We start from the raw sequence: 72,089 nt of genomic DNA on the forward strand, positions 1-72,089 counted from the left end.
CCATTTTGTCTCCCTGCTCCCACCAAATTTTAAAAGAAAAAGATTATAGTTTTGTTTTAACTGGACTTTTTAGCGGTTGGGTTGGTTTTTCTGTCACAACATTAAACAACCCAAGATTGTATAATTTGAGAATTTCACACATGCGTAAGCATAAGATGAATAAGTCTGATGTTTATATAAGTGCCACTGCTTTAAAACAAAGGGGTCTGCTTGGAAGCAAGAGGCAGATAACTCATGTGTAGTGACAGTGTTTTGATTTCCCAACCATTTGTAAGTCTGGACCAATGAAGGCAACCATTGGGAATTTCTCTGCTTGGAGACCTCGATGGTGCGTAAACTGTAGCGTCATATGCTTGGAACGGGATTTGCAGAGCTATAATGTCTTAGAGGGTATACTGCTAAACTCAAATGCTCTTAGAAAACCAATATCCAGAGAAGTGAAAAATGAATATATCTCTGTTTGATTGAAGCGGAGTCTTCTCCCTGAACCACACCAAAAAAAAGGAACATCATGAGAGACTATTCCGAATTTGGATATGCCAAACTTAATACCTGATCAAAATCAAGCTATAAAGATAGTTTAAGTCTAAATAAAATACAGACCTAGGAATGAGAAGATAAATAAAAAATGAAGTTTTCTATTCACATAAGAAACATTTTTGGAAATTTCATAGGACTTTGCAGACCTTCAGGAATTAAACACTGGTTTGGTTATGAAAACACCGCAGAGAGTGTAGAACTGTCATTACACATAAAGAAACCAAGTTTAGTGCAGTGGCTTTCAGTTTGTTGAAAACTGTGAGCCTTTGGTCTAAAATGTTTTATGAATGAGGTCAGGGGGTAGGGGTGGTCAATGCAGAAAACAGATCAAAACAGAATTACTCTGAGTGAAGGGGGATCTGAGCCCTGGAACTCAGGTTCTTGGCCATGCCACCTGCCCTGCCATTTCTAGGGAGGTGCTGTGGAATTTGGAACTCTTAGTGCTATGCATAATGCAGCTTAAAAAACGCCAGTTTGCTTTTTGTTTAGAGTCTTAGGACAGCACTCAAATTAGGGTCCCAGTAGGTGGACAGAGCATCTAGAAGGATCCTCAGGAAAGCACACATGTCTCAACTTACTGGGTCAGAGACAAGGCAGCCTCTTGCCAGAAGAGGTCTGACTGCTCCAGGACCAGCACGTCTCTCACTAAATTTTTTTTTTAAATCTTTATTTTTGAGAGAGAAAGAGAGACAGAGCATGAGTGAGGGAGGAACAGAGAGAGAGGGAGACACAGAATCCAAAGCAGGCTCCAGGCTCTGAGCTGTCAGCACAGAGCCCGACGCAAGGCTCGAACCCAAACCAAGAAATCATGACCTGAGCTGAAGTTGGATGCTTAACTGATTGAGTCACCCAGGCACCCTGCACATCTTTCATTATAAAAGTAGTGGCAATGAGAGGTGTAATTGAGATTTGTGTCCTTAGCACAGTCCCTGGCACAAAGCTATCCACAAAATATCAACTATTAACTGCACCTGCTACTGAAAATGGTGTATGAGTCCTACTGTGTTTGCTGCTACTGCTGCTGTTAGTTTATGTTGGTCTATGATCTGCCACTGCCATTTTTTTCTGCCCCCAAAAAGCAAAAAGTGAGGATCAAAAGGAAAAAAAAAACCCCAAAAACCCAAATGACTCAGAATTCTATCAGCACATTTAAAGCAACATCTTGTGAGCATATTACAGACTGTAGCTTTCTTCCTTGAGTCTCATATTACATAGAACCTCTCATTCTCTAGAGAGAAAACAGCCTTCACTGAGTCAGACATCAAATGGAGGCTCCTGGTGGCTAATCTCATGCTAAGAAATAGAATAACAAAAATAAATAATAGTTAATCTCATTTATCCAGTTAGTAGCATAGTGCCTAGCTATAAACTAACTGCTAAATATACAGCACCTCATTTCATTCTCACAGCAACACTGTGGGTAGGTACTTTTATTATCTCTACAGATGAGGAAAGTGAGGCCCAGAGAGGTCAATGGTCACAGAGCTGTGGAGTGAAATAAAAGTAGGACTAACTATTCTGTTGATATATAATTGTTTTGGGATTTCATCCAGAAAGGGACAGGAGGCATTGAGTAGTGGTTTTATTTTATTTTATTTTATTTTATTTTATTTTATTTTATTTTATTTTATTTTGTTTTATTTTTATTTTTATTTTTATTTTTCAGAGAGAGAGAGAAAGAGAGAAAGAGCAAGTGCAAGCTGAGGAGAGGGGTAGAGAGAAAGAGAGAGAGAGAGAGAGAGAGAAAATCTTAAGTAGGCTCCATGCTCAGCGCAGAGCCTGATTTGGGGCTTAACCCCACGACGTTGGGATCGTGACCTGAGCCAAAATGAAGAATCAGACGTTCAACCTACTAAGCCACTCAGGCACTCTGAGTAGTGGTTTTAAATACCCAACCTGAACCCCTTGCTGAGATTCACATACTCAGAAGCACTGGCATTAGGCATCTGTTGCTACATGGGCAAAGGAGAGGCAACCTTAAGCAGGGGGAGCGGAAGGAGGGGTTTGGAGTCCTCAATGGCTTCGGGGAGCACAGGGTCATTTTCTTTGGTGAGTAATCCTTTAGATTGGCTGTTGGCAGAAACTAAGCCTGAGAGGAGGCAGGGTTCGTGGTACTCCAGCCAGAAACCAGAGGAGGAAAATTCAGTGATTTTTTTTTTTTTTTAATTTTTTTTTTCAACTTTTATTTATTTATTTTTGGGACAGAGAGAGACAGAGCATGAACGGGGGAGGGGCAGAGAGAGAGGGAGACACAGAATCGGAAGCAGGCTCCAGGCTCTGAGCCATCAGCCCAGAGCCTGACGTGGGGCTCGAACTCAGGGACCGCGAGATCGTGACCTGGCTGAAGTCGGACGCTTAACCGACTGCGCCACCCAGGCACCCCAAAATTCAGTGATTTTAAATAATCAAACTGCTAATTACTTTCTAACTCAGATTTGTTATATTTTCATCACATTTGGGCCAAACCTTGGACATCACTTTAGGATAATTTATTTGGGTCATACACTTGAACATTATAAAAGCCTGTTATCAAATTTCCTTCTTCGTCGACCTCTAAGTTTCCCAAATTGTGATCCAGATTCACACTGCCATAGTTTGCATTTATTGAACATTGAGCTACTTAGATGTGTTTTATGGATCAACATTATTGGGTTGTTTATATATGACTGACACTTATGTATGGAAGTGGAAAATTCACCTGAAATATTTTCTCTTAAATGCTCCTCCTTTTTTCTGTACCTTTTATCTGTTCATTCAGTAAACACTTATTGAGTACTTTATGAATACTTACTGAGTACTTAGTGAGTTTAAATGATCACTGTGAGGGGCACCTGGGTGGCTCAGTAGGTTGTATCTGACTCTTCATTTTGGCTTAGGTCATGATCTCACAGTTTGTGGGTTTGAGACCCACATTGGGCTCTGCGCTGACAGTGTGGAGCCTGCTTGGGATCCTCTCTCTCTCTCTCTCTCTCTCTCTCTCTCTCTCTCTCTCTGTCTCTCCCCAACTTGCTCTCTTTGTCAAAATAAATAAATAAACTTAAAAAAAAGAAGAAAAGGAAAACCAAATTTATTAAGATAAATGATCACCGTGATAGATGTTGCATATGTAAAGATGCAGAGACACGGTCCTTTACAGAGTTCCAGCAGAGTCCATTTGAACTAGGGAAGAGAGGCTCTTGGCCCGTGGTCAGCTGATGAGAAAGACTTGTTAAGGTCCTATTAGGCAGCATATTGCCATCAACCAGGAAGTAGCGCAGGCTTTGGGAGAGAAGAACCTTACTTCTGTGATGTTGGAGAAAGTTCTTCAACCATTCTGAGCTTTCGATTTTTTATCTATTTTATCAGTGTTATTTATCATGGATTAATTAAATGACAGCCATCATTATTTGAGAAGCTCCCTTCTTTTAAAGCGTCTCTAAAAATTTTTGAAAACAACATGCATGAAAAATAATGGAGTCAATTCAACAAAGACAGCACCCTCTTCTCCTAGGGACATTGTTCATTCTCTAAAAAAATGCTCATTTGACCCTACAGAGTAATTTTAAATTTTACGTAGTGTTATGTTTCAATATACTTAGTGAGAAAAATGGCAGAACCTACCCCTTTGACATATCAAAGTGCTATAGACCCAGGTGTGGATTTCAATGGCACTCATTTGTAGACTCGTGGGCTCCAGAATTCTATCAGCACATTTAAAGCAACATCTTGTGAGCATACCACAGACTCTACCTTACTTCCTTAGTCTCATATTACATAGAACCTCTCATTCTCTAGAGAAAAAACAGCCTTCACTGAGTCAGACATCAAATGGAGGCTCCTGGTGGCTAATCTCCTGGTTCTTCAGTGGTTACTTGTCAACTCTGTAGTCAGTGAATAATTTAAAACAGACATCTTCATGCATTATTCAGTCAAACCAAACCTGTGATACAATGTGTGGATACCACAATTCCTGAAGGGAATTTGCCGCCTTTGATGATTTGTACATTTCCTTCCCCCAAATATCCAAATATTCAGTTACAAGATTATCTGCTGATCCAAATGACAGGTTTATTAATGTCTGCATTCAATTGTATTGACATTGTTGTTTTCAGTGTTCACATATCTTCCAGATACCTCACATGATGGGAAATTCATGAATTGAATTCCTGTTGAATTTACAACATGGTCCCAACTGGACCTGACACTTGAGTCATTCTGGTTTCATGTATGCATATTTAGGCAAAATTCTTGTTGCTTCACTTTCTTAGGAGATTTTTAGTTGACTGGTCTTTGAGCTTTAGCATTTTTAGTGAGAACCTTCTGAAACAAACATTTTGATAACCAAAATACTTTTGGAAATAATGGTTAGGCAGTGAAATATTTATTGAGTAGCATTCTGTAGTATTGTAGGCTAATGAATTTACATGTATCCTATTAAAAAAAACCTTTAGGCATCTATTTCTAGCAGTCTCAGGCTTGGGTATAAGCTCTTCACGCCAATTGAGCAAATGTTCCGGAAAGGTTTACTGGCTGCTTTACTTTTTTCCTCTTGATTTCTGTTGGACCAAATCATTAAGCACCTCCTAATTTTATTTGGTATTGGCCAAAAATGAAGTACTTTACCTTGAGAGGCATCCTCAAGTCAAGCCGATTCTCTCTCCTGTGTAAACAAACCAAAATGAAACAAAACAAGCAAACAACAACAAAAAACGTTAGGTACCTAGTTAATTCCTAAACATGCTATTTTTATTTCCTCAAGGAGTATGCTGCAGAGGAAGGAGTAATAAACGGCATTCGTTTTCTTTTTTAAAAAATTTTATTTAAATCCAAGTTAGTTAACGTGTAGTGTAATAATGGTTTTAGGAGTAGAATTTAGTGATTCATCTCTTACATATAACACCCAGTGCTCATCACTACTAGTGCCCCCCTTAATGCCCATCACCCATTTAGCCCATTCCCCCATGCCCAAACCCTCTAGCAACCCTGAGTTTGCTCTCTGTATTTTAGACTCTCTTATGGTTTGCCTCCCTCTCAGTTTTTAATCTTATTTTTCCTTACCTTCTCCTATGTTTATCTGTTGTGTTTCTCAAATTCCACATGAGTGAAATCACATGGTGTTTGTCTTTCTTTTGACTGACTTATTTTGCTTAGCATAATACACTAATTCCATCTGCGTTGTTGCAAGTGGCAAGATTTCATTCATTTTGATTACTAATATTCCATTATCTATCTATCTATCTATCTATCTATCTATCTATCTATCTATCTATCTATCTATCATCTATCTATCTATCTATCATCTATTTATCATCTATCTATCTATCTATCTATCTATCTATCTATCTATCTATCTATCTATCTCATCTATCACATCTTTAGTATTCTGTGGCTGCTGTCACAAATGACCACAAAATGAGTGTCTTAATACAACAAAAATTTATCCTTTCACCCTTTTGGAAGCTAGGAGTCTGAAGTCAAGGTGTCAGCAGAGCCACAATCCCTCTGAAATGTCTAATGGAGATCTTTCGTTGCCTCTTCTAGCTTCTGGTGCTTCAGGTGTTTCCTGGCTTGTGGCTGCATTAAGTCTGATCTTTGCCTTCATCTTCGCATTTGACTCCTTCTCCCTGTGTGTTCCCCTCTTTTCTGTGTCCCTTATGAGGACATTTGTCATTGGATTTAGGGCTCATCTGGATAATCCAGCACGAGCTCATCTGGGATTCCTAATTTATATATCTTCAGAGACTGTTTATCGAAATAAGATCACATTCACAGGTTCTGGGGGTTAGGATGTGGACCGCTCTTTTCAGGGGTCACCATTCAACCCACACCAAAAGCTAAGATTTTATCACTACCCATTTCATTTTGGGTGTATATAAACTATTTTGTAACGGCCACTTACTTTCATCCTATCGGTCACAGAACCTCTGAATTCTCATCATATCAGTCATATAACCTTTGAAATTCACCAAAACAGACTTACTTGACAGAATCAAGAAGTTGCTTTTCCTTTATAAGTTCAGTTCAATATCAATGATTTATCCTGGACATATTTTCACACATAACTTGAAGATGGCAAAGTTCCTTTTACTAATAGGTGCATTTTGTTTCAGGCAGATAAATTGTTGGAATTGACAGCCAACTTGTCCAAGAGCTTTGTTAAAAGTTGAGATTTGTATTTGTAGTTCAGAGGTAGTCACCACTAGATGTCAGTCTTGACTCATTAGAGAGCCTCAATCTCTTGACTACTTACTGGTTTCTCCAGGAAGTGATTGCCCCGAGACCATAACTTCCTAAGGCAGTATTTGCTTGCCTTTAAAAACAACACAGTTAAAATACTAAAATACATGTAAATAGATTTATACTTATAGAAAGAGAAATGAAACACTGAGTTAAACTTGAAATGCAAGGAGAACAGAATTTCCAGGGATTTTGAGATGTCATCTTCAAATTTTCTTTGTTTTGGGCTAAATCTGCACGTGTAGGTCCACTTTGCCTTGCACATATTCCTTGTAAGAACAAGGTGCAGTGGTTCTCTACTGTGGTTGCACATTGGACTCCTCTGGAGAGCTTTACAAGACACTGATGCCTGAATGCCACATGGGAGCTTCTGATATGCCTGGGCCTTGGGAGAGAAAGCTGAAAAGTTCCGGAGAGAGACAAAAGCAACAATGTTCCTGGGAAGGCATAGGCAGCTGTTTGCTTCAGTAAACAAACAGTAGGTTGGCAGAGAGCCATGCAGTATGAGGGGAGGAAGGCTGAGAAGGTAGAAGATGCAGGGAGCAATGCCGTATCTCCTTTTGGCAGAGGTTCAATAGACAGCTGTTGTTGAGTGGGACCATTTCGAGGTTTGGAATTCACATTCCTCTTGCTGCCCCCAAGTAGCCACCTACTAAGTCCTCATGACTCGAGGCAGCCTATGGGACTCTGTTTCTTGTAATCCCAAGAGCAGGGCACAGGGGACCTTCTACCCGAGAGGATGTGGACTCTCTTGAGTGTTTCCTTGTTTCCTGGTCTCATCCTTCATACCTGTGGGGACTTGGGACTTGAGTGCAGTGGATTTGGCTAGTCCTCTTCCTGCTGCTTACAGCCACCTGGTGACTGACTCATGGGCAACTCAGGCACCAATACATCCAAAACTAGAGCAGTAGTTCCCAACTTGACCCTGTCTGACCCCAAATTCTGTCTCTATTAGCCATTTCTTAAAAGAACTTGTGCATTTCTTTTAAACATTAATGTTTATAAGTTTATTCAATTAGAGCACCATAAGAGGAACCTTACTGGAAGAGGAACATAGAACATTCAACACCCCCCATTTTTTTTTTTAATTACAGTTGTCCTTTGAACAACATGGGTTTGAACTGTCTGGGTCCACTTACACTCTTCTTTGTGATTATTCTTAATAACATTTTCTTTTCTCTAGTTTATTGTTAGAATACAGTATACATACATATAATACACAAAATATGTGTTAATTGACTGTTCATGTTTTAACTGGTAGGGCTTCCTGTTAACAGTAGGTTATTAGTAGTTGAATTTTGGGAGATTCAAAAGTTTATATGTGGATTCTTGACTCCATAGGGGTTGGTGCCCCTAACTCCCATGTTATTCAAGGGTCAGCTGTGTAACATTTTTGTGACTGCTGTCTGGGAACATAATGAAAAGGAGGATGAATGCTTCTCAGCCAGGGAGGGACAATACCTCAATGTCTCGCGAATGGAGGATGAGTTTTTATCTATTCTTTGTGTAGAATAGAGTTATATGCACAATTTTGGGGGGCAAAGAGTAGAATAAGAGTCTGTATCAGCCACTCTCAACCTTGATTACATAATTAAATCCCTTTTTTAAAAATAGTGATACCTGGGTTCTACCTACACAGGTTTTGGTTAAGTGGGTGTGAATATAGCCTGGAAATCCATCCAGGTGTCAAAAGAGCAATTGAGATGATATGAATGTGTAGTGAAGATTGAGAATCCTTGGTCTATATGCTGTTCCTAATTCACACAGTAACAGTCGTCATTTTTTATGTCCAGCCACCAGGTCACAGTAGGAATGTTATGTAAATAGAGGCATTTTTTTTTTTACTTTATTTCCAAAATACCCTTTAGAAAAGAGAAAATGCACTTAGAATGTGTATGTATATAGAATCATTTATATTATTTACAAAATACATTTAGAGTTCATTCTCCCTTCATTCAAGTTTCTTTGTAAAGTTAGGGGAAAGGTAAAGAAATACTTAATGATTCAGTGAGTGTTTATCAATCACCCCTACATGCCTGGCACACTGTTTATCAGATACTCATGTTGTGATTTTTCACACCAGCCATGGAGTAATCTCGTCCTCTGTCTTCTACGGATGGAAACTGCTGTATTCAGACAAGACATACAGTGTCCAAAAAAAAAAAAAAAAAAAAAAAAAAAGAATCAGCGAGACACCTGAACTTTGGCACGCCCTGTGGCAGTGACACGTGTGGGTTCACTGATTTAAGTTCTCTCTGAATGCTACAAAACATTTTTAACAACAATAACCCTCTCCCCTCAAACTTAACCAAATAGCACTTTGATGTTCAGTGGAACTGGGAGAGTGGTTTGGAAAAATGTTTTTAGTTTATTGCAGGTGTTTGTCATCAAAATGGAATCACATTTCCAAGTTTTTGCTTTGAAAGCTGGCATTCAAAAAGATTTCAGAGATGTTTTATGGTGTAGTTCATTGCTTCAAGCTACTGAAATTCATTTCATTTCTATAAATGTATTATGTTATAAAGTAGCTGCAAAGTGTTTGTAAGACAGTCAACCTTACTGTTGAAAAAGGAAACAAGAAGCTAAAAATTTAGTTAATTTAGGTAACTAAGTTAGTTAAAGTTAATTCACAGGGCATTGCGTTAACAATGCTGTGTCAGTGTTTAACCTTTATAGCATTAGGCCAATGTTTAACAACAATAGTGAAAAAATCTTTGTATGGGTAGGTTTAGTGGTTTTAGTCTGGTTTGGTAGCAAACTCTTTTATATTTGCTCAGGAGATGCCATCCACTGGCCCTAAGCAGAACCTTTTCTACTTTGGTTCACGATTATTCAGGGTGGGTTTGTAGACCTCCTGGTATAGAGGCTGAAACAAATATATGTGGATTTGCTCTTCCTTGAAGCCTCTCTACAATTATTCATGCAATCCATATGTTGGCTGTTTTGTGCCAGACTTTAAGTAGGGCTCGGCACCGTTTAGTGGCAAGAAAGAATTTACTCTAGAATTTACCCTTACCCCAGTGCATTAGTGAGCAACGTAGATTTTCCTGATGTATTCGTAGAGGATGAGGAGGATGATTTTGCACCTCAGGAAAATGGCATAAAATATCTTCAGCGTTCCTTCCTTGCGCCCCTTCTCCTGTGCCCTTCAGACCTCTGCCAAATGTCTTTTCACCCTTTCCATACTGGTGCTAATCTTCCCAGCTTTTGCCTGGGCATCCTTATCTCTCCCTTTTGTACGAAGATCAATTTAGTATCGGCACCTCCCTGCCAAGCTTGCATACTCAAATCCTGATAAAGCAGGAGGGCATTAAAAATAAAAATAAAAATAAAAAATAGTTTCCTATTGCTACGCTTGCCAGATTTAGCAAATAAAAATACCATCCGTGTTGCACGGGGCATACTTAAACGAAACATTTACTCAGTGTTTGTCTGAAATTCAAATTTAACTGGACGTTTTGTGTTTTACCTGGCAATCCTAACTCTCCCCTTTGGAAATCTTTCTGATCTCCTACCATTCAATATTCTTCTGGAGTTGAAAGCTGATGATTATCATAAACATTTGCCCTGAGCTGAGGTTTTGCTTTTTAATAGTCTCATGTTTAGTACACGAGTCACAGTTTTCTATCTTTTTTGCTCTTCGTCAAACTCTGGTGAAAACTGTCAATGTCTAGCCTGACCGGGCTCCTTCGAAAAGTGGAAACGTGCCACAGGGACTGAGGCTTCCTACTGCAAAGCTGCTCAGACCAGTGAGCCTTGTTTTCCTCTTCTCTGGACTGCGTCCTTCTGACTTCCGGCATATGTTTGAATACCTCCGATGATACGCTATTAATTGAAAAATTCAGTTCGAAAACCTGGGGTTTTTATCTATATGCATTCAAGACCTGGATATTAGGTATCGATTTTGAACTCACTTTTCCAGTTTCCCGTTGGATATTTGCTAGAATGTAGAAACATTTTAAACATGTGTTATGGGGCCGCCCGCATCTGCTCCTGGAACTGCGCGTGGAAATGGAAAGTGTAATCATTAGACACGGCTACTTATTTTTCAGACTTGTGTTCAAACACTTGGCAGAGCAGCAAGAGAAAGCTTGAGTGCACGTTTTTCGTAAACTTTTCTTGTGAAAGAGGGCTTTTGGGGCAGATCTCATTTACTGATAATTCTGTGAAATTCTCGTGAGGGATTAATTAACATAAACATATTCAGAATTACCAAGTTAAATTATGTTATCAATTACTGTTCTTTACGGTGCTGATTAAGAGGCACAGAAATTGTAGGATAGGTAGGCCCTGAATTTCTGGGATCCTACTGACTGGGTTTTAGAATCGAAGAAACTTTTATATTGATCAGTTAGAAAGTCAGTTTTGGCTTAAGGAGGTGGATATTTGGCCCATGTGTAAAATTCAGCAACCAGTAGATATTTAGATTCTTACCACAGGGAATCAATAAATTGTCTTTCCCAGCACAAGGGATCCCTCTGTCTCTATGCTGATGAGCTATGATTAATCAGAAAAGAAAATCAAAACATGCTTTCCTAGCCAAATGGCAGAACTGTACTGTTGACTCTGGGGTAGAGGGCTGGTGGGCTGTTTCTCACGAGGTTGATAGGACGGCGTTGTTGCCTTGGTAGATGTATCATGTGGTCTGGCCTTCTGTCTTGTAGGCTCTTACGCTGGATTTTGGCAGAACACTGAGAGCAGATCCATCTCTCGTGAGCAGACTTGTTAAATAAGCTCACGAGGCCAAGGAACGAAATCAGAATATCTCTGTCTACGTCTCCAGCTGTGTCCCCAGGCCTCTTCTCCACTGTGCCTTCTGCTCCAGTCACACTTTTCTTTTAGTTCCTGAATGTCCTGTCATGTTCTTTATTTCTCGTCAGTATGCTTGTATGTTGTTCCTCTTCCGAGGATATTGATCTCTGTTTTCAACATCACTCATTGAGCCCCGTCTCTCTGTCTATCTTGCACATGCACACACACCCACACGTACACACACAAGCTCAGGGAAGCCTTTATGGATGCAGTACCCCTCACCCCCTCCTGGCTGCACATTATGTCAGGTCCCCAGGCTCCATATCTCTCTTCATGCATGCCATTTTTCATTCTTATCATTATTTATTCAGTGTCTCCCTCCCCTGCTAGGTTGTAACCTCTGTGAGGGCAGACACAATCTAACACAGCATGACTGCATTATGGCTATGGAATTAATTGTGATGCCTTTGCTCTTTACTCCAGAGTTTCTATTCTCTTTGACAGGTTTGGGAACTCAAAGCTTAGGTCTGTGAGATGGATATGCTAGCCATCAGCGAGCATCTCTCTTGATGATTCTCAAGGAAGATTGACATTTACTTCTTATTGTTCAAATGGGGTCATTCAGTGATTTCTGCCTGTGTCCATGCAGAGAAAGGAATCAGCACAAGGTATCAGAACTAACATTCATGATTATCTGCCTAAGCCATAGACTCTGGGAATGAATGGGTTTAACACTGGTTGCCCCTGTCCTGGGCTGGCTCAGGTCTAGGCTGCTTGACACATGCTAGCTAAAGTGATTTTTGGCATTACACCATAAACCAGCTGGCCATCTGATTATATTATTATGAAAGTAAGTTCTTAAGGGAGTTTTTAAGTGACTTCCCATTACAGACTTCATTTTTTAAAATGACTTCTTTTTAGGTGCCTCTTCTTTCCAGGATGAGAAACCTTCAGACAGAGAGTTAGCTGATTTGGTAGATTTCATTCTGGTCTTGCTGGGTCCTAGAAGGAGAGGTAGACTGAGGGTCAAACCCAGACACATTTTGCCACTGATGGCCTGGTCTTACATGGGTCAGTTTCTTCATCAACATGCTTTCTGTGGCTCATTCTCATATAAAATTTTTTATTTAGTGTGATGGGAAGAGCATGTGATATAAGGGGAGTCCAGGCCTCTTAAAAATCCCAGCTGCACGGTTAATGCATGCATGACCATACACAGTGACTTAAACATTCTGAGCCCCAGTTTCCACTTCTGTAAAATGGGATAGCATTGGCACTCAGTAGTTGTTGTGAGGCTTAAATGAGATGATCCGCGAGAAGTCTTTAGCGTAGTTCCTTGCACACGAGAAGCACTCATTAAATTGTTACTCACATTTGTAAAGTGGGATCAGTAATGTCTACTGCTGGAATTGTGAGGATCAGGTAAGGAAGCATGTGGAGGAGCCAGGCTTTTTGTCTGGCCATGCATTCGTCCAGTAAGAGAAAAACTCTCTTCCGTTCTCTTTCCACTTCAGAGAATGATATATCTTCCTGAAAACCAGGACAGCCCTCCTTCTGCTGATGGTTCCAAGAACACAACACATTTCCTTCTTTTTAAAATTATTTTTTTCCTTCCATCTGAACTGGTTAGTGATCATTATTGCGCTGATGTTATAATGACCAGCTTGTAACCTATACCCTATGATTTTACCCCATTTCTTCATCCTTTCCACTATCATATATTCCTTGTAGGGATCTTGGTCTTGAGTGATTCTGACATATTTTATTTGTGGGTCTCATCTATGTTATTTAGACCTCTGCAATCCCAAAGACAATGATGGCTGCTCCGATTTTTGCCTGTATCTCCTATCATCTAATTACATAGGTGCTCCTCAATTCTTAAGCAGGCTGCACTTTGAAATTTCTTTTTGATTGCTTTGATAAAGAATGGCACTGACAATTCATCTGGTTGTTAATTTGATTCCATTTAAGCAGAGAAAGTTTGAATTTTGGGCCCCCTAGTAAAATTCCAGATCATATCCCTCCTTATATTTCATTAATAGGAAAATGAAGAGCTTTATAGAAAAAAAAAGTTTCCTTTATTTTATGGGCCTTTTTACAAAGGACTAGCAGCAATGTTACTTACGTCTGTCTTTGTGACAACAAAGATGTTGCTTGCAAGTTTCGTTTACTTATTTCAGTATGTTTGCTTTGATTGAATTTTCTTTCTCCTAATAAGTTTTGGTCAATATGTTCTGTTATCAAAAGCCATTGCCAGTGTTATAGTTTATTTTACAAGAGAGGCTTTGTTTTTCCCTTTTTATAGAATTTACTTGAGATTTTCTTTTCTTTTTTTTTTTTAATTTTTTTTTCAACGTTTATTTTTTTGGGGGCAGAGAGAGACAGAGCATGAATGGGGGAGGGGCAGAGAGAGAGGGAGACACAGAATCGAAAACAGGCTCCAGGCTCTGAGCCATCAGCCCAGAGCCTGACGCGGGGCTCGAACTCACAGACCGCGAGATCGTGACCTGGCTGAAGTCGGACGCTTAACCGACTGCGCCACCCAGGCGCCCCGAGTTTTTTATTTTCTAAAGGAAAGTTATAAGAACCATTCCCTCCCTTCTTTCACATTTGTGGTTGCATTCGTTTTTCTCTTTAAAGAGGTTTAGGGTCATGACATTGGCTTCCAGGAATTCCATTAAGATTGACTGTGGTCTCAGATGGAGTCATTTTTTGCTTTTGTCACTGTCCTCCTTTCACTGAGGGCAGCTTCATGTTGCAAAATAGAAAGAAACTTCATCTTCTTATAACAGGATTGTAGTTAATGGCTCTTGGAGCAGTTAATTCTCTTCTTTGTTTATGTAAGTCTATATCCATGCTTGCTCAGTGCTTCTCAGTTGTCTCATGACAGTTTTTTTTTGGGGGGGAGGGGACAATTTGGATTTGGTTAATCTTATTTAGTTATTTGTTAAAATGTTTTACAATTCAAGTATAATTAACATACAGTTATATGAGCTTCAGGTGTACAATATAATGGTTCAGCAATTCTGTACATTACTCAGTGCTCATCACAATGAGTGTACCCTTAATCTCTTTCCTTATTTCACCCATCATCTCCTATATCTATAGATATAGATATCTATATACATAATGGAATATGTATCTATATATATCTATATATGTCTATATCTATCTATCTATCTATCTATCTATCTATTATCTATCTGTCTAAGCTATCTATCTATGTATCTATCTACATACCACATCTTCTTTATCCATTGGTCTATTGGGGGACACTTGGGTTGCTTCCATCATGTGGCTATTGTAAATAGTGCTGCAATAAACATATGGGTATATATATATCTTTTTGAATTAATGTTTTTGTATCCTTTGGGTAAATACTCAGTAGTGGAGTTTTTGGATCATATGGTATTGGATCATAATTCTATTTTTAATTTTTTGAGGAACCTCCATACTGTTTTCCACAGTGGCTAATGCACCTTTCATTCCTATCAGCAGTGCATGAGAGTACCTTTTCATCCTTGCCAACACTTGTTATTTCTTGTGTTTTTCATTTTAGCCATTCTGACTACCCATTCTGTGAGGTGACATCTCATTGTGGTTTTGATTTGCATTTTCCTGGTGGTTAGTGATGTTGAGCATCTTTTCATATGTCTGTTGGCCATCTTATGTCTTCTTTGGAAAAATGTCCATCAGGTCCTCTGCCCACTTTTTAACTGGATTATTTTATTTTTTTCTGGTGTTGACCTATGTAATTTCTTTATATATTTTGGATATTAATCTCTTATTAGATATATGATTTTGTGAATATCTTCTCCCATTTGATATATTGCCTTTTTGTTTTGTTGATGGTTTCCTTGACTGTGCAGAAGCTTTTTATTTTGGTGTAGTCACAATAGTTTAATTTTGCTTTTGTTTCCCTTGCCAGAGGACAAATACCATATGATTTCACCCATATGTGGAATTTAAGCAACAAAACAAATGAACGAAGGAAAAAAGAGACAAACAAAAAATAGATTCTTAAATACAGAAAACAAACTGATGGTTGCCAAAAGGGAGGTAGGAGGGGGGATGGATGAAATAGATAAAGGGGATTAATAGTACACTTACCTTAATGAGCACTGAGAAATGTATAGAATTGTTGAATTATTATATTGTACACATGAAACTAATATAACACCATATGTTCTTTATACTTGAATAAAAAAATTAAATTTGATCATTCTAACAATGTTGTGAAGTGGAGAGATAAGATATTGTACCCATTTCACAGGTGAGAAGTCTGAAATGTGGAGGCATGATTTGTCCAAGTGATGAATCTAGAACCAGTGCTCTGATCTAGTGTCAGTTCAGTAGTTTATATAACAAACACCTAATGAGCATTTCATCACTGACTAAACACTGGGAACCAAAGACAGAGTTAAGTCCTTGATGAAGAGGACTTCATCATATAGAGACAGAAAGGCATGGAATGCATATATGACTGCAAAGAAAGTGTGCAGAAGTCTAAGCAAATGTCTTACATGTTAGCGGCATTTACAGAGGATTCCTGGATTAAATAAGGCATGAATGTGTGTTGCCTGATGGAGTGCCTGTGAACAGCCATTTCAAACAGAAGGACTAACACACGCAAAGGGTAAAGGGCCATGGTATATATATATGGGAGATGGCCGTGAATCTTAGGTCAGTACTTTAGGCTGGGTTTAGGGATGGTGGTTCTTTTGGTCTCCTCTGGGCTTGCTTACATGTCTAGGAAATGGCTGGCTGTTGGCTGGGGCAATTGGGATGTTTTGACTTGTTCTACAAGCCTCTTATTACATACAGCAGGCCAGCCTGGGCATGTACTCATAGTGATGACAGAAGTGTGAGAATATTAACAGAAATAGGCACTTTTTCTGTCCTTGCTGTGTAATATTGTCAGTATCTCATTGCCCCAAGAAGTTACATGGCTGAGTCAAGAGTCAGAGTGGGAATGTACTCAAGTGGAAAATGCAGTGGATGTAGGGAGAGGTGAAGAATTGGGGGCACATTTGCAATCTCTTGGGGGTAAATGCTAGAAGTAAAACTGCTGTGTTAAGGAACCTGCATAATTTTAAAGTTTGGTTGTCTTCCTGAAAAGTACCAATTTACGTTATTATTGAGGTTGTATGAAAGTATCCATTACTCTATACTTTCACCAGCACAAGAAAAAAATAGCATATTATGTATTGACCTACCATTAAGTTTATTTAATTTATAGAGAGGTTGGACTTTTAAAGGCAACGGCAGCTTTATTGAGGTGTAATTCACACACCGTATAATTCATCCACTTTTATTATTATTTTTTAATGTTTGTTTATTTTTGAGAGAGAGAGAGAGACCAAGCATGAGCAGGGGAGGGGCAGAGAGAAAGAGAGAGAAGGAGGCACAGAATCTGAAGCAGGCTCCAGGCTCTGAGCTGTCAGCACAGAGCCCAACATGGGGCTTTAACCCACAAACTGTGAGATCATGACATGAGCAGAGGTCAGATGCTGAACTGACTGGGCCACCCAGGTGCCCCACCAATTCACTCGTTTGAAGTGTACAATTCATTGGCTTTTAGTATATTCCCAGAGTTGTGCAACCATCACCATAATTTTGGAACATTTTTTATTCCCTTAAAAGAAATCCCATATTCATTAGCCATCACTCTTCATTTATCCCCATGGACATTTAAAAATTGTAAAAATTCAGGGACACCTGGATAGCTCAGTTGGTTAAGCATCTGACTTCGGCTCAGGTCATGATCTTGCAGTTTGTGAGATCGAGCCCTGTGTCAGGTTCTGTGCTAACAGCTCAGAGCCTGGAACCTGCTTCAGACTCTGTGCCTCCCTCTCTGCCCCTCCTGCTTGTACTCTGTCTCTCTCTGTCTCTCTCTGTCTCTCTCAAAAATAAATAAACGTTAAAAAATTAAAATAAATTGTAAAAATTCAAAAGTTCTCTCTCTGTGAGTTTATAAATTAAGCATACTAAACTTTTTCCATCACATATATTACAATTATTACCTAAGTTTTTAGAAACTATTTGTTTCTCCTTTTGTGATATGTAGAAGTTTTAATTTTTTATTTAAGTATCCATATTTTCTGTTTGAATAGGTATAATTAGATGTAGATTGGTGAAAACACAAGATAATGCATTTATGGATAACTTTCCTGAACTTTATGTATATATTGAATGAACTGGATTTGTTGCTTTTAACTAGGAGGGGAACCTAGGTCTTGATTGTTTCACAAAGATACAAGCCTGTGTTAGTCAGGGTTCGCCACAGAAACAGTCAATAGTATACATATATATGTGTGTGTATTTATATTTATACATGTAAAAGAAGGCATTGGTTCACCCAGTTATGAGAAGTCCCACAATCTGCCATCTCCGTCTGGAGACACAGAAGAGCTGGGGGTGTGGTTCAAAGCCCTGAGGACCAGAGAGTCAATGGTGTAGATTCTGGTCTGGTTCTGAAGGCCTGAGAACCAGGATTACTGAGGGCAGAAAAAGATCTGTATTCCAGCTCAAGATACAAGAAAGAGAGAGAATTCAATTTTCCTCCATCTTTTTTTTTTTTTTTTTTTTTCTGTTCAGGTTTTCAACGGGTTGGATGATGTGTACCCATATTGGGAGGGCCATCTGCTTCACTCAGCTCACCAATTCAGTTGTAATATTTTCTGGAAATACCCTTATAGACATATAATATTGAAACTGAGTTATCTACATATCCCTTGATCTAGCAAAGTTGACACATAAAATTAACCATCATAAGGTCCATTTCTTTGGCCTAAATGCTTATAAATGTTGAGCATCAAAAGCAAGTATTTTGGACACACGATATTTTGAAAATATTTTGAACACATATTTGCCTAAAGTTATGTATAGATTATGTATAATGCACATACTTGGATTATTAGGTGCAGTTCTGTTCTTCATGTCAAATAAAATTATTGAAATAAGAAATTGACCAAAAGAATAAAGAGCCTCTCAACAGACCATGCTGCAAAGATTAGGACTATTCAATTTTGAAAAGTCAGAAGGGAACATGGCTAAGAGGTGATAAACACTGACATTGATATTTGAGCAGCATTTTCATTTTGGAGGAAGTAGTTTTTGTATTAAGACAAAACGAGATAGTCTAACAGAACTGTACAGTAAAAAATCAACTTTGCAGTTTGTCTGTACCTTGCACATTCCAAAGAAAGATGGACCTTTGCCTCGCTCCTGGAAGGCAACCTCTGAGCCCTTGGAATATCCTGCTCGATAAGAGTGTCTTTGTTACCTGGTGGTGGTATCAGCTTGACCTCTGGAGGAACTGGAGACCGAAGGTCAGTCCCATGGGCAGTTCGCCTGGACACCAAAGCTCAGGTGAGCCTTCCTGGTTGGCAACACTGTCTGCGTGTCGTCTCACCTTGTAACAGGGAGAATTCGGCTGGTCACATGCATGAACTGCAAGAGAACTAGAAGCATGTGCTTGGTTTCTGCTGGAGTTTGCTCTATGTACCTTTTTCCATTGCTGACTTCAATACGAATCCTCTTGCTATATAATAAACTATAATTGTAACATGACAGGTTTTCTGAGATCTGTGAGTACTTCCAGTGAATCACTGAAGACCTCACAGGAACATACCTGGAAAACTCTAGCATGGGTTCACGGGTGGTCACATGCCCTGTTTAATTGATGATGATGTTAGAGATTGGTGAATAGGCTGCACATCTCTAAAGTTAAATATATATAACAGGAGGCATACAAAACTGCATTCTAATCTTAAGGGAGTTCCTTGAGTTGATAGGGAATTCACCTGTAGGTAGGAGTCATGCAAGGGAAGTGTGCTTTAAATTAGATGTTATAAGGTGCCTCGTTAATATCTGCCGACCTATTCCTGGGTGAATATATCCCATGTTCCTTGAGACAGGCCTTGGAAAAAATCTGAAAAGTAAAATAGTAAAAGCCACCTTAGTAGAAGTTATTTAGGAACCAGAGAGAGGAAGGACCATGCTTTTGGGAATCTCTGGAGATCTATAAACATGATGAGAAAGCTCTTGCTGTCTCAGTGAAAAGCCTTGACTGCACATAAGTGTAGCCTGCCTGGAGGCCCTGGTGATGCATGAGTGATGTCACTGAGTGGTGATGTCACAGTCATAGCTCAGGAACAATACCAGGGAAGGTTCAAGAGTCAGAGAAGCAGAGGCAGGTAAAGATGACCAGCGGGCGACGAAGATGTCAAACACAGCCACAGAAGAACTGTAATGGTGACTTAGAGCAATTCCTGAGTCTCCCAGTGCTCTTCCAGGGGTTTGGGGCTTGAGGGATTTGAACAACTTCTTTGCTGCATAGACAATGAGTGTGATCACTGTAGTGAGTAAAACCTTAGTTTTAACTAAATATTATGGTGATCTCTTTGAATCTTAAGGTTCGAAGGAAGTTTGAAAGTTGTCTAACTCAGTCTCCCAAAGTCACCCAAGCAGAAGCCGATGGGGTCTCATTTGCCACATCAGTACCTGATCCAGAGCGATGGCGCATCTGATGAGAATCCAATTCTTATTGGATACTGAGGCTCTTCTTGCTATGGGTAGTTATAGTTAGAGGTTTTTCTTTTGTTTGTTTGTTTAGAGTGTCACACATGCTTTGTGGGCAGAGGGTGTCACATGTCACATGTCTAAGAGAAAGTATGTGCCAACTAAAGGAGAAATTCTCAGGCAACAGCAGCGTTAACTTCAGGAATAAATGCATTTTTTAAATTATGAAGAAAATATTTAAGTAAGCCTCTCTTGCATACCCAAAGGAGGCCAGGAGCTAAGTCTCAGGTAGGTGTGCAGAGTAACATTCCTCCACCTTATAAAGAAATAGACATCTTGAAATTGTCCCCTCGTGCTTGGGATGTTGGGAACCGGAAGGAGAGGGATGTTGAGGAAGGTCTGGAGAGGAAGCGCTGGGCAGACATGGCAGGCGCCCATGGCCCAAGGAGAGATGGGACCCATGAGAAATACATGGGGAGTGGCTAAGAATTTCAGGAATAGGGTGTCTGAGAATTCAGTTTGAAGTTCTTATTTTACTTCCTGGTGCGTTGTGTCCCTTACCAAAGCATAATTTTCAAAAACCTAAAATCATGATTGTGTTACAAGAATTTTATTTCATTCATAGCCTAAAATCATGTGTTTAAAGGACAATTTGAAGAGCACACACACACACACACACCCACACACACACACATTTAGGTAATCAGGAATGTCAAATAGATGCAAAATTGAGTGATATCCTACAGGGCAATAAAGTGTAAGGCTTGAGAACATCATTTTTACAGGATGGAAGTCAATTGTATTTCTCCTAGATAAAATTCAAATATGTCATTCTTAGTTTCTATAGCTTACTCCTTCAGAGTTGTAAGATAGCCTAGTCAGTGAAGACAGTGCATACCCCCTGGAGGTTCTGGTAGACAGAGCCAGCACTGCAGGGAAAGGGCACCCAGCAATTACTTTTGCAATTACTGTGCCCCGTTTCCAAGTCTTTGATAGTTTGTCCTGACATCCCCCTGAAACCTTCAACCGTCCATAAAACTCTGTGTTTTTTTAAAAAAATTTTAAATGTTTATTTACTTTTGAGCGAGACACAGAGACAGAGAGAGACAGAGAGACAGAGCACGAGCAGAGGAGGAGAGCAGAGAGAGAGGGAGACACAGAATTGGAAGCAGGCTCCAGGCTCTGAGCTGTCAGCACAAAGCCTGACGCAGGGCTCGAACTCACAGACTGTGAGATCATGACCTGAGCTGAAGTCGGATGCTCAACCAACTGAGCCACCAGGTGCCCCCATAAAACTCTGTTATAGCTGCCACATTTTAACGGTGCTTTGTAAAAATGAAAGTGGGATGAATGTGGACGAATGTCGGTAAAGCAAGACCAAAGAAAACAGCACGTAGAGAACACCAGATTGTAAGTGGATACCAAGACTCAAGCTGAGAGTGGGGCTAGAGTAGAAATCCTCAGGCATCTCAAGGAAAAAATCTGGCCTTTGTGGAGGGGGTATTAAACAATTTTATTTGGATAATAAAGTAAAGGAGGATCTCAGAAGGCTGGCAGGCTAATGGACATTTGTGTTGATAGATTTTTTGGATAGTAGAATTTGTGAGAGAGGAGGAGAGACTTTAAGTGAACTGATATTTTCCTCCCCATTAATAACTCTTTTTTAGGGTTTTAACAAAGATAGCACATGATAATTAAAAACATTTTTATAGATAATACATATCAGTAAAAATAAATCAGTAAAATGCAAACAACAAAATTTATAGAAATCAATGGATATGTACAAAAAATTAATAAAAATATATTTATTGAGAAGTCTCATTCACATTCTGGTTCCTGTTCATCCTATGAGGGTAGCTTTTTATTAAATTTCTACATATCCCCCTGTTGTTTTTATGGAGATATATAGACTATTTTTCTCTCTGTTTAACAAAAAGTTAGCATTCTTTATGCTGTTTTGCATCTTACTTTTAATTTAATGTATCTTGGAAATCTTTCCATGTCACTGCCTACAGGTCTTCCTCATTCTTTTTGGCTGCTGTATAATATACCATTATGCAAATGTACTATAGCTTATTTTATTTTAAAAATGGACACGTGGGTTTTCAGTCTTTTTTAAAATTTTAACACTTAGTTAACATATAGTGCAATATTGGTTTTAGGAGTAGAATTCTGTGATTCATCACTTACATGTAACACTCAGTGCTCATCACAGGTGCCCTCCTTAGTACCCATCACCCATCTAGCCCATCTCCCACCTCCCTCCCTCTGTCAACCCATAATTTGTTCCCTATCATTAAGAATCTCTTGTGGTTTGTTTCCCTCTCTCCTCTTCCCTGCTCCTTCCCATATGTTCATCTGTTTTGTTTCTTAAATTCCACATATGAGTGAAATCATATGGTATTTGTATTTCTCTGATTGACTTATCTTGCTTAGCATAGTACATTGTAGCTCCATCCACATCATTGCAAATGGCAAGATTTCATTCTTTTTTATGGCTACACAGTATTCCTTTGTATATGTATACCCCATCTTCTTTATCCATTTGTCCGTCGATGGACATTTGGGCTCTCTCCATAGTTTGACTGTTGTTGATAATGCTGCTATAAATATTGGGTGCATGTTCCCCTTCAAATCTGTATTTTTGTATCCTTTAGGTAAATACCTAATAGTGCAATTGGTGAATTGTAGAGTAGTTCTATTTTTAGGCTTTAGTTTTTTGAGGAACCTCCATACTTTTCTCCAGATGTTTTCAGTCTTTTTACATTAAGTATCATGCTACAGTAAATAACCTTGAACATGCAACATTTCCCATGAGTGCAGGTATAACTGTTAGATAAATTCCCAGTAGCGGGATTGCTGGGACAAAGGCTAGGTGTCCTATAGTTAGTTGCATTTTGGTAATTACCCTCTTATAGGGGTTGTGCGCCCTTGTACTTTTTTTAGTAATAATGAGAAGAGGGCATGATTCCTAATAGCCTTGCGGTGCTGGATAGCTTCTCCTGATCTACGCTTTAGCATTCTCCATACTGATCTAGGCCATCCGAGGCTAATTTTAATGTTCATCATTAAGAAACTACCTTGTCTCAGGCTCTGTGCTGACAGCATAGAGCCTGGAGACTGCTTTGAATTCTGTGTCTCCCTCTCTCTCTGCTCCTCCCCCACTCATGCTCTGTCTCTCTCCTTCAAAAATAAATTAAAAAACATTAAAAAAATTTTTAAAAAGAGACTACCTTGTCCTACGGCATCTTGTTGGGTTCATCTAATGAATGGAAGATGAGGAGGCTGGAGAGGGAAGAGAGAGAGATCATGGAGCTTGTTATCATTTCTTTTCATAGGTTTCTGTGGGTTGACTGACTCCCTTTACCAAAGACCTCAGCTCTGTCTCCTACTTCTGTTGTCTCTGGGTTCTGGTAGTTGCTTACTGTCTTTGCTCCTTCAGGCCTCAAGGTGGTAGTAACTTTCAGCTTTTGTTAATTTCTCTGCCTGCTGGGTCCCCTTAACCTGCAGCTCTGTAAGTATTCTTTTTGTAAATAGTCACCCCATTTAAATGTGCCCTGTATTTCATTCAATGACCTTGCCTGGAACATATGCCAGCAGAGTATGTGGCTAAACTTTAATTGACAAGCTGATATGCGAGACTGGTATTTAAGTCTAAGTTTTAACTTGTTTTTATTGTACTATGAGAGGCTGAGCATCTTTTCATAAGTGTAAGTGCCATTTATAATTTTTTAATTCTGTGAATTACTTATTTCCTTTGTCCATTTTAGTCACTTATGTATTCATTTATACCTGTAAATTCATTTATAGATTATTCTGGAATACTTTTGTTTTATTTTTTCATATACATATTTTTTATTCATTTGGAGGTTTTCTGGTTATGGTGTGAGGTATGGATTTGACTTTATATTTTTCTAGAGATTCCTGGAGAAGTGGTAACACATGAATGAAAAACACCATTTTTCAAAGAATTCTTAGACTTGACCCCAAAACATGATGCATAAAATGAAAGTTGATAAATCAAATTTAATCAGAGTTAAACATTTTTGCTTTGTGAAAACCCATGTGAAAAGGATGAAAAGATAATATATAGACTGGGAGAAAATATTTGGGAACTACATTGCAACAAAAACTTATATCTAGAATACAAAAAATTTTTTCAAAAGTCAACCAAATTCATGTAAAAAATCCAAGTGCAAAATGGCAAAAGATATGAACAGATATGTTAGTGAAGAAGGCATACAGATAGCAAGTAGGCATGTGAACAGATATTCAACATTATTATCTATTAGGAAATGCAAATTAAAACCATGGTAAGATAGCACTACATACCTATCAGAATGGATAGTATATAGTGACCAGAGCAAATGCTAGTGAGGATATAGTGAAACTGAACTACACGTATGTTGCTGGTGGGAATGTGAAATTATACAGCTGTATTGGAGAAGTTTGGCAGTTTCTTATAAAAGAAAACTTCAGGGGCACCTGGGTGGCTCAGTTGATTAAGTGGCTAACTCTTGATTTCAGCTCAGGTCAGGGTCTCATGGTTTATGAGTTTGAGCCCTGCATCCAACTCTATGCTGACAGTGTGGAGCCTGCTTGGGATTCTCTCTCTCCCCCTTTCTCTGTGCCCCCCTTGTCTGTCTCTCTTTCCAAATAAACTTTAAAAAAATTTAAAAAACTGCAATTTTCATATGACTTAGCAATTCTACTTTGAGGCATTTATTGTAGAAAAATGAAACCTAATATTCATATGAAAACACACACAGTGTTTATAACAGCTTTATTTGTGATACGGTAAAATTAGAATCAGTCTGTCTGCCCTTCAACAAGAAATTGGTAAACTGTGGTGCATACATACCCTGGAATACTACTCAGTAATAAAAAGGAAAAGACTGTTGATACACACAACAACTTGGACAAATCTCCAGGGGATTATGCTGAATGAAAAAAAAGCCAGTCCTAAAAAACATGGCATATTGTGTGACTCTACTTACATAATATTTTGAAGTGACAAAATTTTAGAAATGGGGGACAGCCTAGTGGCTGCCAAGGACTGGAGACATGAGTTGGGGGGGAGGGGAAGGTGGAGAGTGTGGTTATATAAAGACCACATGAGAGATCCTTGTGGGATCTGTTTAGTATCTTGACTGCAATAGTGGGGAATCCTGCATAGGTGATAAAATCATACTGAACACACACACACACACACACACACACACGTACAAGTACAACTGTGGAAATCTGAATAAGGTAGGTAGATTGTGTCAATGTCGATCATATTTTACTATTCTATTTTGCAGAATGTTGTCATTGAGGGAAAGCTGGCAAAGTGAACAAAGGAACTCTGTATTATTTTATATAACTGCATGCGAATTTGTAATTATATCAATAAAAATTTCATTTAAGAAAGTTTTTTATTCCTATAGATTTGAGATTCCAACTTTTTCATGAATTAAATTCCCTATATATTTATGCCTTTCCTAGATATTGTATTTTATTTTAATTGGTCTTATGTCTGGACAACATGAAGATTTTGAACTTGTTGTTTCTGAAAGATGGCTGGTTTATAAATAGATATTTTGAAATTTCACTTATTACATCACCGCCTATGGTAAATTATTTCCAAAAATGGCTCCAACGATCTGTCTTACATGCCCTTTTTCTACTCCTTCCATCAAGAGCCAGAGCATGTTTCCTCTTCTCTTCTCTTTCCTTCATGTCCAGCCTTGTGACTAGCAATGGCCAATAGAAAGGCAGAAATCATGATGTGTGATTTCTGGTTCAGGGACTTAGAAGGCCTTGCAAGCTCCCTTTTTTCTCTTTTAGTAACAAGTCACATGGAAAGGGGGTCAAGATAGACTAAATTTTGGGAAACCAGTTGGGGAGAAGGTGGTTCCAGTCTTAAGCGAAGACATGTGAGTGAGACCATCTTGGACTTTTCAGCTCAGCTCAGTCACCAACTGAATTAAGCCTCATGTGGGTCCAAGTAAGAGAAGCAGAAGAACCACCCAGTCAATATGTGGAATCATGGGAAATAAATCAGTATTATTTTAAGCCAGTAAAATTTGGGGTGGTTGGTTATGCAACAATAGATTCTTTCCTTCTTTCTTTCTTTTCTTTCTTTCTTTCTTTCTTTCTTTCTTTCTTTCTTTCTTTCTTTCTTTCTTTCTTTCTTTTCTTTCTTTCTTTCCTTCCTTTTCTTTTTCTTTCTTTTTCTTTCTTTCTTTCTTAATTTCTTTCCTTCCTTCCTTCTTTTTTCTTTCTCTTTCTTTTTAAACTTGTTTTCTTTTAATTTTTATTTAATTTTGAGAAAGACAGAGACAGAGAGTGAGCAGGGGTGGGGCAGAGAGAGGGAGGGAGACACAGAATCCAAAGCAGGCTCCAAGCTCTGAGCTGTCAGCACAGAGCCCAACGTGGGGCTCGAACTCACAGACCTTGAGACCATGACCTGAGCTGAAGTCGGACGCTTAACCGACTGAGCCACCCAGGTGCCTCAACAATTGATAATTTATACATGTAAATATAATAGGCATAATTTATAAGTTAAGATGAAGACTTTTCAATTAAATTCATTTTTATTGAATACTATGTGACCAGCCATAACACAGCAATTTAAGGGATACATTAGACGAGATCATATATATATATATATATATATATATATATATATATATATATATATGGTCTTTTTAGGTAGTAAAGGAATTTTACGTTTAAGATCATTTTCATTATTTGTCATAAGAGGAGCAGTTAAGGGAAAATGGGGATTGAAGAAGAATGGAGAGGGCTAAAAGGGAAAAGGCAGATGGGGAAATGAAAGTCAGAGAAGAGAGAAAATGGTGCCAAATTATTATGAAAAGTGGTGAGGTGTGGGGAAAGGAGAGACAGGGAGAAGAATGGGCAAGAGACATGAGAAAAAGCATTGAGGGGGAGGAAAAGGCAGCAGCAGACAAAAGATGGAAAGATAGTGAGACAAGCTTGTCCGAAGAGAAAACCATGCTTATCACATCCTGCATGCGGATTTCAGGAAAAATTTGTTCTGCCTCTTGAAAATTTGATATCCAAGAAAATTATGTGAAACCTAGAAATTTAGGACAATTCTTTTGTACTGTTGAGAACATTTTCAAACTTCAAAATGTATTTTTTTTAAAATAAAGGTTTTAAAGGGATTTCAGAGGTCTTTCCTCAAGTAAAGATGTTATTTAGAATTGGGAAATTTACGTTGGAATTTTAATGGTATCTCATATATACAAAAATCCTCATTAACTTTGCTGAATAAATAAATGAATTCACTAGCGAGGCTTTTGAAAATCTCTTTGAAATCAAGCACTGTTTGGCAACCCTATCTTTCATCTTTGGGAGGTCAAGGCCAGTTTCTACTCTAATAGCAAAGGTCCTTCATCTGTGACCAGTCACCTTCTCCTGCCAAATGTACTTTTTAATTCTGTTGTGACCATTGTTTGCCCATCCTAGGCCATCCCATCTCCTTTTCCTTCAGGGCAGAGGGTTGATTTTGTCTTCATGTCACCTCATAAGCACAGAGTAGGTGACAACCTCTATGGATGCAGGGAGTGAATTATGGCTAGTCTAAGGTAATCATGGTGGACTCATTCCCTTTGCAGATACTGACTTCAGGAGGGGTATGTGACTAAATCTAGCCAATAGTCCCTGAGGAAAAGTCACCTGGGGTGCTTCTGGAAATTTCCTTCCTAAACACAATGGAGACATGGGAAGAATCTCCCCTCGTCTTCACTAGATGTTGTGTCTAGAGCTGTCAGCTGATGCTCCTGCAAAAGCCGTATTTTGACTCTAAAGGGAATCATACTGAGGTCTGAACGGCCCCGGGGTCTTGATCCAAATTTAGATGCAACTTGAGATAAGTGGGAGAAATACTCTTATTGAAGTAAAACAAATATTGTGAGGGTGCTTATCATCGCTCCGTCACTCAGCAGTACATAATTTAGGAACAAAGGAAGTAATGCTTGGTCGTAAAAAATAGTCTTGAAGTAGGAAAATATTTCTGCTTTTAGTGACCTTGATAATGTCTATATGAGATCATCATATCACTACAGAGAAGGAATAAATAATTGATAGAATTTCAAGGAAGTCTGAACGTTTGTGTGTCTTAATAATTTTTAGGAGGTAAACTTGATCTACAGATATCTTGATAGAATGCTCCAGGAGGAACTTGAGACCGCCTGAACTTAAAAACCAAGTAGATCTTATGTAGTTAGAAGATAACCTTGTCAACCTCTTTTATTTTGAAGATAAGAAAACTGGGTCTGTGAAGTTAAGTGATTTACCCTCACTTATGTAACTTGCTGAAACCCGGCCGGCACTCGGGCCCATGTCTCTGGGTTTCTAACCAGAGTCATAAATTAAAGAATGCAAATGATGAAGCACCCGTGGGAATCTACTCTTCAATTGTGCTTGATTTCTTTCTCTACAAAAATAATGTCACAGCATGTGAAAGATTTGTACCATCCTTGGCATTTGTAAGCAGAATCCCAGCCACAAATTGTAGCCTGGGAGTAGTTTTCCTGCTAGGGGACATCAGGTTTCAGGTCATAGGAAAACAAAATCAAACCAGATTAGCAGGGCTTTAGCCTTCCCGGAGACAGTGGAGAGAGATCAGTACAGCATGTGAGCTGGGCTTTCCCCAGAGATAGTCCCTTTTCTCTGGATTTATTTTTGCAATGGCTGTCGCCAAGTGGAGCTGGTGACTTAGCTCTGTATTATTACACGATTTCAGTGGCACATTGTATGTATTTAAAATGCAGTCATTAGGATAGTTCCTGTCTCCTGCAAAACAAACTCCCTTGCTCACCCAGGACATTCTGGGTAAATATTTTCTGTTAAAACAATCTTTTAGATTTTTTTTATATTAAAAGACCCTACTATTTTATTTTATTTCTTTATAGGGGTTCAGCTCTATGTCCTTACGGAGCCCTGTATTTCTAGTTGCTGAAGATACCTACCACATATTAGCTGTTCAAACCTCATTTGTTGATAATAAACGAGGCGTTTGTTAAGTGAGGGAATAAGTGGGGTAGTTTGAAACAAAGTATTTATAGAAGAGCCTACCTTAATTACTTATTAGGTAGCTTGCCTGCAAGCACCTAGAATCAGGCCAGATATCCAGTGTGTTATTCATCCACTTGGAGCGTGGTATCTCGTATGGTCCCAATCCAAGACAGCATATGTATCAGAAAACGTTTTGCTTATCACCTGGCACTTACTGGCACTCAAACTTAAGTCCAGGGGAGGGAAGGCACTGAAACTATTTGTCTTAACTGATTGAGGTTCGTGTCTCATAACTATTTAAATGAACAAACTACTTCAAAGAAACCAAGAGAACAAGCTGAAAAAGGAATTTCGATCTGATCAAACCTGTTTACGTAATTTGATCAGCCATGATTGACTGTTTGCTAATTCCAGGCTCCTCATCAGTTTCCTGGGATGCAAAATGAGTATGATGGTTGCTGTCTGTTCCACTGAAGGTATTTTAACTCAGGAAGACAGATGCAGACGAATAGCTGAAACATAAAGCAAAATGATCATTAAAATGCTTTTTTTAAAATGTTTGTTTATTTTTGGGACAGAGAGAGACAGAGCATGAATGGGGGAGGGTCAGAGAGAGAGGGAGACACAGAATCTGAAGCAGGCTCCAGGCTCTGAGCTGTCAGCACAGGGCCCAACTCGGGGCTTGAGGACCGTGAGATCATGACCTGAGCCGAAGTCGGATGCTTAACCGACTGAGCCACCCAGGCGCCCTAAAATGCTTAATGAAGACAAGTAACGTAGTTGGGGAGCAAAGAGGAGCCTTTGGTTTTATGTTGATGGGGATTCAGGGGCAATTCCATGGGGGAAGTGGTATCTGATTTAGGCTTGAGTGATAAGGAGTGGCAAGGAAGGAGAGAAAAGGATACCCCAGGCTCAAAGAATTATATGAACAAAATTTGTCAAACATCATAATTTAAAAAGATATTAAATGAGGTAATAATTATAACATATTCCAGATTTTTCCTTTGCTGTGAGGCAATTAAGTACATTCTAAGGTATAAATAACCTCTACCCAGAATTGGATACAATCTGGAATGCTTTTAAAAAAACTGACATAATGATTAATAGTTCTTATGGTGTTAAGACAGCCTAATGAGCTGTCATAACCAGAGACCAGTCAGGCAACATTTTAAACAAGTTGAATTTGCCCCATAAGAATATTTCAAAGGCCAATTAAAATATTTTCTTCAGTCCATAGCGTGCTTTCAAAGTTTACGTGTAAGTACTGTAATGTAAACAAAGATGTTTTCCACTAATGTTGCCTTATTGTCTATCGTTTCCTGACTTTTAGGGCTTGCTTAACATAGGAATGGTTGGGACATATGTTTTATTACTGAAGCCTCTTGAATTTATCTTCTGACTAATTGGGCTTTGCTTTCAGAACCACAGAACAATACATTTTTCTCCATGTTGTCTCTTCCATTTCTGTAAATGTCAGAGAACATGCCATTTGAGTGTGATGGAAATTATTTCACTTTCTCTCGATTCATGGTTAGTGGACAGTATTTAAGACTAGCATTAGGTTACAGGTTTTTTTTTTTTTTAATTAAACATTTTCTTCCCTCTTAGAGGATTTTTCATTGCAACAGCATGTTCCAGGGCAACCACTCTCCCCACCCCCAAACATTTTCCTGGGACAAGATTCCAGGAAGCACCAGTCCTGACAGTGAAGGGTGTGGAAATGACAGACAGACAGACTGCTGGGTCACCATTCCCAAAATAGTGCCCTCAGAGCATTTTGTTCCAAGCAAGGTGCTGTCCCCAAAAGAGTTTTCAAAAGTCAGTGTGTTTGTCCTTAGTCACCCTCTCCCTGCTTCCTAAAAGGACTTGGGGTGCCTCCCAGTAAAAGATTAACATAAGTCCAGTAAAATGCACACAAAACAAGAAAAATCCAAAACAAAGAATGGGGTAGTGTGTGGGAAGTATGCCAGCTAGACCGAACCCTGAGTGTTGGTGCGGACCTCAGCACCGTTGACATCCGAGGCTGGGTAATTCTTTGCTGTGGGGGGTTGTCTTGTGCACTGAGGGATGTTAGCAGCATTCCTGCCCTCTACCCACAAGGTGCCAGTAGCAGCCCCTGGTTTTGACAACCTAAAGTGTCTCTGGACATTACCAAATGTCTCCAAGTCGGGGGTGGGAGGGGGACAAATGACCTCCAACTGAGAACATCTACCCTAGACTAATAAGAAAATATCTGACTTTATACTTCCAACTCATCTCTCCCTGAACCATAACTCCAGCATACTTCCCAATATGTTCCAGTACATTCCAGCACTTGCCTGGCGTGCTTCCTGTTCACAGGGCACAGTGGCAACCACAGATCGGGATTCAAATCTTGGTTTGCCACTTTCTAGTTATATGGTCGTTTTATCTCGATATCCTTATTTATGAAATGGGAATAATAACATTATTTGTGAGGATGAATTGGTATTGTGTTTCTAAAGTACTTATCACAGTGTCTGGCATAGGGTAACTGCTCTATAAATTCCCGTGAGTATAGAGTGAGGGTCTTTTTTTTTTTTAAACAAACAAGCAAACAAACTTCTTTCTCCATCTTACGTCACTGCTCAGGTAAGAGAAGAGGGGTGCACTGGTGCTGAGCTGAGGTGGAGGAAGAGACAGACATGTCACATAATACTACTCAGGAGGTATCCCAGGAAGAGCGCTTGGAAGGATCTCCGGTGTTTGTAGACATTTGACTCATCATTGGAAAGCCTCTCTTCCGTTTACCTGGAGACAAAACTGAATAGGTGAGGAAAACTCAAGAAGAGCCCACCAGGAAGGAAACAGGAGCTTAAGGAGACTGGGTGTGGCCATGGGATGTAGAGGAGAGGAAAAATTCTATGAGTGTTGAGCCTGGTGACCCAGGAGTCAGGAGGTGGGGGAAGGTTTGTGGAATGCACAAGAGTGGAGGAGCCACCCCAAACTGGACCTTTTTGTGAAATCTTCTGTGAGCTGGACAAGCCTTTAAGAATGAATGCTTTGCGGCAGGGGTGGCAAGTAAAAATCACTCATTTACAGCGTACTCTAAAGATAAATTCAGGACTCAGTAGTTACTTTTGCCTTATAAGTATTGCCCCACGGTATCCAGGGTGCTGGCTGATGACTTTGATGCCCCCAGATTTAATTATCATGCAACCCATTAGCCCAGAGACAGAGGATGTTTAGTTCAACATGTCACGCTTGTATGTAGTTCATTCGGTGAAAACCATCGCTCACAAAGGAAACCGATTTAGAAATGATTCAGAATAGGGAACCTTTATAGTTATGAAGCTCTGAATTTTCATCCTCGGAACTGGACAATTAAAAGTTGGGCAGAATAATTTTAGTATGTGAAAGCTTTTTCCACATAGGACAAGAAAGCCTTTACCTCATGGATTTTGTGGAGAAAAATTTCAGTTCACTGTTCTCCTGTTTGAATCATTATGACCAAGTAGGAGAGAATGAGGATCTGTTCCAGTGGGAAATATTTAAATTAGGAGAGATTAAAAAAATATCTACAATTATTTTGTATCATCTCCAAGGGAACCTCACTTTAATAATATCCTAGGAAATTTCCATCTGGAATAGAAAAGACAATGGAATCCAAATATGGGTGTCCTAGTGCATGCATACGGTGCTGTTAGTAGCCAAACTTCTGGCTTTGTTATGCTTTGTGAAAGTTCTAGTAGATCTTGACCTTCGTTTTTTGGGAGACCTTCAATATGTTACTGAGCTGAAATGTAGGTCCAAATGTTATGTTAGCCCACAGTCCAGAATAAATCTTTTGCAACTTTCTAATTTTTCCTGAATGCTTACACATTACCCAGGGAGCAATGCCGGAAGATTCGGTCTTGTTTTGGAACCTGGGGATCCCAGATGGGCCCAAGATAATTGACTTCTAGAGACATCTTATATCTGTTAGTGAATCAGTTGGGATCCTTGCCAGGGTATAGAATGCACCTGGATCCTAGACAATCAAGAAATTAGTGGAGAAGGAAACTGGCCCACCAGCTTTGGTACCTGTGAGATGTACCACTATGCATTGGTTGTGCTCCAGATGGGACCGAAGAGAGGCTGCATCTTTCCTCAACCTCCCCCCATACCCCGCCCCCCCCCCCATCTAGGAATGGGTGGTAGCCTGAACATGAGGAGAAGGGTACTTCTTGGATGAAAGCTGGAAGAGGAGAGAGCAAGTCCCAAGTACCCCTAAGCTAAGAAGTTGGGTGTGGGATGGTTGGGCTCTGAGTAGAGAAGCAGTGGTATTTCCATACAGGCGACCCTCAGAAATCTTCTACCCTTTTGGCTGACACATGAAATAAGGTGGATGTGAGCAGAGTGGACACTGTCCCTGTCATTGGATGCTGCCCACTGCCTGCCTATGCATACCTTTTTCAGTATTCTGTGGCTGTGGTGTGGAATAAGAGACACTTATCCTTTGAGCAGACTCAAAAAGTTGGTTTAGGTAAAGAGTGTGGTTGGAGGCCTTTTGCTTCCTTCAGACTCCAAACTCCCCAGTTTCCCGTGGAAGCTTGGTACATGGGTAACAGAGTAAAGCCCAGGTTAAGAGAAGTGCATGCTGTTTCCTCAGAGGAATACCTCATGGCAAATAGGCTCTAGGAGGCATCTAGGCAAATAGGCATCTAGGCATGAAAAGCCTGGATCGCAGAGATACAAGGAAAGAGGTTCTCATCTCTCCTTTTCCCACACTTTCCTGATACCCTGAGTGTTTACTCCTCATCCATAAGGGAAGCATATGGAACAGAACAGCTGATGACCATGTTGGAGGCTGAGGTGAATTGAAGGGATGACACTGGGGAGGGTGCAGAGAGGAGCTAAAGGGACTGAGGGGCTCTGGGAGAGGAGAACTCTCCTGACACAAGATAGGTGGCCACAAGGGGACATCTCAAGAGCCAATGTCAAAGAAACTATGTATGTCAAGGAGTTCTGAAGGATAAATCCAAGAAAGGAAAGAAGCCTCCTGAGCCCCCTGAAATATCCCCCATCTGCACGTGCCCCAGTCATGTATGCATTGGAAGATATGACTTGAATATGTAACAGAGGGCTGTTTTATATGTTCTTCTAGGTTCTGTGTGTGGTTACAATAAAGTCATAATGAATTTTGTAGTTCCTTTCTTTCATTAAGAAAAGCATTATACCAATTAGCACTACACTGTTGGTCTTATCAGGTCCTTCACAATTACCCTTAACCACACAATTATGCACCCAGACAGGTTTCGTATGGAGGCTGAAGTCCTGAGTTCTCTTGAGTTCTGTTCACTGTATGGGAATCTCACCAGTTGTTCAAGAACATGATTCTTCTTCTTCCTCCTCCCCCTTCTCCTCCTCCTCCTCCTCCTCCTCCTCCTTTGTTAGTCACGTGCCTTTTTAATTTTTTTTTCTTTCAAATCATGGCTCTTTAGCTAGTCATTATTCACATTTCTGGCTTTCTCTAATTTTTCCTGAAGCTCAAGTGTGAGGAAAATGGAGCCTGGAGCACTAAATATTCCCTTCTGTTTAGAGGTTGATTCTGAACCCACAGCAGTAACAGAGGGACTTCTCCAGTTCTCTGTCCGATCTGGCCATTGTCAGGATTTCTCTTATCACTCATTGAAGAAGTTGTGTGTTGGTGGAAATGCTTTTGGCCAGTTTGGTAGCCCCCATATTCTCTATCACAGGTTTTTGAAAGACAATGGCAAAATCAGCAATTTGCAAATCACATGGTTTATTGGTTAGAACTTATTTAAGATAAACAGCACAGTTCTTAATACGAAGAGCCAATTATAAGTCAATACAAGATTATAGTTAGCACGTTAGTTATCTCTTGCTGTGAAGTAATATTACCACAAACTTAATTAATACCTCAAAACAATATATACTTATTTTGTAATTTATGTAGGTCAGGAGTGTGGCATGGCTTAGCCAGGCCCTCTGGTCCTCTGCTTACAAGTCTGCAATAAAACTGTCAGCTGGGGGGTGCCTGGGTGGTTCAGTCCGTTAAGCTTCTGACTATTGATTTCAGCTCAGGTCATGATCTCATGGTGGTTCGTGAGTTTAAGCCCCTGCGTTGGGCTCTGCACTGGCAGTATGGAGCCTGCTTGGGATTCTCTCTCTCCCTCTCTCTTTGCCTCTCCCCTGCTTGTGCCTCTCTCTCTCTCTCTCTCTCTCTCTCTCTCTCTCTCTCTCTCAAATAAACTTAAAACATGTCAGCTGGGCTGCAGAATCTGAGGCTTGATGGGGAAGAATTCAGTTCCCAATGCATGTGGTTATTACTAGAACTCAGTTCATTGTGACATACTGAATTGAGGGCTTCAAGTTTCTTGCTGGCCATTGTCTAGAGACTCCCTTAAGTTCTTTACTACACAGACCTTCCCAACATAGGCACTTGCTTCTCAGGAGAAGCAAGGAAAAGAGTTTCCTTGCAAGATACATGTTACAATCTTATGTAATGTAATCACACATATGCCATAATCTTTGTCATGTTATGTTGGTTAGAAGCAACTCAGACATCCCATCCACACTCAGGAGGAGATCACACAAGGCATTGAATACCAGGAAGATAGTATTATTGTCAAGTAGATAATGGGACCAATTTAGAGTCTGTCATCTGCCAATTAGCAACACCCAAAAACAAATAATACTCATGGCCAGAATTAGAAATAAATGTAGTGATCTTTGCTCACTCTTGCTTTGCTAAAGCAGATGGGAGAAAAGGTAGAATGGTCATATCACCTGATCCCTAGCCAGTCAGGAGTGGCCAACGTGGAGCTCTGTGACTGTCTCCCTCTTTTCCCTGATGGTTACAATCTTAAGTTGCACGAGAGATGGTATCTTCTGGGATCTGCAGGTACTTCTAGGATGGGGTGATACTGAGTAGAGAATCATCTGCCTTCTCCATTCTTCCCTGGCAGGTGGACGCAGGGTCCAATTGGTGGAGTGTCAAAGGGACACATTTCTTTATTTTTTAAAGGACTAGTGTGTCACGTGTGCATGTCCTGATAGAATACAGGTGTGTTAGAGGTAGATAGGTTTCATTGTAGTTTCTATGTCCTGTATATTCTTATTTATTACAAGGGGCTCTACTGTTATTATCTCTTTGTCTCTCTATCTATCTATCTATCTATCATCTATCTATTTTTTTGCTGCCTGTTGGGCCTCTGCAAAAGTATTTCCTGCTCAAGTCCTCTCTTGCTCTCAGCAGTTTTGACCTCACTTAAAATTTTTTTTTATATTTAAAGCTAACTCCCTCTAAGCTCTTTTCTACACAGTAAACATGCTTAGCACATGTTGCAAATACAGTTTGTCCTTCTGACGCAAATCCCAGGCTTGCATCTTGGACTACGTGCTGGGTGTTCCTGCTTAGCTATCTTGGGTTGCATCTCCTCAGCGGCAGATTCTAAGACAAGGATTTGAACACAAGTGGTTTATTTGGGAGGCGATTCCAGGAAACAGCAGCAGGGAGTGGGGAGGTGAGATAGCGAAGGAAAGGAAGCTATTAAAGGGCATGATGTCAAGCAGGTCACTGCTGCATGTGGCAGGGGTTTAGTTTTGCTGGGTGATACTGTAGAACTTGCTTCCAGAGCTATCGGCCTTGCTCCCACTCCCAAGAGTGAGGGAACTGGGATTTTTCAGTCATTGGCTGGGGACTCCCTCTGGGGTGCATTAACTCCCTGGCATTTTTGGCCTGCAGCCAAATGGTCTATGGTGTCCAGAGAGTCCCTCAGGGAGGGAGTGGCTGGTGTTTGAACTTCAAACCCATTGGCTGGGGAACTTCTATCACAACTGCTTAACTGCCCTCAGTTTGGCTCCTGAAAAGACCATGCTCATACTACCTCATTTCTTTCTTTTTTTTAATGTTTATTTTTGAGGGAGAGAGAGCACAAGTGTGAGCAGGGGAGGGGCAGAGAGAGGGAGACAGAGGATCTGAAGTGGGCTCTGGGCTGGCAGCAGAGAGCCCGACGCGCTGCTCCAACCCACAAACTGAAATCATGACCTGAGCTGAAGACAGACGCTTAACCAACTCAGCCACCTAGGCGCCCCTCACTTCTTTCTATGTGAACATAATTCCTCCTCTTTTTCAACGTTTATTTATTTTTGGGACAGAGAGAGACAGAGCATGAACGGGGGAGGGGCAGAGAGAGAGGGACACACAGAATCGGAAACAGGCTCCAGGCTCTGAGCCATCAGCCCAGAGCCCGACGCGGGGCTCGAACTCCCGGACCGCGAGATCGTGACCTGGCTGAAGTCGGACGCTTAACCGACTGCGCCACCCAGGCGCCCCCATAATTCCTCCTCTTAATACCTCTGACTGTCAGACATCACCACTCCACGGTCACGTAGGCTTGAATTTACTGGATTATCCCTATTTTTCTAGTGAGGAAGCTGAGGCTTAGGAAGCTCAAGTGAATTGCCCACTGTCACAGGGCTGCTTAGTGACAGACCTTTCCACGGCTGTCCATAGCAGGTGGTCCCAGGGATGGAAAAGGGCCCAAGCTGCTTTGCTTGCAGAAGCTCTGACTTCAACAAAGTCATTGACCTGACCTAAGGGGTCACATTCCAGTAGATTTCTCCCTGGGCTTTTTGTTTCTGAACTTCCTGTTTCCCCTAAGCTGAAATTAGTGCACTAGCTCTCTATAGTTATGTAGATGGTTTAACAATTCTCCTGTAACCAATTCCAGTTAGTTCTAGAAACTTAGGTGAAGCCTGTATGCTCTCTACAGCTTGTTTTTCTCATTCAGTGAGTTTTGGAGGATCCCTTGTACCCTAACAATGTGAGACAGGTGACAGAGGGTTTGCTTTTTTGGTAAGGATTTGTGTTTATCTATCTATCTATCTATCTATCTATCTATCTATCTATCTATCTATCTTTAAAGAGAGAGAGAAAGAGTGAGAGAGAGAGCATGAGCTGGGGAGAGGGGCAGAGGGAGAGAGAGAATCCCAAACTGACTCCACACTCAGTACGGAGCCCCATGTGGGGCTTAATCCCATGACCCTGGTATCATGACCCGAGCCGAAATCAAGAATTGGATGCTCAACCGACTGAGCCACCCAGGTGCCCCCAGGATTTGCCTTTCATAGTGGGCTGGTTGTGAAGGAAAAGCTCAGCTTTATTTATGTTTAACATGGAGCATGATTTGGATAGCCTTTCTATGTCAAGCAGAAAATATTGTAGACCTTTCCAAAATACTCAGGGACAACGACTTCTTCTTCCTCTACCTCTGCTGCTGCTGCTGCTGCTGCTTCTTCTTCTTTTTTAAATTTTTATTTTAGAGAGAGAGAGAGAGAGAGAGAGAGAGAGAGAAAGCATGAGTGGGGGAGGGTCAGAGAGAGAGGGAGACAGAATCCAAAGCAGGCTCCAGGCTCCGAGCTGTTAGCACAGAGCCCAATGTGAGGCTCAAACCCATGAACCGTGAGATCATGACCCGAGTTGAAGTGGGACGCTGACCCACCCAGGCGCTCTTGTCCTTTGTCTTCTTGTGCAGAGACTTACAAGGGTCACAGCGATAGCTACTGATGTGACTGACTAGGGCCACGAGCGGGAAAGGTTGTGAAACAGAATGTACTGGAGATAACATCTTCGGGAGCCACACACAGCAGCGCTCCTCTCTACTTGCGTGAGTTCCTGCAGGTTGTCAGCAATCTGAGGGCAACATCTTTTCTTAGGGCAAGTTAAGATCCTCGCTGTTGCCCCAGAGTGAGTATCAAATTACCTGCAGTGTAAGGGATACACAATGGCGGAGATTTTATTTCTAATGAGCAGAGACTGGAAACACATTTGGAAGTCTGTCATGATGTTTCTTTTCCTACCTCAATCGAGTGATCTCATTGGGTTGAATTCTCTGTGGTTTGGCCGCAAACTCTTTTCATTCCCATGTTCATCTTTCCAACTTGCTGCCCCATTTTATGTTCTACATCTGTCCTTCCAAGTTCTTGCTCCTCTGCGACGTCTTGATTCCTCATCTTTTATTCAACCTGTTGCGAGCCCCCTCTGGTCCTTCCCTCTGCTTAGTTTTATAAAACTGATCAGTGCATGTGGCAACTAGGGGGACAGAATGAAGACTGGCAAACCTCTCTAAGACAGGCTACATGGTTTTCCTCTAAGGCTTTGTATGCTCCTCCTAAACATCTGATAATAAATGGAAGAAAATCTTTGTAGAGCAGATAGGAAAGCTGAGGTGCCAGTGAACTGACAGGCTTGGTTGGGGTTATCTGACGTAGGTAACCAAAAGAACACACTTCATGTGATACGACCTTTTTTTTACAAGATCATTTTGGTGTTTTTTTTTTTTTTTTTAAGTTTATTTTGAGAGAGAGAGAGAGGGAGAGAGATGAGAGAGTGAACGGGGGAGGTACAGGGAGAGAGAAGGAGCGAGAAAGAGAATCCCAAGCAGGCCTTGCACTGCCAGTGCAGAGCCCATTACAGGGCCCCATGTAAAGCTCCATGCAGGGCTTGAACCCACAAACTCTGAGATCACGACCTGAGCCAAAACCAAGAGTTGGAAGCTTCACCGACTGAGCCACCCTGGTGCCCCTGAGGGCGAGAGAAGACTGAATGTCCCAACTCAAAGATAGGCAGAGAGAAAGAATTCTTTCTTACTCAGCGTTTTGCTCTCTTCAGGCCTTCCCCGGATTGGGCGAGGCCCACCACCACTGGGGAGGGTGATGTTTTGCTTAGTCCACTAATGCAAATGTCAGTCTCATCCAGAGAACATTCCCTGCCCCCCGCTACAGACATACCCTGAGTAATGTTTAACCAAATACAAATATCCTGGCACTGTGGGGCCCTGTCAAGCTGACACATACAGTGAACCATCACAAATTCCCACCCTGGTGGTAGGGGGCTGCTGTGGCATCATGTTCTCCTTGGTCGAGACAGGAGCAGTGAGATGCCCTGGACCGTGGTTGCATTGTGAGATCTGGACCCTGTGATACTTTGTGCTCTGAGGAACCAGGTCCAGAAGAGAAGCTGTCACTGTGATCCCAGAAGTGATGACACATCAGTCCTCGTCTCGTTTGACAAGGACAGACACAGACCCCAGGTAGGGCCAGCTCAAGAATTCGTGAGGCCTAGCGTAGATGAAGATGCTGGCCGTTGTTTCAAAAAAAGAAACTGTGAAGCATTTCAAGATGGCAACCATAGGGTTAAACTGAGTGCAGGGCCCGGTGCAAATGCCCAGGCTGCCTGCCCAGGAGGCCGGCCCTGAGCCTCGGACTTTGGAGTTCAGAGAGACATCAGAGGCCACCTTTTCATAGATTATGACAGTCGCATGTTGAAAACTGGCTGCGCCACGCTTCTCTGCTGATGACCCGGAGAGCGGGAGGGCAGCCCACTTTGGCAGCTCTGGAGAGGGCCCCACCAGGGGCGCATGCTTCTCGGACCTGGCCTGAGTTACTGCATTGCGCACTTTCTGGATCTGTAGAGCGTACCCGGATCCACAGCCGTGTGGCTCCAGCCTCTGCGCCAGCTCTCCCCGGTACCTGGCGGTTATTTTTAGGTGACCGATGGTGGTCAGGTTGGACTTGTAATTTTCATGCCTGAGGCTTGAGTTTCCCAGGAAATGTTTCAGAGAATTTAATACAATGCAACACATACATGTTAACAAGGGCAGACTGGATGTGTTCTTGTTGCCTGGCCATTAGGAATTTCTATTCTTAGTCTTTTTCTCTTCTCACTGCACCTTCCTGACTCCTTTCCTCCACCTGCATGTTCCTCTTTCCTGCCAGTGCCCAGCCCCTCACTGCCACAAGGACTTCCTTTCCCTGCTCTTTTGCCAGTCCCTCCGGTTCTCCACGATGAAGAGTATGTGTTGTTGCCAACTTCCTATCAATCTTCTCCACATTCATTTCTCCTTTTATTCTTTGCTCTGATCAGATTCTCCTCTTGATTTCCAGACCTTGAATCTAAGGAACAACTTTCTCCCTCTGTCCCTCTGAACTGATTACACAGTGCAGCTCATACTTGATCGTGGCTCCTGCCCTCCCTGTCTCCGTGGTTTTCCTGACCTGTTCAGGCTTCTGTCGTCCTTGGATTTGCTGAAGTGTAAGGAAATAAGTGACCAGCCAGCTGAATTCCTTAGCTCATTCATTTTTGTCTAATCACCCTCCCATCCTTTGACGATGTTATTTAGTTTGTATGTCCAACCCTTCCATACTGCTGAGAAGAAAACCCTCTGCTATACTTCCCCTGCCTCGAACTAAAACAATAACCTGCGCTCATGGTATGTGCATAATCGGCCTGCACTGGGAGGTGCAGTGAGTGAGATTGGAAGTGAAACCATGTAATGGTGTAGCCAAAACATGTGGTTCTGCTAGTTGAGGTCAACTTAGTCATGGGACTACGTGGCTTCAGTGTGGTCAGGTGCATAGCTCACAGAGAATGCACAGTCGAACAATCCATCCATTGCTCAGAACAACAAGGTACATCTGTAAGTATTGGTAGTGAATCAAATGCCTGAATTTGCCGTGCGTCTGCACTCATGAGAACTGTACCAGTGATCAGAGGTCACTTAACTTCAGTTGCTTCAGTTCACCTCTTAGAAGTGTGGGAATTGGGCTTACACATTTAGTCTGATATTTGGTTCAATATACCTTTTGTGCTGGAATATATCCTTTATTTTCTTCCTATCCTTTTGTCTCCCACTCATCCAATCCATTAACAGATGAACCAATTGTTTCTTCATAAAGAAAGAGCGTACTCTTATTTCAGTCTTACTGACTGTGTTCCAGCTGCAGTTTTCATCACCTCCTAGGTGTATAGACGGTGGGTACTGAGTAACTGCTTATTGAATGAATGTGTCATAGCCACCCGATGGGCTCTATCTGGTAGTATCAGAACTTGGCAATCCATTCTCTTCATAAATGCTAGATAATTCTTTATCGTCCTATGGGTCAAATTAAAGGTAATTCCCGAGCAAGTCTTCAAAATCTCTGACCACCCAGGATATTACGCTTCTTGGATTTACTCCCCCAGACTCCATGGAAACATGGTTGAAACCATGAGTTGCAGCTTTTTTTGTAAGTCTATTATTGTGGATGGGAGATACCTAAATTAAAAGTCGGGCCCAAGGGGAGTTGGGTTGCTGTAAGGAAAGAAAGATGAGGCAAAATGGCTACAGTGAAATGTACATGGATGTGACAGTCAAAGGACAGCTCTTTCACCTGTCACCAAATAAGGCTAAGCCTTGCTTACCTCCATTGTAAATCATCACTCTTTGGCCATTTTGCAGAAATGACAGTTCCCCTCTCATTTAGAATCTGCTCCATTGTAGCACATTTGATTGCAGAGATTGTGGGAGCTCTTATTCTGATGCCGTTAGGCTTCTCACTTTGGAAAACCCTGTCACCTGTGATAATGAAGGGACATGAAGATCTCCCACTAATTTTGCTAATGCCCTACACTTCCTATCTCTGCATATTCATGCTGCTCCTTCTGGCTATAGTGTTTCCCCGTCTCTGTGTTGGCTAACTCTGTCTACTCAAAGACCCAGATCAATATGGCACTATCATCAAGAAGCCTTTGCCAATCCTCACCAGACAGATTAATCTCTTCCTCGTCTCTTCTTCTCTAGCTATTGGTTTATGCCTCTTCTAAAGCATGGATCATGGTTTGCTTGGCCCAAAAGCAGCTCATTCCCAGAAAAGTTCTCAACTCTTCCTGTCTTTATGGGCAGTGTCAAAGTAAGGACATTTACTTATTTGACCTTATATTCCCCATGGGGCCCAACAAAGTGCCTTGTGTATAATAGGTTCTCAATAACTACTTGTTGAGTTAAATTAGATTATATTTTGTAAACATTTATAAATGAGAGAACATTGCCTTACATGGTTTACAAAAAAAAAAATCTGTTGGGATAAAAATAGACAAATAAGAACTTAAGTTGAAGGGTTGCATCTTACCCAATGAGGTTGTGTCTTCTTGAATTTTTGGGAAGCCTCTCAGAATTTATGCTTCCTACATATCCTTCTGCTCTAGCATTTTGCCTAAATGCTAAAAGGCATCAGAATGGATTTTGATAAAATGGGATATTTTTAGGCATTCTGATCAGCCCCAGCTCTGCCAAATTCTTGGCCTTTGGTATGTGCTGCTGAGCAATGTCAGATGCTCACACATACACACATTGACATTTACAAGGCATGGGGTGGGCTCAGCCAAGTTCAGAAATGAAGCCCCCCTTTTGACTGGTTCCCCAGAACTTCCTCAGATGCATTTATTGTTTGCTACTGGAGGAACTGACAGGCTGCTGGTACCAAATGCATTTCCACTCCCTTCTTCTCTCTGGGAAATGACATCTGCATATAAGGGTCAGGTACTCTGTGGAGCTGTGGATTCACGAGGTTACATTTTCACCTGTGGGAGGGGGACCTTGGGCCACTCTGGTGTTGGCACTGACAGAAGCTGCACGTAGGGCTGGGGCTGTTTTAGAATGCCCTGGTGTGGGATTCGCAGAAATGAAAATGAACAGGGCTCTACTCCAAACATGTATTCAATGATTTTAGAAAATTCCAGATAAGAATCCAAAAGGCCTACTCTCTTCTTTCTGAAAAATACTATCTTTTATATATAAAAAAAGCACTATTTTACTTTTGTGCTTCATAAAAATATCAGAATATATTTAGTAACTTCTGGAATTCCACTGCCTTTTTATTTACTTATTTTTATTTAATTTATTTTTTTTTTGAAATTTACATCCAAATAAGTTAGCATATAGTGTAACAATGATTTCGGGAATAGGTTCCTTAATGCCCCTTACCCATTTAGCCCATCCCCCCTCCCACACCCACTCCACTAACTCTCTGTTTGTTCTCCATATTTAAGAATCTCTTGGGGTGCCTGGGGGGCTCAGTCGGTTGAGCGTTCGACTTCGGCTCAGGTCATGATCTTGCGGTTTGTGAGTTCGAGCCCCGCATCGGGCTCTGTGCTGACAGCTCAGAGCCTGGAGCCTGCTTCGGATTCTGTGTCTCCTCCTCTCTCTGCCCCTCCCATGCTCGTGCTCTGTCTCTCTCTGTCTCTCAATGATAAATAAACGTTAAGGAAAAAATTAAAAAAAAAAAACTCTTATGTTTTGTGCCCTTCCTGTTTTTATATTATTTTTGCTTCCCTTCCCTTATGTTCATCTGTTTTATCTTACAGTCCTTTCATGGGTGAAGTCGTATGATATTTGTCTTTCTCTGACTGACTAATTCCGCTTAGCATAATACCCTCTAGTTCCATCCATGGAGTTGCAAATGGCAAGATTTCATTCTTTTTGATTGCCTAGTAATACTCTATTGTGTGTGTGTGTGTGTGTGTCTGTGTGTGTGTGTACATATATATATATATATATATATATATATACACACACATATATATATACACACACACACACACACACACACACACACACACACACCACCTCTTCTTTATCCGTTCATCCATCGATGGACCTTTGGGCTCTTTCCATACTATTGGCTATTGTTGATAGTGCTGCTATAAACATTGGGGTGCATGTGCCCCTTTGAATCAGCACACCTGTATCCCTTGGATAAATACCTAGTAGTGCAATTGCTGGGTCGTAGGGTAGTTCTATTTTTAACTTTTTGAGGAACCTCCATACTGTTTTCCAGAGTGGCTGCACCACTTTGCATTTCCACTGCATTTGTAGATGAAGGAACATCCCAAAAAGGAGAGACTAGGACAGTGTGTGTGTGCGTGTGTGTGTGTGTGTGTGTGTGGGCACACACATGCATATGTTCATCTGAATCTCTGTGTAGACAAAAATAGAGGTTAGGTAGGTTGTAGGAAAGAATTTTATATGACTAAGCAAAAATGATTTCTATTTCTAAAATAGTGTGGTTTATAAAATAGTGCTTTTTTTTTCACACTAACTCTGAGAGTTGTGGGTAGCTACCTCTGGAGATAAAGTACTGCTGAGAATTCACAGTCTCTTTTAAAGGCTAATAGAGGATTTACAAGCTCCTGGACACTCTTTTCATATTAAGGCACAGGATACCACTACTTGCATCCTTTCTCTAGGTGCCGAGAATGTTAACCTTTCTTTTCCCCAGATTAGGGCCCTGGGAGGTGCCGGACAATGTATTCTGGCCGTATGCACGAAAGCATATGCTTTTCTGATTGAGGCCAGTATGGATTCTGGAAACATCTGAGTCATGTCCTGTCATCTTTTACTTCTTAACTCTGAGGAATCACTATTGTTAGTTCTGAAATCATTCTGTGGAAATGAGGCTATGGTGATGCCCGTTCAGAGGCTAGCCAAGGTGGAGAAGGATGGGCTCCCTTTCTACATGGGGACGTCTGGTGATAACCTTTCTGGCCTCTACCATGGTGCAGTGAGTAATGGGATGGTCCTGGCCGCAAACTGCATTATAACACCACCATCACCAGGCAGTTTATAGTACTTTCTACTTTTCAAGTTCATCTCACATTCACTGTCTTTAAAATAACTCTTGGAGGCATGCTAGCTGGTGTTACTTCTTCCGTCTCCCTTGAACCCATCAGAGGCGGACATGTGACTTGAGTAAGGACACACAGTTGGTAAAAGGCTGCTTTGAGAGTGGAACCCTGTTCTCCTGAGGTTAATCCAGGCTCTGCCCCCTGTGTGTGGGCACTCAGTATCACAGGCAGGGAGGTCCTGTCTCTAGATGGGAATAGAGGCAAGCAGAATCATGTAAGTGAGTGTCTACTTGAAACACTTCCCTTTTTTATGATATGACAGAAGAAGAAAACACATATCTGTATTGCAAGATTCATAACTTTCCAGACATATTTCTGGAAGAAGCTTCAAGATTATTGTGGGGCATTTCTATGTCTGAGTTATGACTGGAACTCAGACTCACCCACCTAAGTTAAAAATGTACTGTAAGGACTTTCTGCTATCAGGGACAAGGCACAGCCTGGTGATGTGTTACTTACGGAAAGGGCAGCTGTTTATTTGGTCTTTTTTTTTTTTTTTTGGTTAACTATCCTGAGCGTCAGTTGATTCACTCTCTGCTTGTTAGGACGACCCAGATAACCAGACTGATGATGTTACTCTCAGGTATTTCACTTTTGAGTTGTTTCAGTAATGTGAGAGCAGATTTCCCCCGCCGTTTGGGGCCAGCTAGCCTATTTACTGGCAAACAAGAACTGAGAAAATGTAGATTAGAAATTGGTTCCAGGACTTAAATGCATCAACTTAATTTTAGAGCTTTGAAGAAAAAGTGTGTGGGAGCTGACCAATCATTTTACAATCAAGATAATTGACTAACCTGACTTGTGTTTTAGACTTAAAGAATTTTTTGTTCTGTTCTATTTATTATTTTCCTAAATCCTTTCTGTGAACTGAAGGTTTTATTTTAAAGAAAACTTTTGCTTATGCTGGTTCTAAACAATATAGATGTTAAAAATTGGCTTAAAAATTTTTTTTTTGCCTAAATCTTCATTTGTAGCATCTCTTTGTCCTCAACCAACTGCTGGTTTTATGTGCACAATTACCAAAGAAAAGGAAAAGGAAAAGAGTTTAAGTCTACTCGTAAAATAATCGATGGTGGAATTTTTCACTAACATGTATATTAACCTTCCTTTTTTTTCAATCATTCTGAGCTCAACAAAGTCACTTTGAACAGCAGATATGTTTACAAGTATTATTCTAAATGATAGCTGGTTCTTTTAAATATCATTTACAGATTCAAAAATCTGATAGGAAGCCAACAGCCCTTAGAAGTATCAGGTAACAAATGCCTCAGGATTTCCCTGTGTCATGATAGTGAAACAATATATTTAACATTCTTTGAAATCTCCAAATATGGCGAGTTTGGAAGAGTTGGCTGAAAAGTTGTATAACTAATATCAAATGCCCAGGTGTATTTCAGTTACCAAAAATTTCTTCTTTCATTTTTTTAAGAGAAACTGAACCAGGTTCTAATCCTGGGTCTGATACCAATGAGCTGTATGATCCTGGAAAATCACTTAACTTCTGTGAGACATTTTCTAATCTGTCGAATGGGTTTGGCCTAGTAGACATCAGTGGTTACTTCCACAGTTACTAAATTTGCTTATTAAATGGTCATGTACTATCCTGTGGTGCTCTACAGAATAGTACTAAACAGAGTGAGAACGTTACAGCTAAGGATTAAAAATCTTAAGAGAATAAAAAAATAAAATCTTAAGGGAATCTAATTCCGTGCTTACAGAAGATGTTTCTTTTTTCTCAAAGCTCATTCTATAATAAGATTTCCATGTGCTTTTCTTTTTCTTGATTTAACATAGATATATGCTTGTATTGCTTCATATACTAATACATTCCTTCACTGGGTTTTGAACACTGTAAGTTTGTATACTGCATATATCAGAAATATTTCCTTGCCTATTGATCCTTTCTATCTTCAAGGTGATCACTGATTGCCTGCTTCTTGGCAAAACAATGGTTCATTTAGTCGGGTTAGTTAAAATAGTAATAATAAAGTGAGTGACTTAATAACTAATCATATTTATTTCTCAGCCAGTTGTTTTGGTGTGTAAAGACACAGTTTGCTATCTTCTTAGAAAGTATGCTAATTTTTGAAAGAGAATGTCATTACAGAGCTATTGAGATACCTCCAAGTTCTTGTAAAAGATGCCCAATCTCTGGTTATACTCATTCTAATTTCTTGGTAGACTGATCAGTTAAATTGGCTGAGAGCCATATCCGATCTCAGTTACCCCCTGAATACTTACTCGCTCCTGAAATTACCATCCTTGTGTACTGTGAGCAAAGACTATGTTTTAATAGCAAGATTGTTTCTTAGAGAGTCATACTCTGAAGATCAGGCTCAAGGTTACCAAGTCCTTAACAGTATTGGCATTCACACCTCTTGATTGGAATCAAACTGAAGAAAACATGTTTTTAGAGCAGTTTTAGATTCATAGCAAAATTGATAGGGAGGTACAGAGAGTTCCCATATACCTTCTGACCTCACACATGCATAGCCTCCTTCGTTATCAACCTCCCTCACTAGAGTGGTTTATTTGTTCCAACTGATTAACTTACACTGACGTGTTTCAACCAAATCCATAGTTTACCTTGGTAAACTTTATCTTGGTATTATATATTCTTTAGGTTTGGACAAATGCAAAATGATATGCATCCATCATTAGGGTTTTATACAGAGTATTTTCACTGCCCTCGAAATCCTCTGTGCTCCACCTGTTTATCCCTCCCCACTCCAGCCCAACCCATAACAACCACTAATCTTTTCCTGGTTTCGTAGTTTTGCCTTTTCCAGAATATCGTGTAGAGTTGGAATTGCATAGTATATATCCTTTCAGGTGGCCCTTTTTTTCCACTTAGTAATGTGCATTTAAATTTCTTTTATGTCTTTTCATGGCCTGATAGTTAATTTCTTTTTAATGCTGAATAATAATCCATTGTCTGGCTATACCACAGTTTATCCATTCACCATCTAAAGGACATCTTGGTTTCTTCTAAGTTTTGGCAATTATGAATAAGGCTGCTATAAACACTTATGTGTGGGTTTTTGAGTGGACATACTTCTTCAACTCCTTTGGCTAAATACCAAGGAACGTGATTGCTGGATCATATGGTAAGAGTATGTTTAGTTTTGTAAGAAGCCGCCAAACTCTCTTCCAGTGTGGCTGTGCCATTTTGTATTCCCACCAGCAAGGAATGAGAGCTCCTGCTCCTCGGCCATCCCCATCAGCATTTGGAGTTGGTATTCTAAACTCTTAAAATTTTTAAAAGGTGACATCGCTGTTAAAAATTTTGTGTGGAGCTTTGGCTGTGTGTCCTTTATGCCAAGAAATGTGTTTGTGTCCTCAAGTATCTTAAAATGGACTCTGGAGGCAGGGACCTTCTGACTTTGAGGAAGTCATTTCAACTTCTTGTGCCTCAGTTTTCTCCTCTGGAAAAATGGGACAATAATTGTATTTACCTTATAAGTTCTCATGAGAATATTTGCATGAAACAGTGCTTGGCACATAAAAGGCACAAGTTAATTATGCACTATTATGATTATAAAGATATTGATCATTATCCTTGCTGTCAAGAAACAAACTATGTTCTTGTTTCTGATGGAGGCATAGACTGATAGGGTTTTAGGGTTCCCAGGACCCTTAAAGGATGGATAGCCCAGTCTTTCGGCTGATGCTGGAATTGCCCACAATAGCAATGTTAGGAACTAGAGGCAACATTGTAGAACTCCATACACTCCACTATAGGTGAGCTCATTCACCCTGCATCAGGAATCTGAAGTATTAAGTCTCCAATATCTTAGAAGTAGATGACGACGTGTATGCTGTTTATTGTACAACAGGATTTATCAAAAATCTGGATCAGTTTGTTCAAATATAGATTTTTAGTGGTTTTGGTAACATGAATAATTCAGCTGCCCTTCAAATATTTGGAGAAAGCAAATCAGAAAATGGAAAAATCTATAAAAGTTCTAAGGAACAGGGCAGGGATATTCCCACCCCACCCTTACAGTCTCTTTCTGACAGTGGAAAGAAGGACCAAGTTTTAAATTCAGCTTAGCTCCATATAATGGATAATTCTGCCTATTTTCCCAGAAGATGGAATATTTCTTTCCACTTCTCTATTTTCAATTCACATATGCTGAGTCCAGAACCATTTTGATTCTCTGGGATTTTCTTTAAGAAACCCAGATATTCCAGCAATAATCTCCAAACCTCACGGGACCCTCTAAAAATAACCCGAGGAAAAGAATTGAGTGCAGGTGGTCCAGTACTTGATGGAAAGTGATGTGAAGAACAATGGCATTGTTAAATCAAAAAGAACTTACTTCAGTATACAACATTCACTGAAAGTATGTATAAATCCACAAGCAGATATTTCTGTTGTCTAGAGGAATTTTGCCTCCCAAGTTTTCAGATTATGTAACATGAAAATTCATTTTATACCAGTAATGTGGTAGGAGTATTATGGCTCCAGAAGGTAACTTCATCTTTGTTTCTGGACACTCACTTTGAAGATTGAATCCCACTGTGGGTTGGTTGGTCGGTGATTCATTCATTCATTCATTCATTCATTCATTCATTCATTCATTTTGCCACACAGGATCATCCAAAGTAAGCTAATGTGGATTTCCATCATTACCCGTAGGTGGGAAGGTTTTAAAGCCATTCTTTGCAGACTGCAATAAATCCCATGTAGAGAAGTTATCCAGAAAGGATCTGCTCCAGCATTTTTAGAGATGAGGACAGTGGGGCTCAGTGAGGTTCATTATTAGCTTGAGGAGTCACACAATCAGAAAGACAGAATGGGTTTCCTGATTTACAGGAAGTACAAGTCTTCCTGTTGTACAGGAAGTTCAACAAATCTTGAAGTACAACTCCAGATTTGTTCCCCTTCACCCTTAAACTTTGCCCTCCCCAGGCCATAGCAACCCCCCATATCTGAGCATTATTTTCAACTTGTCTTTCTCCACTCCCCTTCCACATTGAAATCACGTGACCTGTAGAGTCCATGCTCACAACGCAAACATCCACAGCATAGGGACAGACCTGTCCACCCCCATTACTACTACTGGAAAGCATGTGTGCAGCTTGCCTGATGCCCTGTTGCAAGTCATTTCCATCTGGGACATCTGCTTCCATTCTCTGTTCCTTCACCCTTTCTCCATAGAGCAGCCAGAGTGATCTTTTTAACAGGTGTAAAGCCTTCCAAAGCCTTCTCTCCCTACCTACTACAAAATCCCCATCCATGGCCCTGGCTTATGAAGCCCTCCACAGTGCAGCCCTTCCAGGCTCTCAGACCTCTGCCCTGCTCCTTCTCCCTCCTCTTCCTCACTCCCGCAACAGGCCCTATTTGTGCTCTTGAAACTTGTCGACATGCTTCCCTCCCTCGGGGTTTCTGCACCAGCTCTTATGTATTTTTGGAACTTTCTCTATCTCCATAGAACTTCAGTTTGATAGTTAAAAAAATTTCTTTCCAGAAAATTTAGTATCATTTAGTATCTGTCACCCCTTTTCAGACCATCCAACATAAAACAGCTTCTTGGTTACTTCCTCTCTTAACCACCTTAGTTTGAATCTCAATATCTTATGTATTTTATAAGCTACACAGATCACACATATTTTTCTTTTGAAAATAAAAACAGCTCTCTTCTGTGTTCTCTTCTTACCAGGGGAAGTTCTCCTTCCTACCAGCTTGCACAATAGTGATCAAGGCCCTTGCCTGTCTCATTCCCCTCTGCATTCTCAGCACCTAGTGATACTTGTGAAGGAATGCCAGGCAACGCCACATCTGAGTTTTCTTATTTCACAGCCTCATGCTTCCTTGTCATTGCGCAGCTTCCTGAAAGGACAGGGGTTCATCCAGTTGTGAGGAACGCTGACCTTGAAGGCAGATACATGGGGCTTAAATCCCAGCCCAGCTATCACTTGCTGCGGAACTTCAGACGAGTTAATTTCTTACAGCCTCAGTTTCCTTACCTGTAAAATAGGGCTAATGATAGTATCATGTGGTTGTCGAGACAAGAAATGTGTAAACATGGCATCAGTGATAAAATACACAGAACCCTGCCTGCCACATAGTGAGCCATGTAAGTGCCATCCCTTCTTACTATAGGATATGTCTGCATCATTTATATCCACGGTTTTGTTATTTGTATAAAACATGACATTTTCATGCTTTTATTATTTATCACAGCTACATTATATATATAGTGTTAGCTATTTTTATTCTATTATTCGATAGAGCAGCAAATAAAATGTGTTATAAGATTAGTAAAATGCCATGGTCTAAATGCCAGTCGCTTCTTTCTTAGCTGGTTCTATTACAAGATTCAACCAGGCTCCTCCTCTGGTAGCCACCCTGCCTGCCTGCCTCTCTCTGCCCCCCCCACCCCCCCCACTTGTGTTCTCTCTTTTTCTCTGTCAAAAATAAATAAACATTTATAAAATAGCTCTCTGTAAAATGTAACTGTGTGGTTGAAGAGATTGAAAGGTGATTGTCAAATAAGGGATTGTATGTAAAATACCCAGCACGCATCCCACCCTTCACAGGGATCATAAGAAATGCATGCTCTTGTCCGTCTGCCCTTCCTTCCTTCCTTCCTTCCTTCCTTCCTTCCTTCCTTCCTTCCTTCCTTCCTTCTCTTTCTCTTCCCCTCTCTCTCAAGTAGCTTTTATTTATTTATTGTAGGAACACACAGTTTGAAATCTACCCTCTTAAGTGTGCCATACAGTGTTGTTAGCTATAGGCAGGATGTTACAAAGCAGATGGCTAGAACTTACTCATCTTGTATAACTGAAACTTTATGTAACATTTTGCAGGAAGTAAACAGCCGTTCAGAACGTGCTGTTATGACAAGCGTCCTGAAGGTGGCAGCAGAGGTCTAAGGTTTGGAAAATGTGGAGGGTTTTTGTGGACACGAAGACTTGAAGGGGAGGGAAGAGTTATCCCACGTCCTGTTTTTGTATCTTAAATTCCCCTTTATTATTATTACTGCTGGGAAGGCATGTGTCAGGTTATTTCGGGAAGCTGCTCTAACGCAAATCGTGTCTGGGAAGTGGAAGCCCGCTGTTGTCATTAAAACCTGAGGCAAAATGAGAGCATTCGTGCATTAATAGGATGCAAGGAAGTGAAACTGATAAGTGAAGGTGAGATAGAGGTTTATAGCAGTAAGAGAAAGGCTGAGTTTGGGCAGGCACGTCCTTTGGCCCCAGGGCTCTGATCTGTGAGGAGAGGCACAGCCAGGGGAAGTAAGGGGAACCCCCTAAATGGGCTAGAGCAAGTGCCCTCTTGTCCAGGTTTAAGGCTTGAACTCCCGGAACCACCTCATTCATAAGCTTTAAACACCATATAGAGTCTACAATGTCTGTGTGTACAGATTAGATTCTTTGTATCTAATAGAGATCAGGAGAGTAATAAAGTGGATAAAAAGAGGCCAGGAACATTGTCAAACATCCAGATAGTCACTCTCTGCAACTAAATATGAAATCTTCATATAAACCACCAGATGACACTATTGCACCATAAAATACTTCCACTGACTGGTTCCATCTTGTAAGCTAAGTGGAGCTGCTACAACCACAGGTGTTTCTCCTTTGCAGCAGTAATTGGAATTATGCTTATATGGAGCACTTATTTGCACTTTTTCCGTAAATGAAAAATACAATTTTTTTGTTAGTAGTGGCTGCTTTAGGTACTTCAGTTATTGTTTTGGGAAGAAGAGAATCTAAAAGTTGTATTGTCTCTGACTCTGTGTATTTTATGATTCAAAATTATGAGTGAAAAAAAAAAAACTAAGCAACATGTGAATTGAGATATAATATCCCCAGTGTGAGAATATATCACAGTTGCTGCGAAACTGCAAGACGAAAACAACATAAAATTCTCCAGTTCATAATTCACTCTTTGAATTGCAGCCTATTGTTTTTCTCTAAAAGCATAAAAACAAAATAGTTGCAAAATATGGTTTATATTGTTTACGTATTTTATAACCATTTATGTATAAAATAGGTCTTTGTAGGGGCGCCTGGGTGGCTCAGTCGGTTGAATGTCCAACTTCGGCTCAGGTCGTATCTCACGGCTCGTGAGTTCGAGCCCTGCGTCGGGCTCAGTGCTGACAGTGCAGAGCCTGGAGCCTGCTTCAGATTCTGTCTCCCTTTGTCTCTCTGCCCCTCCCCTGTTTGTGTTCTTTCTCTTTTTCTCTCTGTCAAAAATAAATAAACATTTATAAAATAGCTCTCTGTAAAATGCAACTGTGTGGTTGAAGAGATTGAAAAGGTGATTGTCAAATAAGGGATTGTATGTAAAATACCCAGCACGCATCCCACCCTTCACAGGGATCATAAGAAATGCATGCTCTTGTCTTTTCTTAAGAAATGGGGTAAGTGCAGCCATCCTTCGTGGGAGCAGCCAGTGAAGTATCAGGCCGTTGCTTTACTGGAAGCATCACAGGGGGAGATGTCTGCTGTGACTCCCAGGGCATGAAAAGCATGGGTTCCACCCTTCAACAGACACTGCAGACCACAGTGCTCAGCAGTGAACCATTAACACCTTTTGAGAGTAGCTGATCCATTTTTCCCCCTGTTTTGTTCCATTTGTATTAAATCTCTAGGGCAAATTTAAAAGGTCACCTCTGGGGGCAATTTTTGCTGGAATCTGCCTGGTGTATGGTTTCTTTGATAGCTTCAGAGCAATAGAACATTTGGTTGCTATGGTGACAATGCAGCTTCAAGACACTATTGGATAATCCAGAGGGTAACAGGCAAAGATGAGTGGCCTTAAGAGTTGGGATCATCCAGTCTTCAACGTAGATTCTGATATTCATGAATTGATGGGCTCCTGGTAGGCATAGATGGGGTGCATTCCTTAATTAAGCAAGATCTCTTGTTTGGGCCAATTAGACTCCAGTCATTCATGAAACTTTTCTTTCCCTTTCCTTCCTCCCTTCCTTGGCTGGCTTCCTTCCTTCCTTCCTTCCTTCCTTCCTTCCTTCCTTCCCTCCCTTCCTCCCTCCCCCTCCCTCCCTCCCTCCCCACCACCAGTTTTTCTTTCTTGGTATGCTAATGCCTTAATCTTTCTATATTCCATTCATTTTGGTTTCAAACATTAGAAGCAAGTACTTTATTTGACTTATTTCCATTATGGGGTGAGTTTTGCTCTCCTTGCCCCCTTCCTATGTTGTAGTCCTAAGCCCCCAGTTCTCAGAATGAACTGTATTTAGAGATGGGTCTCTAAAGAAGTAATTGCAGATGAAAAAGGTGATTGGGGTCGGCCCCAATCTAATGACTGGTGTCCTTATAAGAAGAAATTAGGGCCCAGACACATAGAGGGGGAAGACCCTGTAAGGACACAGTGAGAAGCCAAGAGAGTCCTTGAAAGCAATCAGCCCTGCATACCTTGATCTTAGATTTCTGAGCCTCTAGAGCTGTGAGATAATAATTCTCTGCTGTTGAAGCCATCCAGCCTGTGGTCCTTTGTTACAGCAGACCCAGAAAACTAACACATCCGTGTAGATTATTATTATTTTTCTTAAATATGGAATACTTCAAGAATTTGCACTTCCTCCTTGCACAGGGACCATGCTAAACTTCTCTGCGTCATTCCAGTTTTAGTATATGCTGCTGAACCAGTGCTCCCGTTCGATTATTTAATCCCCAAATTTACCAGAGTTTTTTTTTTTTTTTTTTTTTTATTGGCTGTTTTGGACTGACTGTCACAGCGCACTCAGAAATTGTGACCACATTTGCGTGTGTGAGCAGACTCTGAACTACCTACAGAATTTCTGAACAGTTTTATGGCACTTCTGACACATCAATTCATTCTCATCTGTAATATCGCTGCTGTTCATAAGCATGCTCAGGAATCAGAACAGTCTTAACAATGGTGGTGGTGTATGGGGGGGGGAAGGAAGGAACCCCATGACCAGAGATAAAATTTTGGTCTACAATGTCCTCTTCCTGTTTAACTGGCATAGCTCTTCTTCCTCAATATCACAGACACAGGTGATAGCGCTCATTAAAAACCCTGTATTTGGGTGAAAATAGCGAAATACTGCAGATGGCAGCATGACATCAAACATGATTATTTTAGAGCAAAACTACTGCCTCATTTAGAGCAAAGCTACTGCTTTCCTTATTTTGTTTTTTCTTTTTTCCCCTTTTTCTTTTTTCCTAGTGGGTAAGTTACTGGAACCTTTTAAAAAATGATTATTTATGGTGCAAACTTGGAAAAGCAATTATGCCTGTTTTTCAAGCTCTCTTCATGGCCTGGGTTTACCAAGTACCAATCAGCAACATCCCCTTGAAAGGCCTCTAGGCAAATACATTCTTATTCTAGCTACCCACTTGGAGAACCCCAACTTGGATTTGAACATATTTTGAAATTAAACTTCAGAGATGTTCCCACCCTTCTTTCAAGTTCCTAAAGATAAGTTTACCAAATGTTAAAGTAATAGTTATTCTCAGAACTCACAGCAATGGAGTGATAAGACTGAGAACTGCCTTTTAGACTGTGGCTCACATGCTACTCTGTAATGGATGGAAGTGTTTGCCCCCATTCATTTTCTTTTTTTTTTTTTCTTTTTTTTTTTTAACGTTTATTTATTTTTGAGACGGAGAGAGACAGAGCATGAACGGGGGAGGGTCAGAGAGAGAGGGAGACACAGAATCTGAAACAGGCTCCAGGCTCTGAGCGGTCAGAACAGAGCCTGACGTGGGGCTCGAACTCACGGAGTGCGAGATCATGACCTGAGCTGAAGTTGGATGCTTAACAGACTGAGCCACCCAGGCGCCCCACCCCCATTCATTTTCAAAATAGTTGCTTCAGGGAACTCCAATAAGGACCATTGTCAGTAAAATCTAAAACTCTAAACCTGGGGCCAGCAAACTTTTTCTCTATAGGCCCAGATAGTAAATATTTTCAGCTTTTTGGGCCACATGGCCTCTGTCATGCTCTGCTGCTGTACCCTGAAGCAGCCACAGACAATACACATGCCAATGGGCATAGCTGTGTTCCAATAAAACTTTATTTACAAAAGCAGGCAGGCAGATTTGGCTCTGGACCAGTGTTTGCCAACATCTGCTTTAAACCTGGGCCTGCTGTCTCCCTGAGGAAGACTTTGGAGTGTTTAAATTCATCTATACACTTTGCCTTCCCTCATTTTTTTCTCCTCTAAATGTTGCTATTTTCCACACATATTTCAATTATGGCCTTATGTCATCTTTTTTGGAGGTAAAATGTTGGGTTGGGTGGAGTACGGAACTGACTGTTGAGCTTGATATTGTAGATCAGGCTAATCATGATGTTGACCTGGGCATATCTCATTTTTAATTTTTTTACATTTTTTTAATTTAAAATATTTTTTTTAATGTTTACTTATTTTTGAGAGAGAGAGAGAGAGAGAGAGAGAGAGAGAGAGAGAGAGAGAGAGAGAGATGCAGAATCCAAAGCAGGCTCCAGGCTCGGAGCTGTCAGCACAGAGCCTGATGTGGGGCTTGAACCCGTGAATCATGAGATCATGACCTGAACCAAAGTTGAATGTTTAACTGACTGAGCCACCCAGGCACCCCTCATTTTTAAATCTTATTTCTTCCCATGGAATCCATCTGGATTGGGTTCAGTCTTAGGGATAAGAGTTTGGGGTTGGGATTGTGCTCAGAACTGGCTCAGTAAGTATGAAGGTAATGGAGAAAATGCTCTTTAGGTATCTTGGGGGTAAAGCATGTACCTATTAACCAAACAACCAGCTTAGGGAGTAAATCACATTAGTAATTGTATTAGAGATCACGTACGTATACATTTATGCATTTATGGACAGAACCCTAGCTGTAATGATATGCATTAAACATATGCATTGAATTCTCAAGAAGTCAATATATTTATTAATATATTTAATCAACAATCAGGTCCCATGGGTGCTAATTCCACATACAGTCCACTTGAGGTCATTTGCTAATGTCTGGTCTCTAGTGGAAGATAGCTTAGATGTAGATAATGGTGATGAATGTGAAAATCAACAAACATGAGCTCCTCAAAGCTAATCTTAGGCAGACCTGAGCTCTGAGAGACCCCAAACTGTTTTGCTTCTTGAAGAGATTCCCTTGAGGGAATTTACCTGCTAGGTTATTTCTCACCTATCCAGACTGGAGCAAATCCCAGAGGACTAAAGCAAATAATTTCCAGGAATTCACGCTGGTACACTTCTTCTGGAGTGGATAGAGATGGAGGGATGCTTTAGATAGCTCCTGACCTCACCTTAATTCTACCCTAAGCATCTGAGTGAAGCCTTTGAATATGAAACTGAGACTGGTTAAGGGTATCTCTTCTTTCACACAAAAGCCCCCAAACTACACTCTGTGCAGATATACTTTGTATAGATTAGAATAAAATTCAATAAAATTCAATTAGATCTATACTTTGTATAGATGAATAAACGCTATCATTTATATGTGTAGTCTGATACCCATTGACTAAAACTAGGCAGAAATATGGCCAACCAGCCTTCAAATGTTGACCTGGGGTCATTGGAATTCCTGCTTTATGCCAGTTCTCACAGGGAAGGAAAGGCATTCCAGAGGCTTACCTGTACAATCAGGGACTTTGTCTATTTTCATCTTTCTTGACAGTTTGGAAATCTTATTGCGTTGTCTGGGTTGCAGAAATAGACAAAACTAAATAGAGAAATCTGCTTTGTGGGAACAGACTTGGAAAGTGTGGTTGCTAAGATAGTGATAGGCTTTATGTAGGGGGAATTTCCATTATAATTATACTCAAAGAACCAGAAAAGTGAATTCACATGAAAAACATACGTTGGGTACTTGGGAAGTGTGCTTTCTGTAGACAGGTTGTATAAAGCCACATCGAGAGAATTCTCCAGAGGAAGACTTGAGAATTTGCTCAAGGCTTTGGGATGAAAAGTACTGCTTAGTTGTTTTAATTATTGGGTGAAATGTGATGGCAAGAGGGAAAAAAATATACAAAGTGGATTTATTTTCTCATGCTCCATGGATAATTTTTGGGAAACATTTTCCTTTTCCACCCTTATTTGACAAGCTTTGGATATGTATTTTCACTGCATACCTAAACATCTTTCTTAGGTTCTAGAACTGTGCTGCCCAATATGGTGGCCACTAGCCCCATGTTGCTATTATGCACTTAAAATGTGGCTACTGTGACCAAGGAGCTGATGTGTTAATTTTATTGAATTTCGGTTACTTTGCATGTAAGTACCCACGTGTTATGATTGGCCACTTTATTGGGGCAGCACAGATCTGAAACATTTCCATCATCACAGAAAGTTCTATGTAGATAATGCCCTGTTCTACTGTGTGAGAGATCACATTTTTATCCACAGAGTTGTTTTTCATATTGAAGACTTGATTTTCTCCGAGCTAACAAAGTGTAGAAAAGAAGGCTATGAAGAAGGTAACTGTGGTCCCATTTTATTCAGACAGTACTAACATTTTTTCAACATGCTTTCCTCCTGTTCTGAGTAATTCTATTTATTTTTATCTGTAACATTTTATATTTGTTTTTTCTTTCTAATGAAGTTAAATACGAATATAGTAATTTCAGGAAAGTCTTTTTTAATTAGCTGTGCTTGAAATATTTTCACCAATCCTCCATGTGATAGCTGAGTAACCAATCCCATATCCTCAGTGAAAAAGTCAAAAAAGAGAGGGAGTCATTTTCTTTATTTGTGCTACATGTGAAAATGCTGTGGTTTAGCAACAGAAAATTCAGAGGGAGGAAGCTTTTGAGGTCTTCAGAATGGAGTCAGAGATGGGCATGTTAACTTACCTTCCTGCTCTCTTGCAATTTCTCAAGAGGATATCTGTGAATATCTAATTTAGGCTTTTTTTCTGTTTTTGTTTTTGGTATTTTATTAAATACACATTAGCTTCAGGAAAAAGAAGGAAAAACCTTTATTTTTATTTTTTAATTTAAAATTAAAAAAAAAAAATTAGGGGCCCCTGGGTGACTTGGTTGAGCGTCTGACTCTTGGTTTTGGCTCAGGTTAGGATCTCACAGTTTCATGAGTTTGAACCCCAGTCAGGCTCTGTGCTGACAGTGTGGACTCTCCTTGGGATTCTCTCTTTCTCCCTCTCTCTCTGCCCCTCCCACACTCATGCTGTCTCTGTCTCTTTCAGAATACATAAATAAACTTTAAAATGAAATAAACTAAAATTAACAAAATTAAAATGTATTCAGTGTGCATCAGCTCTTTCCCCTTACATGCACAGAAAAATCCAGAAAGTTTTTGATATACTTTTACATATTTGTTTTCCTATTTGAATAATGGATAAAAATTGAACAATAGTTTACACATTGATGTCTGGAGGATGTGTAAAAAACTTGAAATATGTTGACAGAAAAATTTCTCAGCAAGCACATTTGAGTGGACAGTACATTTCTTTGTTTCTCAAGGTCAGTTTTGCAGCCCAAGAGACTATGGACCTGGAAATTTATGAAGTATTGAAGGGACTTTAATTTTTAAGTCATGGTTTACAACCTTATGTTAGTATATTTCAGGATGTATGTAATGATCTCAAAATGGTTATATGCCATCAAAATGGTGACCATAATTTTCTTATAATTCCATCAGGAAAAACAAATTGAAAGTGAAATGCATTAAAATTACTAGGGAGCAAGTTCCCTGAGGGAATTAATCCTGTTTTGTTCCTTAGGTAAATTCGAGTGCCCCCAAAGGCCTCTGCTGTATTTGGTTTCTATAGATTGAATCCATTTAGTTTTATTTTTTATTAAAAAATGTTTTTAGTTTATTTTTTGAGGGAGAGAGAGAGAGAGAAGGGGAGGGACAGAGAGAGAGGGAGGGCGAGAATCTCTACACTGTCAGTGCAGAGCCTGATGTGGGGCTTGAACTCACAAACCATGAGACCATGACCTGAGCTTAAACCAAGAGTCAGATGCTTAGCCAACTGAGCCCCCCAGGCACCCCTAGAATGAATGCATTTAAATATGAGAGTCAGCTTGTCTATTATTATGGAGTAAGAAATGCTGTAACCACAAGAACATTGGGGAGTGGGGCCACCTCTGCATGATTTTTGAGGCTGGAGACCCTACTGTCCAGAGAGGCACATGGTGATTCAGGATAACAGCCCTATGAGCCAGGCTTAGGCTCCTGCTCTTCCCATGTGATTGTTTCCTATATTGCAGACAGTTTGCTGAAAGGCAGATCCAGTGTTAGAGACCAGGCAGGGTTAACTGTCCCTCCTGGAATTTAAACTTTAAAGAGCTACCCCGCTTTCTGATTGATGTCAGGGAGAAGCAAGAAAGTCTAGGAGAGTCATTCCCCAGGTCCACCTCAACACCCAGCTTCGCATTCCCTCCCCTTTATCTTGTCTCATCTGTAGATTGTCAGAAAAATGCATCAGCAGCATTGCACCCTGCTCAAAAGATTGCCAACACCTTCTCCAAATAATAGTGATCAACATATTTAATAGACTTCAGCTGTCTTTTTGGGCGATCTGGCACCGAACTTAACTGAAAAAGAGAGTCAGATTTTTAAAAAGAGGCACTGCTTTATTGCTTAAATGTGGAAATAATAGAGACCACCAGCTGAGCTAATAGTTTTTCAAAAAAGAAAGTTAAACATGTCCGTTGCCGCTTCAATAGCATACACATAAATGGAAAGTGACAAAGGGGAGCAATATGTGAAAAGGGGCTCGAGTTTGTCCCCCAGACATTATTATTCAGAGCTCTCTACCAACAACAGTGATCTGCATCTCATCTGAAGAAGCTAAGAAACAATCTGCAAACCCTCCAACCGTGTGCTGTCTTCAAATAAATAAAAGCACAGTACAATTCACTTTTCAATGTTTCCTTCCCTCCCTCCAACCCTCTCTTGCCTGTATTTCTCCCTGAAAGTGATTCTTGACTTTGCACTTCCCTCTTGCCCTTGGATGCTGGCTGGACTCCAAGCAGCAATGGAAACTTGTGAGTTTGGCAGACCTGACTTGTGAAATTATGCAGTTTGGTACATTTAGTCTATTTAGCTGAGATGTGAGAGCAGTGACGTGATGTATTCAGGGAAAGGCATGATTCTTGACAGCTGTTGAGAGTCCTTAAAAGAAATATATGTTCCCTATAAGCTTTCATTCTAAAGTTGGTACACACCTCCAAGGTGGCCCAGAAATCATACAGCAGCCCTTCTCTCTTTCTCCCCTTGTCTCTTTTCTTCCTTCCTTTCTTTATTTTCTTCTTTCTTTCTTTCTTTCTTTCTTTCTTTCTTTCTTTCTTTCTTTCTTTCTTTCTTCTCTCTCTCTCTCTCTCTCTCTCTCTCTCTCTCTCTCTCTCTTTCTTTCTTTCTTTCTTTCTTTCTCTTCCTTCCCTCTTTCCTTTCTTTCTTTCAATTCTTTTTTCTTTCTTTTATCTTCTCTTCCTTCTCCCTTCTCCTCCTCTCCTTCTCTTCCTCCCCCTTCTTCTTCTTCTTCTTCTTCTTCTTCTTCTTCTTCTTCTTCTTCTTCTTCTTCTTCTTCTTCTTCTTCCCCTCCTCCTCCCCATTCCCTTCTTCTTCTTCTTTTTCTTCTTCCTCAACATTCTATGAGCTAATTAAGCTCTGAAAAACCATTTGAACACAGGTAGGCCATTTCAACACTACCAAAAAAAAAAAAAAAAAAAAAGAGGCTGATAGTTGAAATCTTGTTTTCTCTGACCCTGCCTCCAATGTCTCAAAAACTTTTAATAAAAAATAGATAAAACTCCACCGAGGACAGAAAATCTCCCCACCCCAACAGTTTTGTATTAGTTGAGTCTCTTGTCTCTTTCTACATCTGAGTTTATAGGTAATCTGTTTAAAACTTCTCCAACTCCTCAGTTTTATATATAAAGGGAGGTGAGAGCTCCTAGGACTTACTACAAAGATAGGACTTAAAACTCGATGAATCTTGAAAAATCGGTAAGTGAAAGGAAAGCTGAAGTGCCAGTTTTGACTTTCCCATCTGGCTGGTTGTAGCTTTTATTTCCTCTGCACCTGCCTCTCATCCTTTTCTTTGGGAACAAACACAGTCAGCAGGGTATCTAGAGAGGATATTAACATATTCAGGTTTCTGGTTTGGGAAAAGCAAGTCCCCTGTCTGCCTAGCCCCCTCCTGAAGTGAGGTGTGGAAGCATCATGATGTTTTATTGCACTGATGAGAGAGCAGGAGGCAAAGATAGATTAGGTTTTGTGGAATGGAGAGGCCAGGAAATAAAAGTGGCTGGTTCTACTTCCATGGTCAGTGTGCACCCGACATTTGCTGCCTGCCCATCCATGTTCTCATCCTTGGATATAGACATGGGCTTGCCTTCCTGGCCACCTTGTTGCAGCAAGAGTTACTATGGGTGTTGCCACTGGACTTTGTAAGGAAGTCTCACGCATGCTGTCTGTGGCAGATTGCAAAAGGTGGTCTCAATCCTTCACCCCTCCTTGTGTCCACGCTTCTTTTCAGTGTGACTCTTCCATCAAAAGGTAGCATCTGTTTCCCCACTGTTTGCATGTGGGCTGATCTGCTATGGTCTTTAGAATGTGGTAGATGTAATGATAAACCAGTGGTTGATGGGCCTCTGTGGTAGGCAGAATTTCAAGATGACCCACAGTGACCCTCACCCTTGTGTGACCCACAGTGACCCTCCTTGCCTTGACTCAGTCAGAACCTGTGACTATGATGAGCTATCACTCTTATGATTACATTCTAGCAGAAGGGATTTTGCAGAAAATATAATTAACTTTACAAATCAGTTGACTTTAAGACAAAGGGAGTTCCCCCGTTCATGCTCTGTCTCTCTCTGTCCCAAAAATAAATAAACGTTGAAAAAAAAAAAAAAAGGCGCCTGGGTGGCGCAGTTGGTTAAGCGTCCGACTTCAGCCAGGTCACGATCTCGCCGTCTGGGAGTTCGAGCCCCGCGTCAGGCTCTGGGCTGATGGCTCAGAGCCTGGAGCCTGTTTCCGATTCTGTGTCTCCCTCTCTCTCTGCCCCTCCCCCGTTCATGCTCTGTCTCTCTCTGTCCCAAAAATAAATAAACGTTGAAAAAAAAAAAAAAGACAAAGGGAGTATCCAGGTGGGCCTGACCTAATCATATGAGCTGTTGAATCTCGGTCTAGAGGTCAGAGATCTCTGAGATCTTTGAGAAAGTCAGAGATCTGAAGCCTGAAAACTATTTGAAGTGCCCTTTCTGATTGGAGAGGGCCATATGATAAGGAGTGTGGGAGACCTCTGACTGCTGAGAGTGACTGACAGCCAGCAGGGAAACAAGGATCTCAGTCCTACAACCACAAAGAATTAAATTCTGCCAACACCAAGAAAGATTGGAAGCAGATTTGTTCCCCCTAGAAGCGTCCAGACAAGGACTTAACCCAGCTTGTTTTCTGCCATGTGATGCCCAGAACAGAAAAGCCAGTCATATTCTGATGAACTTCTTTTTTTTTTTTAAGTTTATTTATTTATTTTGAGAGACAGAGAGTGCACAAGTGGGGAAAGGGCAGAGAGAGAGAGAGAGAGAGAGAGAGAGAGAGAGAGAGAGTCTCAAGCAGGCTCTGTTCCACGAGTGCAAAGCCTGAAATGGGGCTCAAACTCATGAACCATGAGATCATGATCTGAGCCAAAGTCAGACGTTTATCATACTGAGCCACCCAGGTGCACCTGAACTTCTGATTTGTAGAACTGTGAGCTAATAAATGGTTGTTGTGTTAAGTTCATGGTAACTGTTACACAATAGTAGACAACTAAGACAGTCTCAAAAGACCTGTGCATTTCTGTCCTCTCCTGGAACCTTGCCAAGGACAATGAGACCATGTTTAGACTGTCCTGCAGTGAATGAAGCACCTCAGCTGACAGCTGGCTCGCTTCTAGAAGCAGAGCCACGTAACCACCCCCTCCCCCACCCCATATGCCTGAGGGTAGCTCAGCTCATGGTAGAACCACCCAGCTTATCCTAGATCGGTAACCTGCAGAATCATGAGTGCCGTGGTCTGAATGTTTGTGTTTCCCTCAGGTCCACAGGGTGAATCCTAACCCCCGTGTAATTAGGGCCTAGGGGCAGAACCCTCATGAATGGTATTGGTGGTCATATAAAAGAAGCTCCAAAGAGATGCCTTCCCTCTTCTGCCCTCTGAGGTGACAACAAAAAGGTGGCCATCTATGAACCATGAAGCAGGCTCTCACCAGGCACCAGATCTGCCGGCACCATGATCTTGGGCTTCCCAGCATCTAAAACTGAGAAATAAATGGTTGTTACTTATATGCCCCCCCCGCCCATTCTCTGGAATTTTGTTATGGCGGTCTGAACAGACTGAGACAGTGAGCTATAAAAAGACTGTTGCTTGGTCCGTTACGTTTTGGGGTAGCGTGCTACACAGCAGAATCTATGTCTTTGCTCGATGCTGATGTGTACATTATCACCTTTAGGGGGATAGGCTGGTTGTGTCGTCCGGTGACAGGGCCTTACTTCGGTGAGGTATTCAGGTGGAGCCCTGCCTCAGAGCTGATGAAACCGTGGCATGGTTTTGAACAGGATCATCGTACAGGCTGGGTCAAAATTGCTCATTGCCTCTCCAGTTCATGCTAGAAACATAATGTATCAACATTCGTTGTGACCAGGAGTTCAGGGTACACGATTTTAACAACTCAGCTTTTCCCAGTCGTAGACAGGATTGTAAATTGTAAATATGTAAAACATGAAAGTCGTTTTGCCAGATTTTTGATTACGGCCGAAAGCAGGCTGTGGCAGACAAAAACACGAACATGAACACCTTGCGGTGGTGGGCTCATGTCAGAGTTTAAAGTCGTACAGACAAAGGGGCGCGTGCGTGGCTCAGTTGCTTAAGTGTCTGACTTCAGCTCAGGCCATGATCTCACGGTTCCTGAGTTCGAGCCCCATGTCGGGCTCACTTCCGTCAGCCTGTCGGCAGAGAGCCCACTTCAGATCCTCTGTCCTTCTCTCTCTCTGCTCCTCCCCCACTTGTGCTCTCTCTCTCAAAAAATAAACCAAAACATTACAAATAAGTTGTAAAGACATTTATAAATAAAGGCAGTGTGCCTCCGTATGAGGGTCTGAACTGACCTTAGTAAATTCAGGGATGCTGTTTTGCATACTTGGGTCTCTTCTTCAGTGGCCACAGCCTGTTTTATGTTTCTTAGATAGACAGGTAGTTCTGTGAAACAAAGATGTGGGAGGCTCCATTTTATTTTAACTCCTGGTATGGATATTAGGGATCCCAGATTTAGAACTTTCCATTTCTATAGCGTTTCAGTAACAGGAAGACTGTTGTGGCATCCAGTGTTACCATCTCCATCAAGGAGCTCTGATGATGGCCTACCTCCATCCCCAAGGGCCATGGCAAGGGAAGGGAAGAATAAGCAGCGAACTGCAAAAAACAACACGCAGGTTCTGAAAACGTCAGACAGGGAAGAGCTATCTGTGTGAGAGAACTGGCGGTAGGAAGCTGAATTCAGCATTAGTGACCCGGAGAGAAAAAGAGAACCAAGTGTAGGGTATGAGGATGGGTTGAGGGGGTGGATATGAGTATTCAAGTCAACTGTTGAGAGGCCCACAGGTGCATCATTGGTTTCTCTGATATGGTGACCTGTAGGTCTGTCACAGCAGAAGCTAACTCCTGGAGGCTTAATGTGTACCACAGGATACTCAGCTGGAAATTGTTGTGGTTGCTGACATGGGAAAGAGAGTCCGTGCTGCCTGAGAGAAATTCTGCTCTGTATACATAAATGAAGACTGGGCTGTGGGTTCAGCCTTCAGCTTTGTCCAGCAAAGCCAAGGATGGCAGAAAGGATTACTCAAGACCCTACAAGTTAAGAGAGGTGAGAGGGAGGCTAAGGGAAGTCTCCCCGAGCTGCTCTCAAGCTCCTGTATTTATTAGGCCTACATCAAAGGGAAAACATTGTGCAATAGGTCAATGGCTATGTGCCAGTAAGAACGTATGGAAAGCTCGTGCAAAAAAACAAGGCATTCTCAAGACTCCAAAAGAGCAGATGCCAAAAGCAGGGTGGAGAACAAGATAAGATATTCCATAGATAAAATAGTCTAAGGAATTCATGAGCACAGCCAGGACCCAACCCCTATATACGCATTAACTAGATACTGGTCAGCTGTTTTCAGCATGTTAAGAAAGTAGTGTAATGCATTTCCTATAATCTCTTTAACCAGGACATACTGTTTGATTTCCCACACTGGGCAATTTGTATAAATGCTATCACTGCTCACTTGTGGGGGAGGTGATGAGCAGAGGGAAAAACTGACCCCCCAGTAAAGCCCCAATCTGGCATAGTCCCTATTCTAGAAGAACCTGGGTATTACCAACAAGCAAAATTTGATCTGGAAGGAGAGATAGGTTTCTGCAGGACATTTGGAAGAGGAGAATAATGGTGAGGACTGAGACTCAGCAAAAGCCTGGATTTTTCTCATTCAGATGGAAACTTTTCCTCTGGAGATGTGGGGAATCTCACAGGCTTTGGATGTATTTGCTAATTGTGCACTAGCCATCCATTATACATTTTATTTCTTTCTCTGGGAAACATTATTCACATAGGTTTCTTTATCCTGACCTGTGGACCCCCACCTAGTCTCTTTACACACCCCACCCCTCACACCCCCAGCCTTCGTTTGTTCTGGGCAAGGAAAGAGCAGTTTAGTGGACCAAGTCTCAGAGGGAGAGATGCATAAGTATGTACATGACCCAGAATCTCCTGTCTTCATGAGTCCCCTTCACATATGCACATGTGCATACCCTCTTTGGAGACCTGGGACATTCCTTCACTACAGCGTCCATTGTATTGTCTTTGGGAGTCAACTTATTTCCACCACACTAGACCCTGTGCTCCTGGCACACGAGTCCTTTGTTTTATTCATGTCTGACACTCAGCACACATCACAGTCCTGGCACATGTGGGTACTCAAATATCCACTGAATAAATGAGACTAAATATGAGGGTACACATATGACCATTTTTCTTTTTCTTTTTTTTTTTTTTTAAATTTTTTTTTCAACGTTTTTTATTTATTTTTGGGACAGAGAGAGACAGAACATGAACGGGGGAGGGGCAGAGAGAGAGGGAGACACAGAATCGGAAACAGGCTCCAGGCTCTGAGCCATCAGCCCAGAGCCTGATGCGGGGCTCGAACTCACGGACTGCGAGATCGTGACCTGGCTGAAGTCGGACGCTTAACCGACTGCGCCACCCAGGCGCCCCTGACCATTTTTCTTTTAAAATAATTTTTTTGTCCATTTTTTTTAAAGATGTGAAATCTTGAAGAGACAAAGGTTCCTAGGCATTATATTTCTGTGCAGTATGTAGGGCTAGAAATAGCTGTTGTTTGGAGCTGGTACTTCAAAGGCCGCAGGAAGTGAAGTGTTGCCATCTTTGATCTATAGCCTATATCAAAGAACAAAAGGGCAGGAGACACTGGGTAGTGGATGAAAGCAAATATCTTGTTTCAAGTTCAAAGCAGTGCTTTTGCGACCTGTTACATTATCAGGAGTGACACATCCCACCCATGCATTTTGGACAAATCTTTGGACACACACCACCGCTGTCTGGGCTTCAAGCTACTGACAAGTCTCTTGGCTGTAAGCATGGGTTGCCCAGTCCTGACTGAGGTGTGGTTGACTCCAGTGACTGCTTGCTTCTAAGCCAGGTGTGTATTTTATTTTCTGGCAGAGCTATTGTTTCGTTACTGTCACAGAACATCAGATTTAGGGGATATTTAAGGGCACAGAAGGAACAATTGAGTCTCATTCCTGAAACGAGATGTTTTCACTGGCAAGTCTAAATGTCTTCATCAAATAGTTGCTTCCAAGCAGATTCTGAATATGGGGAAGTATAATTACAATACAGAGTATGGCACTTCTTCAAGGATTGGGTATTTATAGATTCTGGCTTCATCACGTACTATCTGCATGACTGTGAGTTACTCAATCTCTATAAGCTTCAATTTCTTTATATGTAAACTAGACATCATAATAAACAGGGTATTGTGAGTGTTGGGGGGTTGTTCATTCCTTACTCCTGATGTTTCTTTCCATTTGGAAGGACCTCCTTCTTCCCTTTCTCCCCTCTCCATGATCAGACTAAGGCTTACAGCCTCTCTCCACTTCTCCTTCACTCATTCAGAATTCATTTACCCAATTGGTGGGTGTGAAAGAGCCTGTGCAGTGTGCCACATTCACTATCATTTCTCCTGGGGGCAAAGCTGCTTACAGGGAGCAGGATTTTTTCCGCTGGGTTGGGGCAAGGGCGAAGAGAGGTGAACTGCCCTACCCCAGCACCATCTGACTTGTTGGTCATGGTGGGCTGTGCCCGATGATCCCTGCCTCCTGGTAATCATGTCCTTGTGCAATTTCCCCTCCCTTTACAGTGTGGGCATGACCTAGTAACTTGCTTCTAACAAACAAAATATGGTGGAAGTGATGGGCTATCACTTCTGAGATTAGGTTACAAAAAGATTGTGACTTCTGTCTTTCTGGACCCCTCTCTGTGTCACAGAGCCCTGGAGGCAAACAAGCTGCAATGTTAGCCCTAAGGAGAGGTCCACGCAGCAAGGGACTAATGTCTCTGGCCAACATCCAGCAAGGGAATGAGGCCCTCAGCCCAACAGCCTGTGAGGAATGAATTCCTGCCAATAGTCAGTGAGTCTGGAAGCCAGTCTTCTCCTAGTTGAGCCTTTAGATGACCACAGCCCCAGCCAACACCTTGACTGTAGCCACATGGGAGACCTTGAACCAGCCCCTGAACCAGCTCTGTTGCATCTAGATTCCTGGTCCACATAAACTGTCAGATAAGAAATGTTTGTCACTTAAAACTACTAAGCTTTGGGGCTGCTTGTTAGGTATGTCTGTTGGGCAGTAGGTAACTAATCCAGCTGGGTAGACCTGAGGGATTCTTGTGTTCAGTTTTAGGAAGCCCTCTGTCCCTCACACACAAGTGTATTATTCTCCAGCCCATCCTATACTGGTCATGAACGTGATAGTTTATTCCCCACTAGCATTTTTCTGTTCGTCTTATTTGCTAATTGTTTATTAATTAGAAACCTGGACAAAGGAGAGATATATTATTTATCACCCACCACCCCTCTGCTAAAATCCTTAACGTGAAGGCTTTTTCATAGCTGTTAATTATCTTTAAGAATTGGGATAAGCACTGGGTGTTGTATGGAAACCAATTTGACAATAAATTTCATATATAAAAAAAAGAATTGCTGTACAGATTGCTGTAAGTGGAATTAGTAGCTTTGCTTGAGACAGCATTTTCCCTGTTTCTCTGCTATCACTAAAAATGGTCACGCTCTTTCTAGTTCTGTTACGGGCTTATGCCAGAGGCATCTGCACTTTGAAGTCTCTCCACCTCCAAGCCCAATTCACAGACTTTCCCAAGGCCACTGTCTTGTCCTTGTCATTTGCTCGTATCAAAACCTCCCCATTTGACGCCTAGATTTCAGTAGTAGGAATCTCAAGTTCATGTGAAGTCAGTGTAGGAGGAATCTTGGGGCTTAAGCAGCTGCTGAATTTTGAGATCACTTCAGGAGGCAGATAGGCTCCTCCCCACCCCACCCCGATTATAGTGGCACATGTCCATGTTACTTTAGGGAGAAGCAAAGAAAGAAATCTGGACTATTATTAAATAGTTAAAGACTTCTCAGAAAGTGTTAATAAGGCTGCAAGCATTTGGGCACCCTTTGCTTTTTCTCACTTGTTCTTTCTCTGTTCAGGGAATTTAAATGTGTGCACGTAATCCCAAAGCTTTGGTCACTCCTGGACATGTCTCAAACATGGTCTAGGAGTGGACAGCGTACGAGTGGCCTCTCACTGGGAGTCGTAGCTCCGGGAGGGCGGGGAGCAGGCATGGTTTCAGACCCTCTGGAGGGAAAGAGGGAGAGATTTGGGGCCTGGCAACTCCAGAAAGTTAAAATGTGCTGTCTCCATTTCTTCCCTTGCATCCTATTTCAGATTCTGTTTTTTAAAGAAAGTATTTAAAAACAGAAAAACAGCATTTGGATTTTATAAAATACAACAGATCAATTCCTACTTGTGGTTTTACCCTGGAGCCTGGCACAGCGAGCAGTTCTAACAGATATTTTTCAAAAATCATTAGGCTCACCAGAATTTAAGCTGGCCCATGGCATTTGGATTGGATCCATTTTTTTTTTAAGTCTAATACTTTTCCACCCCCCAGTGGTCTCTGGCCTTTAATCTTGCTCTCTACATCATAAATTTAGGAAAAAACATGCATTTGCCCACTTTCATATTCTTTCATATTCCTGGGTTTCTGAGCAAACACAACTGTTGGTTCATTTCCCACTGTTTAGGCAGCCGCCATGATTTTTAGTAACCCTCAATTTCTGATACCAACCTCTCAATTTCCTTTGGGCTTACCCTGGTGATATACTGATTTTCATATATGCATTGGGTTATTGAGGGTAATCAAAAGTCATTGGTGATAATTATTAAAAAAGGATTTTATTTTAGGGAACATTATATAATTTTCATGTATAGTTAATACGTGTTACGTCTACATAGTTAATTTGTGAAAGTACCTGTCATTTAATTAGGGCACTGGATTAGTTTCCTATTGCTACTATAACAAATTATCAAAAACCGAGTATTTTTTAAAACAACACACTTTAAAAAAATCTTACAGTTCTGGGGGTCAGAAGTCTGAAATGGGACTCGTGGGGCTAAAATTAAGGTGTCAGCAAGGCTGGTTTCTTCTGGAGGCTTTGGGGGGATCTGTTTTCTTGCCTTTCCCAGTTTCTGGAGGCTGCCTGCATTCTTTGCCTCATGACCCTGGATGGCTCCAGTCTCTGTTTCCTTTGTCACATCTCCTTTGACTCCAGCATTCATGCCTCCTTCTTTCAGTTACAAGGACCCTTATGGTTACAGTGGTTACTTTAACTTAACCCTTATGGTTACAGTAGGCCCATTCAGATAATTCAAGAAAAAAAAATCTCCCTATCTCAAGGTCCCTAAGTTAGTCACATCTGCAAAGTCCCTCTTGCCATGGAAGGTAATGTATTCACAGGTCCCACAGTGGAGTGTGTGCACATCTTTCAGTGGAGGGAGGTATTATTCTCTTTACCATAAGGCTTTTTCAGAAGAACACTTATGTCGTTATCATGACATAAGAGGGTCTCAGACTATCTCTGTTTGATTGTTGGCATCAAGGCCAGGATGAGACAATGCTACAGTCCTTATTATTATTGCTATTGTTTAGGAAAGATAACAATGGATGTTATTGTTGTTCTCTTTTGAATTCTCAGGTAAAACTTTGGTAATTCACCTCTGAGACCATTTTGGTGTGTGCCAACTTGCTGTTCTATAGAAGGGATCATCTTGAATTCAATAAATAAACCATTCAGTAAAGAAATCATTCCATTGGGGAACCATCTGGTTTAGACTGCCTGAAACGACACATGTCTTGCTATAATTAAATAGTAGCAGACTGTTTCAGATCACTGCATGTATGTGTGCACGCTCTACCTGGAAAATAAAGGCACACTTAACATCTACACCAATTTAAAGCAATCCCTGGAAAGTTTCCACGAAGGCAAGAAGACCAGCCA

The 72,089-nt window shown here is 41.0% G+C and overlaps 2 long non-coding RNA genes and 1 other non-coding gene across 3 annotated transcripts; 1 reads left to right on the top strand and 2 right to left on the bottom strand.

Annotated features, from left to right (window-relative positions):
- Positions 1–3,591: 3,591 nt before the first annotated feature.
- Positions 3,592–19,450, bottom strand: LOC109503360. Its single transcript, XR_006584862.1, has 3 exons — positions 19,314–19,450; positions 18,794–19,181; positions 3,592–5,179 (listed from the first exon to the last, which is right to left on the bottom strand). It is a non-coding gene; the product is annotated as an uncharacterized LOC109503360 (long non-coding RNA).
- A 150-nt stretch (positions 19,451–19,600) lies between these two features.
- On the top strand, positions 19,601–32,873 carry LOC123379884. The gene is made up of 2 exons (XR_006584863.1): positions 19,601–20,319; positions 31,669–32,873. It is a non-coding gene; the product is annotated as an uncharacterized LOC123379884 (long non-coding RNA).
- A 22,176-nt stretch (positions 32,874–55,049) lies between these two features.
- On the bottom strand, positions 55,050–55,151 carry LOC111556396. Its single transcript, XR_002735881.2, has one exon. It is a non-coding gene; the product is annotated as a U6 spliceosomal RNA (small nuclear RNA).
- Between the last annotated feature and the right edge of the window lie 16,938 nt (positions 55,152–72,089).

Source organism: Felis catus, chromosome C2 (genome assembly GCF_018350175.1).
Source record: "Felis catus isolate Fca126 chromosome C2, F.catus_Fca126_mat1.0, whole genome shotgun sequence".
Lineage (NCBI taxonomy): Eukaryota > Metazoa > Chordata > Mammalia > Carnivora > Felidae > Felis > Felis catus.